Consider the following 57500-nt stretch of genomic DNA (forward strand, 5'->3'; position numbering starts at 1 on the left):
TGAAAAGACATACTCTCAAATAAGCATTTCAGGTTATCTTTAACAATTGCACTTGCATTAATTGACACAATCATGTTGTGTGCAATGCAACTTAAATGAAGTCTGCATCAAGTGGGGCTTGAACTGGCAACCTTGAGGTTCTAAGGCACACACTTAAGCGAGAAGCCATTGGACCAACAGACCTGACCTGGTGAATATGAGAGAGAGAGAGAGAGAGAGAGAGAGAGAGAGAGAGAGAGAGAGAGAGAGAGAGAGAGAGAGAGAGAGAGAGATGGAAACGGAATAGATTGAAGAGAGAGAGAGACATGGAAACGGAATAGATTGAAGAGAGAGAGAGACATGGAAACGGAATAGATTGAAGGGAGAGGGAGGGAGAGAGCGAGAGAGAGACATGGAAACGGAATAGATTGAAGAGAGAGAGAGAGACTTGGAAACATAATAGATTGAAGAGAGATGGAAGCGGAATTGACATCTCAACCTATTGCCATTAACAGGAATCGAACCCCTGAACCTTCGGATTGACAAGCTGTAACACTACCTATAGTGCTATAGCTTTGTACAGGCTGAGGTTGTCTGTTGAAGATAAAAGTGAACCAGTGAAAGCAGCCGATCTACAAGCTCAGAAACACATTGCTATCTGAAAAGTTTTGAGATTGTAGATCGGCTATTTTCAGAATGAACTATGTCATACATTGAAAAGACATACTCTCAAATAAGCATTTCAGGTTATCTTTAACAATTGCACTTGCATTAATTGACACAATCATGTTGTGTGCAATGCAACTTAAATGAAGTCTGCATCAAGTGGGGCTTGAACTGGCAACCTTGAGGTTCTAAGGCACACACTTAAGCGAGAAGCCATTGGACCAACAGACCTGACCTGGTGAATGAGAGGAGAGAGAGAGAGAGAGAGAGAGAGAGAGAGAGAGAGAGAGAGAGAGAGGAGAGAGAGAGAGATGAGAGAGAGAGAGAGAGAGAGAGAGAGAGAGAGAGAGAGAGAGAGAGAGACATGGAAACGGAATAGATTGAAGAGAGAGAGAGACATGGAAACGGAATAGATTGAAGAGAGAGAGAGACATGGAAACGGAATAGATTGAAGGGAGAGAGAGACATGGAAACGGAATAGATTGAAGAGAGAGAGAGAGACTTGGAAACATAATAGATTGAAGAGAGATGGAAGCGGAATGACATCTCAACCTATTGCCATTAACAGGAATCGAACACTGAACCTTCGGATTGACAAGCTGCAACACTACCTATAGCGCTATAGCTTTGTACAGGCTGAGGTTGTCTGTTGAAGATAAAAGTGAACCAGTGAAAGCAGCCGATCTACAAGCTCAGAAACACGTTGCTATCTGAAAAGTTTTGAGATTGTAGATCGGCTATTTTCAGAATGAACTATGTCATACATTGAAAAGACATACTCTCAAATAAGCATTTCAGGTTATCTTTAACAATTGCACTTGCATTAATTGACACAATCATGTTGTGTGCAATGCAACTTAAATGAAGTCTGCATCAAGTGGGGCTTGAACTGGCAACCTTGAGGTTCTAAGGCACACACTTAAGCGAGAAGCCATTGGACCAACAGACCTGATCTGGTGAATGAGAGAGAGAGAGAGAGAGAGAGAGAGAGAGAGAGGAGAGAGAGAGAGAGAGAGAGAGAGAGAGAGAGAGAGAGAGAGAGAGAGGAGAGAGAGAGAGAGAGAGAGAGAGAGAGAGAGAGAGAGAGAGAGAGAGAGAGAGAGAGAGAGAGAGAGATATGACATTTTACATCCTGCCAAGTGAAAAGCAACATGTGGTTTCACAGTGTCTGAATTAAATATTAGATTGTAATGTCTTAAAAAATTGCACATGCATTATTTGATGCAGTCATGTTTTGTGCGATGCAATTGAAAAGTGGAATGACCCACCTACAGACAGAGCCAGATAGAGTGAGAGAAACAGACAGCTCAACCTATTGCCATTGACAGGAATCAAACTCTCAACCTTCAGACTCACAGAATGAGACACTACAAGTAGTGCTATAGCTTCATCCAGGCTGAAGTTGTCTGTTGAAGATCATACACTTTTGCCTTCTGTCATGAACCAAGCCCCTGTTTCACTAACACTAAGATCACTCGTTCACAAACCATTTACCAATAGAGAAATTGTATGTCTCCTCGAAACCGAAACCAGTGAAAGCAGCCGATCTACAAGCTCACAAAACGTTGCTATCTGAAAAGTTGTGAGATTGTAGATCGGATATTTTCACAATGAAGTACGTCATACATTGAAAAAACATACTCTCAAATAAGCATTTCATGTTATCTTTACCGTTTGCATATGTATTCATTGATACAGTCATGTTTTTTGCAATTCAACTTAAATGAGTCTGCATCAAGTGAGGCTTGAACCGGCAACCTTGCGGTCGTGAGGCACTCGCTTAAGGGAGAAGCCATTGGACCAACAGACAAGAACCTGTGAAGTATATCGTCCAGCCATAATCATACCTAAAATGAGCCAGAACTCCACTTATTTAATTAGTACACAGAATTAGTTAAAAATATAGAAGTCTGCCAATGTTCCCCAAAAGGCAGGACAGGTTAAGGGGTGGGGGCTCAGGGACAAAGACAGCCTCTGTGACAGAGACCACACCTCACTTTGGATAACAAAAGAAGCATGTGTTTTCACCTGGACTGGAAAGCTTTTGTCCCATTGTATTCATTTCGTTTGAGGCTCCCCACCCTGTGGAGCTAGTTAACATGTCTGTGAGAGTCAGTGTCTCCCCCAGAACAGAGCTACTAGTTCAGTTAGAACATGGGTTAAACCACAATGTTACTACGATGTTATTATCTCTTGGTGAAAATATATACTGAAGTTAAAATGAACAAAAGTATTTAACTATGGCCTGTGTAGGTTTAATATAGGTAAAAGCCAGGAGAAGTAAAACGTATTCACATGAATGGATGCTGTGTCATTAAAGTCTTTTAAGTTAACTATTGTTTACAGATGAATAAGAATGTAATTCCTGGTATCATTCTAAAGTGTATGTTGTACAAAGTATTAATCTAATAACAAAACTTCATTGTGAAATATGGTTCTGTACTGAAATTAGATATTGCTGAATTGACTCCCCTGTACTGTGTGGCTTAGTTTAATATGCGCAGTAGCGGTCTGATGCTCGGCTGCGACGGACCAGCTCCTGAGTGGTGGAAAAAGAGGCAGAGGAGGAGCTCTTGTCTGAACAGCGTCTCTTTCGAATATACTGTATATAAACATGTTGTTTAGAGAGTAGCGGGGTGCTGCGTTCCTGGACCCTTGCAGTCACCATTCTGGATTCTCCTTGTCGACAAATAAAGAAAGGAGAGAATTAACCTTATCACCTTGGATTTGATGTCTCCTTTGTCCTAACATTCTCACTAAAGGCTTGCTTTGCTCCACGGCTTTAATCCACGGTGTTGCCACACAGATTATACATCAATTGGCGTAGTCGGCAGGACGGTTTTAACTATCCGCTGGGAGAGGACTATTTGTGGGTCTGTGGAGTTTGAATTCTTCTCAAAACGGTGAGTTGCTTAGCCACAATCTTACGATGGTTTTTTCTAAGGGGATATTCGTTAAAGAACCTTGTATTCTGTGTGCACGCTCGTGGATACGCGGCCTTTATGGGGGGTGTATGGTTTAGGGGGAGCTGAGGGGGTAAAGGAGTACTTTTGGAGTACTATAGACAAGTTGGGTGGGTCTTCTTAGAGGATTCATGCGGCTTTTTGTTTGTTTGTTTTGTTTTTACATTGGTAAGGCGGTCAATATATCTGGTAACAGGATACGCTCGTTATGCGCATGAATAGGACGCAGGGACTTTCATATTATATGACTTCAGCGTATCTTGATACTGCAGATTGAAACCGGGGGATCTCAAGTCGGACCTTGCTTGGCTGCTCTTCCCTGATCCAATGAGTTGTTATAATGGTATGGAGTGATTAGTGGCAAATTGTGTGTACTCGAAATGCGTTCGGGAACTGCGACGCACTGACGTATGAAGTCGGACAATCAATGATATTAGTTTTGAGCGTGAGAGTATAAGCCCACACTCAGTGCTTATGTGTGGCGTCTGGGATGCCATGTTTATTTTTTACGTAGACCCTGTTATAAGCTCTGAGCGCGGTGCACTGCGTTCGGAGACATAGGCGCGCGGTATACTTAGTGTGATACTTAGCCCGTAAAATGTCTATGATAGATGTGTAAGAATGCCACTGTATGTAGGTGCGGTTGGCTTAAGAGGCAGGATTTTTAGTTCAGCGGCAGATATATACTTTCTTTGAAGTCATTGTTTGAGTTGCGAAGAGTGGGAGTTATTCAACGTCCCATCATACTCGGACCTTTCCCTTGGAAAAAGTGTGATCGTGTCGCTGTATGGTTATATTTGAAAAGTATGTAGGTAATGTTTTTGGCGAATTGATGTTTTGTTTCTGTCTAGGAATACTTGCGAAATACGTTGCGTTTATGGTTGGGGCTTGTACAGTGACTCTGCAAACACTTTGTGTTTTTTCTACTAAAACATGCTCTTATTGTTAGGTGTGACTAAGGTTACACAGTTCTCTGCATGAAAATTTGGCTGGCTATTTCTCATTTTTCTTCCATTATGCGCTCTTTGTCAAAACACAGCTCATGTCTGTCTTTCTTCTGACTCCTTTCTTTTTTCTTTCTTGCTAGCTGTTGCTAGTCGTTAGTGCTTCTTTGAAATGTCTTTGTGCAGTTTCAGGAGCACGGAGTCTTTCGGGTATATTTCTACATGTCCCATTCATGGCTACACTGTGTGTGCTGCTTATAACCGTTATTATCTTGTGGGTAATGGCGATTGGATTTGTAGTAGGCCTAAATTTTTTTTCGCCTTTCTTAGACACACGGGTGAAGCATATTTTGTTGGGCTTCGGCGTGTGATAATTGTCCTTTGGTGATTACGTTTGGTGCTGAGATCAGATTTTAAAAAGCTATAGCTCCATTGTTTTGCGGTTTTTTCGGCCATCTTGCTTTGTAGTTTTAGGGACCTTTGTTTTGTAGGCTTGTTATGCGTCTGCTTTATTTCCCCTATTCTCTTTTCTTTTCACACATCTTGGTGTAGTTTCTTTATTTTGATTGGCTTTTCATGATTTATTTCACAGCTTGTAGGCTACAAATATTGTGAGCTTTTTCGCAAGGCGTTTGCCACAGGAAACCTAATCTTCATATTGGGTGAATTGTGCCTTAAGCCATTTACATGCGTGTAATATTTTAGGATAGCTTCATTAATATAATTCTTTCTTCTAATCGACTTCCATTGTTTCTATATGCTGTTTTTACTGCATTCATAGTAGCACGGCTATGGTGTGTGTGGTTTAAATTGTATTTTCTTATTTCTTTTCACTTATAACATTGTTACAATAACTCTTCTATGCGGTTTATTCTGCTTTCGTGGTAGCAGTATATTTCGTCAATTTATGGTTGGTTGCTATTATGCATGTGGAGAAACGGTGTGGCCTTTATTTAATTTCGTAGTATTTCCATTGTTCATACTTATGGTTCTGTGAAGTTGTTTCGGTTTGCCGGTTGGTAGCTGTGCTCAAGTATGTGTTTGATGCTTTGTGTTGTGATGTAGGCTTGTGCTGGATGAGTTAGGAATGTGTCTGTTGCGGTGATTGAAGCACTTAGTTGTGATGTGAATTGTTGATGCAGTGTTGTTGGATGAGTTAGGCATATGCGCTGGTCGCGTAAACTCGAAGTCATTCTTTAATGTGAGTTTATTTGCAGTGTTGATGCAGATGGCTTTAATGTGAGTTTATTTGCAGTGTTGATGCAGATGGCTTTAATGTGAGTTTATTTGCAGTGTTGATGCAGATGGCTTTAATGTGAGTTTATTTGCAGTGTTGATGCAGATGGCTTTAATGTGAGTTTATTTGCAGTGTTGATGCAGATGGCTTTGATGTGACTTCATTTGCAGTGTTGATGCAAATGGCTTTAATGGGAATTTATTTGCAGTGTTGATGCAGATGACTTTCCCATGATTCATTTTTCAATGGGTATATTTGTGGTGGTGACACAAATGACTTATTGGCGTGTTGGTATCCGTTTTCGACACATTTCAATTGTTTTATGTGTCGTGAGGGGATGATTAAGCTGACATAAATAGTATGAAATTATTATCTAAGGACTTGTGTTGAAATTACATAGATGTGACTATATAGGCCTAAAAAACAATGAAAATGATCCTTTTGGATTGTTGAATGTAGTTGTGTAAAAAAGGACGAAAATAATTGTTAAATGTAATAAATACATAGGAGTAGATTAATTATTTCGATTTGTGCTAAAGTATTGTGTTGAGTACGTGAAATAATAATAATAATAAAGAGGAAAAGAAGTGTTAAAAAGGATAATTAAGGTTGGGTGTTAAGTTAAAAGTTTTTTAGTGTATTGGCCGTTTGGCTGAGCGATACTATATATTACTTTGACAGACTGAGAATACCTTAATTTTATTTGTACTAGTACAGAGGTGTATTGGTTTGAATTCTTTACTGAGGTGCTGTTCTATGCTATTTGACTGATGTTTTTGGATAAAGGCAGTCGCAGTCTCCTGGCTGCTAGAAGCAGATATTCTACTATAAGATTTTTGTGAAGCCTAGAGTGGCTATTTTAAGACTGACGAATTCGCTCATACTGAATGTAAAAGTATAGGTCACCGTTTTTGAGTGCACGTTTTAAGATGTTTTTCCTATAAACGTCGGAACGACCGTGTACATAATTGAAGATTTAGTGATTAGTATCTTTTCAAAGAAGTAAGTTGGAATCTGTTAATTTTTTTAACTGTTTGTAAAAAATAATCCCCACTTGAATTATTTTGTGTACATAGCGTTAGTTATGACGTCTGAACAGGAAGTGTCCATCTCTTTCCCAAGTAGACAGTTTGGGAGTTGTAGTTTTCTACCACAAAGGTAGAACTCACAACTACAGAACATTGTGTTCTCATTTTAGTTCGTCGATTGTCGCCCTCTGGTGGTTGAGAGATATATTTAGGTTAGTGTGTGGTGACGTGTCTTCCAGTGGGAGTGGTGTGTATTCATGAAACCGCCCCTTCCAGTGATTGACACGTCCAAACATTTGACTGACTCCACCTAGTGGTCGAGACGAAGGTTGCATTTCCACTGTATGAATGAGAAGCTTGGAGGGTTTGTGCTCGTTAGTGTTTTAACATTTCTGACTTATAGAGTTAACTCTTCTTTTAACAGTCTTTATCTAACAAGTTATTCAGCCTATTGGTATTCTATGGTGTCTAAGTATGCTTGATTAATGTTGTTTGTCTGTACTGCTTGATTTAAGGTTGTTTGTTTGTACTGCATGAGTTAATGTTGGTTGTCTGTATTGCATGATTATTTTTTCTAATTTAATCCATTCATGTCTATCAATAGCTTTCCGTGGGAGGGGAGCGCCACATTCGAGTTGTTTCCAGTCCTGGCTAATAGAGGACGGTTCATGTCTGGGATTAAAGTAATGTATTGACCAGACTTACAAATTTATACAAATTCAAACATTTGTCTTATATTTGATTTGGAATATTAAGAGACAGTTCAAGTAAGCTTTTGAAGTAATTTAATCTTTAATTATCGTTCATACATACACACACTTATAGTTCTATACTGTTATACTTAGGATATATGAGCAACACTATTGGGTTGACTCACATGGGTGCTGAGTGATAAAGACACGTCACACTTGCATTATAATATTCTCATATCAATACTCCTTCTAAACTGTTCTTAAGGTACTGACAGAGGTCCGTTGTGGACTCAAGACATTTATGATTTGTGTGTGATTTTTAGATAAAGAATAACCATATTGTAAGTGAGATCTGATTCCAGAGGGGAACACCTACAGAGGTTGAAATAACGTGACAGTAATTGTGATTTAATATCATTTGGATATTTGATCTACAATTATGGAATCAGAACAGCAGGAGCACTCCTTACAACAAAATAATTCTTTCATTGACGTGATCAATATGATTTTGGGACAATGGGAGGATAATTGGCCAAACTTTTATGGGCCTTGGCCACAAGAAAGCATATTCGACCCAGAAATTATTGACACATTAGGAATGCTTGCCAGAGCATATCAGAAAGATTGCTCAGACACAGGGGCAAAGGAGAATACAGTGTTTAAATTGTTTTTCAAAAAGGGTAAAAAATTAAATAAGGCTTATGTGAGATATCAAGCCAGGATGACAACCGCACAGGTGCACCCAGAACCAGCTGAGAAGAGCGTTTCATCTTCTGATCCCACTACGCCACCGGGTGAGAAACCTATCGACCAATTGTCAGCCCTGGACACAGGGCATTGCAGTGACAGTGGAGACGGGCTGGGAGCTGGAGCAGTGGCGAGAGCAGGTGTCCAGGAAATAGGTGACGGACAAGCAAACCCAAAGCCGTTACGACGACATCATGAAGGTCCCTTCAGAGGACGGTGCCACATCTGTCAGAAACATGGACATGCTTGGCGCCAGTGTAACCAGACACCACCGGCTGTCAACCCCATTGCCCCACTGTCAGCCCCAGCTCTTCAAGGTACCCCACAGTTTTCACCAGGTTTCAGGCCGTCTGTCTCTGGTCCTAGGCAAAGTGATGTTCCGGCTTCACCCCAGGGAGTCGACCGGGTGGTGCTACAGGTACACACATTCTATGAACGGCTGGTCCCCCATCCAGGTGGCTATCAGTCTGCACCACAGCAGACTCCCACTCCTTGCATGAAACCGATGGGTTCAGGGTCTGCGCCACGTGTGGCCCCTGTACCTGCACAGCACGGTGCATGTCAACCAATGCAAGGATTTAGACCGTTTTCTGGGCCGAGGAACAAGCCTTTTGGTTACACAGGTTGCCACAGGTGTTATCAGATGGGTCACTTTGCACGAGATTGTCCACTACCTGGACAATTCACTCCAGTTATTGCTCCCTGCCGCATGGATGACAAGACGATACATGGCTAGAAACATTTGAAACGTACAGAGACATTACTTTAGACTGTGATGGAGGCTGGACATATTGGAACAGGTGACGTAGGGCAATGATGGAATACATAAACCGTTGTTGACAAGAAAAGAAAACCCTGAGTCACCGTTGAACTTGACATGATCAGACTGCGGCTTGATGGAAAAAAAAAAAAAAAAAAAAAACAGCAACTTTCATTTTCTACCTATTTTGAAACATAATACTGATCACTGTCCATATTCTAAATTGGAGATTTATCATAGAGTCTAATATGCTTTCAGGTGGTTGACTAAATTGTACAAATTCTGAACCTAGTATAGGATGGATTGTTGGGAGGAGTTGGAGATGCTGTTGGTCTTTTTTGACACTTGTATTTCTTTCCTGCTATAGGAAAGTGTCACAGGAATTTCGTGTAAAACTATTGTAAAAATTAGGACTAAATTGTTTAACCATTTCCACAGTAAGGTGTGGATTGGGATAGATCCAGTAAACTGGTTCGGTGAGCATACACGAATGATAAATAGTTGTCAGTAATGAGAAACCGTGGAGAAATGAAACATATAACACGTCCGTATGACATTCTTTTCAGGAGAACTTCAGTTCTTTATTGGTCTTTTGGGGTTTGATGAGACATAATGTCCATTAGTATTTGCCTTATGTCTCAAGAGGGGAGGTATAAAGGGAAACATTTAAAAATTGGGGTTTTGGACATATTTTTTGGAACAAATTGACCAGTTCATAGGCCAGATTAATATTTAATTTTGAGTTTTTAATGACCTACACTAATATCTTTGCATGAACTAAATTGAGTGAATGAGTAACACCTCTTGTGTGTGTGTATTGAGGTGGGTAGGTGCATGTGGTACTTTCTAGGAAAGAGTAGGGACGTTTTTCCCCCAAATGTTCTCGTGCTAATAGATGGAGAGCTGCTGAGGAGATGAACTGCTGTCAGAGGACTCAGGCTGCAGAACCAGGTGTCGATGAGAGGTCGAACGAATCATGTTGGTGGAGATGACAGCGGCTATGAGACAACCTCTACCCATCACTGTTTCTGCTGCCAAAGTGAGACAGCTACACACCAGGAAAGGATTCTACCTCCCCCAGTCAGCTCTACAGGAGCCCAGGGTGTGACCTCACAGAAGCAGTGTAAACCTACAAATCTACAGATCGAGGATGACGGGTGTCCAGGTCAAGGGGATTCCATGCACGTGTCAGAAAGCTGGTGTGTCTCTTGAAGAATGACACATCACGCCCATACCCTATGCCCTTTGACGCAGATAACGAAGATCTTCATCAATTTCAACCCCTTTTTCTTTTTCTTGCCCCAAGCTGTGAACAGTTTTTGCTTCAAGGACTGAACATTCCCTAAATACAGGAAGAAGAAGAATTGCGTTTGTTAGTTTAAGCGAAAAAAGAAGAGAAAAAACAGAAAATTGTCCTTCTGTAAGCGCGCAGTCCCTTATGTAAACCACATGTCATAATGTATTCATGATGTCTTTTTGCAGGTTGAACTGAGGTACAGATTCTGAATGATATTAATTGGTTTCTTTAATGAAGTGTTTTGGTTTTATTTTGTGGCTTTGTATAGGTACCATTCTACAATCAAGAGGGGTATAAACTAATCGTTTGTGCAGGTTGTTTTCCAGTCAGAGGTTTGGATTATGATTTTGTGCTGAAAGATATCTTCTTTCGCCCGAGCTCTGAATTACGGAAGACGTTATAAGTCTTCCGAGAGGGGTTTATGAAGTATATCGTCCAGCCATAATCATACCTAAAATGAGCCAGAACTCCACTTATTTAATTAGTACACAGAATTAGTTAAAAATATAGAAGTCTGCCAATGTTCCCCAAAAGGCAGGACAGGTTAAGGGGTGGGGGCTCAGGGACAAAGACAGCCTCTGTGACAGAGACCACACCTCACTTTGGATAACAAAAGAAGCATGTGTTTTCACCTGGACTGGAAAGCTTTTGTCCCATTGTATTCATTTCGTTTGAGGCTCCCCACCCTGTGGAGCTAGTTAACATGTCTGTGAGAGTCAGTGTCTCCCCCAGAACAGAGCTACTAGTTCAGTTAGAACATGGGTTAAACCACAATGTTACTACGATGTTATTATCTCTTGGTGAAAATATATACTGAAGTTAAAATGAACAAAAGTATTTAACTATGGCCTGTGTAGGTTTAATATAGGTAAAAGCCAGGAGAAGTAAAACGTATTCACATGAATGGATGCTGTGTCATTAAAGTCTTTTAAGTTAACTATTGTTTACAGATGAATAAGAATGTAATTCCTGGTATCATTCTAAAGTGTATGTTGTACAAAGTATTAATCTAATAACAAAACTTCATTGTGAAATATGGTTCTGTACTGAAATTAGATATTGCTGAATTGACTCCCCTGTACTGTGTGGCTTAGTTTAATATGCGCAGTAGCGGTCTGATGCTCGGCTGCGACGGACCAGCTCCTGAGTGGTGGAAAAAGAGGCAGAGGAGGAGCTCTTGTCTGAACAGCGTCTCTTTCGAATATACTGTATATAAACATGTTGTTTAGAGAGTAGCGGGGTGCTGCGTTCCTGGACCCTTGCAGTCACCATTCTGGATTCTCCTTGTCGACAAATAAAGAAAGGAGAGAATTAACCTTATCACCTTGGATTTGATGTCTCCTTTGTCCTAACATTCTCACTAAAGGCTTGCTTTGCTCCACGGCTTTAATCCACGGTGTTGCCACACAGATTATACATCACCTGTGAAAAAGGAGATCACACAGATGATACAGTTTCACGCAAATAGCTGAAAAATCCTGGGTTTAAGTGTTTTTCAAACTGCTCAAAATTGCAGACAATCTAAGGGCGGAGCTTACTGGTTAACGTGATACATGTGTTCCTCATGAGTCAAGGCACATGTGTAAGCAGGTTTAATGGCTGTCGGCCAAACGAGGCATGACTTTTGCCTGTTTAAAGTTTGCATTTAAAAAAAATCGCTATAGCGCCCCCCTTTGACCAATTGGAGTAAGATTGGTTTCAGTGATATTTGGAATGACCCTCAACATTACCGCAAAGTTTCAAAGAAATGTGAGTCTGCATGTATGTGTTAGGGGCAGATGAATAATTGTCATAAAACTGCAATATTCATTGGCTCATTAAAGCTTCATTTTTTCACTTATGGAAAATCTTTGCTGCTTGTTTGTCGGCATAGGTCCAAAGTTCATGTGTAAAACTTTTCGTGCAGATTACTAAAAAATCCCAGGAGGAGATAGGTTTTAACTGTTTTTCATATAATTCAAAATGGTGGGAGATCTAAAGGTCAGAGGTCAAAAGTCAGAGTGTGAAAGTTGTTCATCATGAGTAGACGCATGTGTGTATTGAAGTTTCATGGCTGTAGGTCAAACAGGGCATGAGTTGTACCTGTTCAAAGTTGGCATTTTGCTATAGCGCCACCTTTTGACGAAAGATTGTGAGAATTATTTCTTGATAGTTTTTCATGACCATCTACCATATGGCCAAGTTTCGTAAAAAGCGTATGCACGGTTCAGCCAGAACTGCGAAAAGTGGCAGAAGAAAAAAGAGGGCAACATTAAAACAGGTCCAGAGCTGAGCTCTGGCCCCGTAATGACCCACCTACCAGAGCCAGATAGACAGAGTGAGAGAAACAGACAGCTCAACCTATTGCCATTGACAGGAATCAAACTCTCAACCTTCAGACTCACAGGCTGAGACACTACCTGTAGTGCTATAGCTTCATCCAGGCTGAAGTTGTCTGTTGAAGATCATAAACTTTTGCCTTCTGTCATGAACCAAGCCCCTGTTTCACTAACACTAAGATCACTCGTTCACAAAACATTTACCAATAGAGAAATTGTATGTCTCCTCGAAACCGAAACCAGTGAAAGCAGCCGATCTACAAGCTCACAAAACGTTGCTATCTGAAAAGTTGTGAGATTGTAGATCGGCTATTTTCACAATGAAGTACGTCATACATTGAAAAAACATACTCTCAAATAAGCATTTCATGTTATCTTTACCGTTTGCACATGTATTCATTGATACAGTCATGTTTTTTGCAATTTAACTTAAATGAGTCTGCATCATCTGAGGCTTGAACTGGCAACCTTCAGGTTGTGAGGCACGCGTTTAAGGGAGAAGCCATTGGACCAACAGACAGAAACCTGTGAAAAAGGAGATCGCTCAGATGATACAGTTTCACGCAAATAGCTGGAAAATCCTGGGTTTAAGTGTTTTTCAAACTGCTCAAAATTGCGGACAATCTAAGGGCGGAGCTTACTGGTCAACGTGATACATGTGTTCCTCATGAGTCAAGGCACATGTGTAAGCAGGTTTAATGGCTGTCGGCCAAACGAGACATGACTTTTGCCTGTTTAAAGTTTGCATTTTCAAAAAATCGCTATAGCGCCCCCCTTTGACCAATTGGAGTAAGATTGGTTTCAGTGATATTTGAAATGACCCTCAACATTACCGCAAAGTTTCAAAGAAATGTGAGTCTGCATGTATGTGTTAGGGGCAGATGAATAATTATCATAAAACTGCAATATTCATTGGCTCATTAAAGCTTCATTTTTTCACTTATGGAAAATCTTTTGCATCAGTTTTTCGGCATAGGTTCAAAGTTCATGTGTAAAACGTTTCGTGCAGATTACTAAAAAATCCCAGGAGGAGATAGGTTTTAACTGTTTTTCATATTATTCAAAATGGTGGGAGATCTAAAGGTCAGAGGTCAAAAGTCAGAGTGTGAAAGTTGTTGATCATGAGTAGACGCATATGTATATTGAAGTTTCATGGCTGTAGGTCAAACAGGGCATGAGTTGTACCTGTTCAAAGTTGGCATTTTCAATTGAGTGCTATAGCGCCACCTTTTGACGAAAGATTGTGAGAATTATTTCTTGATAGTTTTTCATGACCATCTACCATATGGCCAAGTTTCGTAAAAAGCGTATGCACTAAGGGGGAGAAGAAAAAAGAGGGGAACATTAAAACAGGTCCAGAGCTGAGAGCTCTGGCCCCGTAATAAAACATTGTGATACACATCACTTGAAGCTGCTCCCCTGAGAAGGGGACAAGGCTACACTACTGTAACCTCGTACTAGCATTGAAAAGGAGAGACATAGAGACAGAGAGAGAGCACAAGAGATGAAATTACACTTTATGACACCTCATTGCACTTTATGACACCTACTCTTCACAGATAAGTAGATCCAAACAGACAGACAGACAGACAGACAGACAGACAGACAGACATGTGTACACAGATGGGTAGCCTCCGAGAGCCAACTTCTAGCAAAAAGGTGTGAAAAACCATTGGATTGGGTAAGAGCAATGATGGGAGGGAGGGATGGGGCTAGTGGAATCCCCCTGTCCTAGTTTTTTATTACAAAACCCTTGTCTCATCAGAGCTTGTAGATCTGCTGATTTTCGGAGCATTTTTGAAAATGTGTCTGTACCACCCTTATAACAACACTGTAACACTGTAAGAGTAACATTAAAACACAATAAAATTAATGTCGCTGGTTCATGGTTGGAGTTATTTACTGATCCAGTTTAATAAAAACAGCAACATTTTAAACTTAGACCAACTTAAAACACTGTGTTTGGCATATAATACGTATTATAAACTACACATGAGGATTTATAAAACATGTGCAGTCATATTTTATTATTAATGAGAGATTGCTAGATTATTGTATGTATGCGTGCAGTACCAACTATGACCAATAGTGTTCTATGAGGGAGGGGGGTAGTGGGAGACCCCCCCTCTAACTAGCTTTAATTATGACACCTCCCGTTCAGACACTACTGTGGGCCCAATAAAACAAGCTCTAACACGTACGTGCGAAAAAGCCCTCAGCTTGTAGATCAGCTATTTTTTCTAATAGCCTTGATATAAAATAAGGCTATAGTGGTTAATGTATGTTTTATAATGTAATCATTTATATTTGCAAAGTATCTAGTAACTTTTCAAGTTAAGTTTTAAAAATAATTGTAGTGGAGTAAAAATAAAACAAAACTACACTATGTGTGGTTGCAGCTGTGGGGCACCCCAATAAAACAAGCTATAACACCATAGGTGTGAAAATGCCGCTGTCAGAGGGACAACCGGCCCTGTATCCCTAGGTACTTCCAACCATTGGTTGGAAATAATCACCCAGCATGCAATTGTGAAATTTAGCTGTGTATTCTGCTCTTCTAAAACCATGCGTCATACTGGTAGTGACTAGAGCCATATTACAGCATCTCCCCTCTGTTACACTGAACTCAAGTCTATGTTCTGGGCCCCCATGGGGGGCTAAGTCAGACTCCACCTTTAACTACCATCGCTACGGCCGCTGTTCAAAGAATATTATATATAATTAGTGTTAATTCATTTGTAGAAAAACAAATGAAAAAAAATAGATCTATAAGGGTCCATTTGGTTACCAACTCTCCATCATTTAACTGTGGACCCCCTGGAACCCCTATCAAGGACCCCTGATGGTCCCATGTTTTGGTATTGCACTATGCATTGTGTCATTATGCTAACGCTATTAGCATATTAGCATATTAGCATATTAGCTTAGCATGTTATCCCCTATGGGTAAGTTTTGGTATTGCACTGTACATTGTGATGTCATGCTAACGCTATTAGCATATTAGCATATTAGCATATTAGCATATTAGCATATTAGCATATTAGCTTAGCATGTTATCCCCTATGGGTAGGTTTTGGTATTGCACTGTGCCCTGTGACAACACCGATTTTAATTAAATTGACTGAGTAATGAAATAATCAATCTGAAATTATTAATTATGGATTATGGATTATGGACTGTCAAACATGCCGAGAATGTGAGGAATGTCAAACATGTCAGGAATGTGCTCAACAGCGCCACTATTTCCACTAGCGGTAGGGTCAGGTACTGGAAAGTGACCTGTGACGTCACACATATTAGCCTGTGGAATGTCAAGAATGGAATGTGAGGAATGTGAGGAATGTGAGGAATGTGAGGAATGTGAGGAATTTCAGGAATGTCAGGAATGTGCTCAACAGCGCCACTATTTCCCCTAGCGGTAGAAATGTGTATTAGAACAACGCCCTACTATACTACTTTGGTAGAGTGTCATCCACGCTACTTGCCAAATGTCATCTTCTGCTCGCCATCCCCAGCTGGCAGGGCTCTCTGTATGCATTTGACATACAGTTGCCTGGCTTCAGACACGGGCAACTTGATAAGTGGCATGCTTCACATGATGTGCAAGAGATGCAGTACAGTACAGTACAGTACTGTGCTGTACAGTACAATAGCAATACAGCACAGTACAGTACAGTACTGTACAATAGCAATACAGCACAGCACAGTACTGTGCTGTACAATAACAGAACAGTACAGTAGAGTAAAGTACAGTGCTGTACAATAACAGCACAGTCCTGTTTTGTAATGTGTTAGTTTGTCGCCGGCAGCCATTTTGGAAAATGGCAGCCATATCGGGGTTTTTTTGGGTGGCTAACAGGGGGAGGAGGTGGGGGGGAGTCAAAACTATATTCTGATGCCAAAATAATCCAAATTGGATTATCCAATCCCAATCCAGGTCAAAAACCACATAGCATGTCTTTCGCCGGCAGCCATTTTGGAAAATGGCAGCCATATTGTTTTTTTTGCTTGGCTAACAGGCTTTTGTGAAAAAGTAGGTCCAGAAGAAACTTTGTGGAAAATTTGGCGCTTGTATCACAAAGTGAACGATCGGGTCACTAACAGCGCTGGCTAATGTGCTGCCAAAATTATCTGATGATAACATGAATAGTATATATACAGCTTTGAACCAGAGCCAACCTTTAGCTGTGTGCCATACGTCAAACTGATGTTCGATCTCCGGGTGTTCAACTCTCATCAGCTTTCTGACCGAGGGAGAGCGGTCTGTAGCGATCACGTCCACATGCAACCCCATACCAAGCAGCTCTGTAAGTAACAACACAATGTTACACTATGTTCTGAAACAGACCATCCTGCTGTGAACATTTCAAAACATCAAAATTACCTGAACCAGTTTCAGGAAGACTCGTGCCAAGAGTCCTCTCCTCTGTTGCTGGTATATGTCCTCAATGGCAGGGTGAAGATAGGCCTTTTGAAGTTCATGGAAGGTTGTGGCACCAAACATGTGCAGTCTCATGGCCTTTGCCCACGCTGAAAGCTCAGTGAAGCTGCCCCCCGTGAAAACAACTGCTCCAGCAACTTAAGTGGACCTCTGCCATGCCCCTGACATCCGGCGATGACCTCCAGGTGTCTGTGTGCCCGTCAGTGCACCGCCACTTGATGTTCAGCTGTGCACCAATATAGTGTTTCTGCACATCAGTGTCTGGGATAGATTTTCCACACACCTGGCAGAATTTGAAGAGGGACATTATCCTCTCCTCATCCACGAGCACCTTCCCATCCTTGAGCACCTTCCCATTCAATGCCTCCTCCTCCACCTCTTCCTCCTCCTCCCCGCAAGATGATCATCGTCTCAGGCTCGTAGCTCTCATCCCCCAGGTCATCAGCCTCCACACTAGTCTGAGAAGACGTCTCAACTTCACTGGAAAGTTGTCCTGCGGTCTGAATGAAAAACATGACTTGAAAGCAATCTCTTTCATATGGAACTATGATTGTATTCAAATGAGAACATTCCAGATGTTCACTTCAACATTTGCAAACTTTTCATTGCATATTTTCTATGGCGCTAGAAGTGGATGACACCTGAGTAAAGTCGTTTTTCAAACAGCTACGCGAACTTACAGATTGACTTGGCCCTGGCACTGCCAATGGAACAATGTTCAGCAACGTTGACGGTTCCTCTGTCTGGATGAGAGTAGATGTTATGTCCAAAAAAAAACATGAACTATTACTACATTCAAACATTTGGACAGCTGTGTGAGGCCTGGTGAGGAATGATTTAGCGGTGCAACATTTTATCACACATTCTGTTGTCCAAGCAATATACAAATTAGTTATATTTGGTATTATATTAGTTTAACTAGTTTTTCTTTTCCTGATCATGTTGCTAATGCTATGAAGAATTTCACACTCTTACTTCACTGTAAACTGTGGTGTGACAAAGTGCATTCTGAAGTGTAAGATCAGAGTAAATGGCATGACACTAGTCAGCAAATGGAGATGTAATGGAGTGCAAATAAAATCACGTGCTGTAAAACATCTGGCCCCCAGATATGTGGCCAGGTTGTAGGGGAGGTATTATTGAACTATTTTCAAACGTTGTAAAGCGAATTTGAAAGGAGCTTCTTCTTCTTTCGTGTGTCATCATCAGATGTCCAGTTCAGTAGTGTACAGCCACGCCCTCGTCTCAGGTCCCACATCGAAGAGGCCGGCCTCCGAGGGTGGTTTATACAGGGGACAGACTGTGATTATGTGCTCAGCGGTCTGCTCCGGCTCCCCACACTCGCATGCTGCTTCGTCCGCCAGGCCCCACTTCCTCATGGATGTTTTGAAGCATCCGACCCCCGTTCGCAGGCGGTTCAGCAGGGTCCATTGCCGGCGTGGCAGTTCCTCTCCTTTAATGCCACCTCCCGGGATGTAACGGTGGATGCGTGTGGGCCCGCATCCTGCTTCCAGGCTGCCGCCAGCCATGCCTCTGTAGACAGGTCCTCAGGGATGGACCTGAGCAGCTCTTGTACCGCCTTGTTGTACGGGTGGCGGGACTTGAGCCTATCTAGAGGCAACACTGTTGTGGTGGTGTTGTGCAGGATATGCCAGTCATGTCTACGGGCTTTCCTTGCAAGGGCGATGGTAGCAGCCTCTCGTCGGAGGCCGGCCGGGGCAATTCCCGCTAGTACTGGCAGGTGGAATACAGGGGTGGGCTTCAGGCAGCCAGTTATGGTCCGAAGAGCGTTGTTTATGGCAACGTCGACCTTCCTGGCATGTGGGCTTCTGCACCAGGCTGGGGCACAGTACTCAGCTGCAGAGAAGACCAGGGCTTGCGTGGAGATTCAAAGCACCTTGGCAGATGCACCCCAGCTGGTACCGGCGAGACGTCGGATTAGTGAGACCCTTGATGACACTTTGGCTGTCACTTCTTCAAGGTGTTGTTTGAAGGAAAGTGTCCTGTCCAGACGTACACCACGGTACCGCGGGGCTTGCTGGAACTCCAGGCGCTTGTTGTTGACTAATCTCTCAAGAACAGCTTCTGCACTGCGTTGGAATCTGTCGGGGAGGTTCGTCATAACGAGTGCGCATTCAGATCAGGAAGTAGGCCGCGCTTTACCCAATCACATGTAGTGGGCGGGATTCACATGTCCGTCGATCTTTCCCCCTCGAAACAAACCGAAACTAATTTAACAATAGCGTCCGCGGAGCAGACAAAACCACGGAAATATATTCACATTTTAACTTACTCTTTCATCATAGAAACAAGTGGGCTTATAACCAAAACGATCCATGTTCTCTGGGAGAAGTGGTGTTAGTGTTCCGTGTAGAAATATTGTTAGTGGGAATGAAAACATAGTCGCACCAACCGGAAGTGATGCGCTGAAGGCGCATCACAAACACCGGTTTCCTTGTGCTCTGGTGTTACGTTATCGTCCGCCCAGAGCCAACAGACATAGAACAAACAGCAGAGGGCGCTGTTTTTCATTTTCAGTTGGCGATGGGTTCCCAGATTGGTTGTTGACAAATACTTCCAGTTCCCTTCTTGCTTCGCGGTTGTTGAGGTGGTAAGCAGCTGACACTGTCTTGCAAATGCTGAGCTGTAGGCGCCACTTGCGCAAATAGGCTTCAAGGATACCCATATCCTGGTTCAGGCCGACTTCCATCGCCACCCATGTTGGTCGTCGCATCATGATGGCCAGGTCATCAGCGTAGCCATATTTCCGGGATGTTGTCTCCGGTGGATCGTGGATGTATATGTTGAACAACATCGGTGCGAGGACAGACCCCTGCGGAACGCCATTCCTCAGCCTCCTGAGCCTACTGCATTGTCCATCACTGGTCTTTAAGGTGAAGCTGCGGTTCGTCAGCATCTCCATGATGAACTTGACCATATGCCGGTCGGGGATGGTGTTCAGTAGCTTCAGGTGGAGTCCACGGTGCCAGACGGTGTCATAGGCAGCTGTAAGATCCAGCAACACTACTCCAGCCTTCTCTTTTAACTGAAAGCTGTCCTCAATATCTTGAGTGAGCAGTGTCACCTGGTCGACCGTTGACCGTCCACGACGGAAACCGGCCTGTTCCCGTGGGAGTTGTGGCTCCACTACTGGCTAGATGCGGCTGTGAATCATCCTCTCCAAGATCTTGAATGGGACGCAGAGCAGTGAGATGGGTCTGTAGGATTTAGGGTCCTCAGCAGGTTTGTTTGGCTTTGGAAGGGCTATGACCGCAGCACGGCGCCAGATCTTTGGGAGCCTGGACCTCCGGAAGCATGCTGAGTAGAACGAGCAGAGCCATGCAGATGTGTTTGCACTCTGGTGGGTCACAAACTCAGGGTGGATGTAATCATGGCCTGGTGCCTTCCCTTGTTTGAGTTTGTCCATGGCCGCCTGGAGCTCAGCTGTTGTGAAGTCTCCTGACATGTTAGCATCCACACTGGCTGCCCTACATAAGGAGGATACCTCGTGTGATGTTGTGCGGGCAAAGTTTTTATCTGCATCCGGGAAGCAGCCGTTCTTAAGGAGCTGGGACGCGATGGCATTGGCTGTTATTGGGCACTTGGGGGCCGATGGTGTTCTGCCTGTCAGTTGGTTAATTGTCCGCCACGCCTTGGGGCTAGAGTGGGTGAAGTCGATTGACTCCACAACTTCGGTCCACCTTGACCTTCGGGTGGCGTCCAGCTTCTGCAGGAGAGCCGTTGCAGACTCATCCACTTCTTCCCTGGAGCTTGCCTGCTGGTGGACATGCAGGAGGTGGCTACACTCTTCATCCCAGCCCGGGATGTAGTTTGCGTTAAAGCCACGGGGGATGGTTTTCCTTGCTGCCCCAAGGAGTACTTCGCAGTAGGCTGAATACCCGGCATCCACATCGGAAGTGTCTGGGTCTGGGAGGCAGACTGATTTTCTTTCTGTCTCCTCAGTGAATGACTGCCAGTTTGCCTTCCGAAAGTTCCATCTTCTGACGGGTTTCCCTGCTACAGGCTGCACCAGAGACGGAACTTTTATAATGGATGGCCGATGGTGTGAGCGGGGGAACCTTTCCAGAACTCGTCTCTCCGGCTTTTGGGCCGTGTGACACACAGCAAAGGCCAGGTCCGGGTTGGTATGGGTATTCCAGCGTGCGGAAAAGAAGCTTGGGGGTTCTTTCGGGTCAAACAGCAGCAACGCATTGGCGCTGGAGGCCCATTGTCTCTCCATTTGGTGATGTATGGCTGTAACCCCAATCTGTGTGTTGGCAGTTGAAGTCCCCTGCATAGATGGCGGGTGCAGGTGCCAGCGGGAGTGATGCCATGGTCAGCGTTGATGGTGGGGGCTTGTAGACATTGACTACCGATGTGGCCTGCACTTTAGTAGACAGCCACTCGATGCTCGAGCCTGGTGGAGATTGGCCAGTGGCTGTCCAGCCAAGGTCATTCCTAACAAAGGTTGCAAGTCCATGCTGTTTGCTGTGGGTGGACCCAGCAAGTTGGAATCCGGGCAGTTTGAGGATGTTATCACTGTCACAGTGTGTCTCCTGAAGGCAGACAGCTGCTACTTTGTGGGAGTCAGCGAGGTGGTGAGTGACTTCCAGTTTGGCGGTGGTGAGGCCCTCTACGTTGATCTGGAGCACTGACAGAACCTGGCACTCGATGGTCGGGATGGCCACCCGTCCTGATGTGGACGTGCAGTGTCCCTCCGGCCTCTTGGAACCCGGTCTGCCAGCTGGGTGATGACTGGTTGTCGACATTAGTTTCGCAAGCTGGTCTTGCACCATTTCTTGCTACTCACAGAGGAGGCCACGTGAAGGCTGTCGTCATCTCCTCCAGAAAGGAGCTGGCCTTTTCCTACAGATGTACAAACAAAAGGTACAAAAGGTTTACATTTGGGTTTTTGACAGCATGTATTGAAAAAGACGTTTGGGAATAGGTAAAAATGAAAATAAAAACCAGAAACAAACAACTCAGATGGGCAAGGAAATATTACACCAGGCAACTTCGACACATGCAATAATAACGATAGCCATTTATATACCCATTGTTATGCTACGCGTAGCTATGTTTGCTCAATGTACTCAGATATAACCATGGATCACACGATGGTCGTGAAGTCATCTACATAAACATTCACATATAAAGTGCTTACCCCATTGCCACGGATGTTACAATATACATCGGGCGGGTCTAAGTACCCGTATCTTCCGTATTGTTCAATAAAAAGCATTTTAATCTGATCGGTGGCCATTTTTTCTTAATTTCCTCCATGCTTTCAACTATGCAACCCTATCGGTTGGGAGTTGTGTTGCACTCTGATACATTATAATAACTCTATGATAAAATGGCTGCCGATCGGATGAAAATGCTTTTTATTGAACAATACGTAAGATACGGGTACTTCTGGGGGCCCGTACATAATTGTAACATCCGTGGCCATGAGGTAAGCACTTTATATTTTAAATCTGAACGTTTATGTAGATGTACGGGTTGTAAATGCAGAAAGTACCAAAAACAGTTTGAATTTGCGCCATGACGCTCGTGACAGACGAACATCATGCGAACCATATGGCTAGTTTCAGGGCTATACTAAGGTATTACCGTGATCCGATCAAAACAAAACAGTGCTATCACTATTACAGTAACTTGGTATACCTGTGTTCGACTCCTTTACGCAGGCGGAGATCCGACTGACTAACCTGACTCAGCCAGATGAGGGCGGTATTGAGTTTCAATACACACCCTGATCTGGAATATCTCAGGGAGTTAAGCTGCCCGGTCTCTGCGCGTGCGAACCAATCAGCGGCTGCTAGGGGCGGGATCATCCAATCACCAGCCAGGTAGCTTGAAAAAATTAAACGCTGTCTGTCATCGATTCTGCGACCGAAGTCTCAGATGGACACACACACACACACACACACAAACACACACACACACACACACACACTCACACGCACCAGAATCTGTGGTCTGTTACTGAAACATTTCCACAATCTTCTCTTCATCTGTGAATCTCTATGTCTAGATCAGGGGTCTTCAACAGGGGGTCCGGGACCCCTAGGGGGTCCTCAGAGGTACTACAGGGGGTCCACCAAATCATTGTGAGATAGGAACTTAGTTTTTTTACATTTGAACTTGAACCCTAGCATCCCTATTCTAAGGAAAACTTTAGCCGAAAATAGCCGATCTACAAGCTCACAACGCCTCACGCTGTGCGCTTGAAGATCGGCTATTTTTGACAAAGAGAGGGGGAAAAGTACAGAGTGAAAGTTTACTAAGTATTGACGGTTTAAGTGGTTATGAATGTCTGAAAATACACATTAACATGAATCCAACATCTATAAAAAAAAGCTTTAATCTGCAACACAATTTTATGCACTATAGTGGGGGTCCCTGCTTCATCTCTCTCTCAGAGAGGGGGTCGTTGGGCTGAAAACGTTGAAGACCACTGGTCTAGATAACAAACAAAAAAAACATTTCTATCAGCCACTCAGCCACTACACCTGTGGCCTTCTGACACCTCATTGCATAAAATAAGGTATAATCTAGGATGCGTAACATCTCACCCCGACCATCACAACTTTTTCATCAGCTGACGGATAAGATGAAGAAAGAAAGAAAGAAAGAAAGAAAGAAAGAAAGAAAGAAAGAAAGAAAGGAAAGAAATCCATTTGAGTGTATTTTATATAAAAAATCCAATCTTGATTACTTTATGTCAAACAAAAGTGTAATGTTACATCAGCAGATAATTTAAACAAATACTATCATGACATCTTCCTGTCACAGGGCTGTGATTCATTAAGGTAGACACTAGAGTGCAGTGCTATCTCACCTTTAAAACTAAGCAGTAGACAAAATATATATCTGAAAACATTTGAGGTGAGAAATAGGCAACACAATGACATACACTTGATTCAGCATCATCACTGCCTGAATTAAATGTATTGATGTTATTTATAATGAAACAATTATGTTTTAATTATAGTGTGTTTTGCTCTGGTAATCCATTCTAAATCTACCCCTCCAGTGGGATCAAGATCAAACTGATTCTAATCCTATGTTTTAGTTTTGAACTACCCTGTTTGAAGATTAGGCGGGTAGGCGGGTTTGTGAACTGTCCACAGCCCTCCTCTGACACACAGAGTGAGAAGACAAAAACAGTACCATATTATAATGAACATTAGTGAGGACCAATTATACGAAGATTAAAAAAGAAAAACGTGCATTACAGATACAACTGACAGTGTTACTGTGGTCTCTTAGTAATGTTAACATTATTATTTAAAAAATACTTTAGTAATAGTAGTACTTGATTCTCTCAGTCTAGAGATTAATAACATATGAAGGTCATATTAACAATATGTGCCAGATCCACTCATATTTTCCACTTAAGTAAAAGTATAGCAATACCACAATATAGAAATACTCTGTTTCAAGTATTGTATGAAAATAGGTTGAAAATGGGAGAAGTGGCCTATTAAGTATAAATTATTGATTTAATAATTCCACTGTGCTAAGGCTGCCAAGTATTACTTTGTAGAGGATAGACAAAGAATAAATCACAAACACCTCACATCAAAACAAAACATATACAAGCACATTTGACCATTTCTACCTTTATTATGTCATCAACACAAATCCAGATAGTATAAACGAAGATAGGTATAAAACATAAACAAATAAAGGAACTGTGTGATACAGTCTTTTGATATGCTATAACTACAGTTACAGTATACTTTAATCACTTAAAACCCTACACAGTTGATCTATAAGCTTGTGGCTATTTTTTAAAGCAAATTCTTTACTTTCTGCAAGTTCAAATGCCAGTTCAAATGCCCCCCCATGGTCTATAGTGCCACCTGTCACTCTCACCTCAAAACATATGTTTTGACACAATACCTTTGTGTAATCAGATTTTAAGCTTCCACACTCTTCAAACAATAAGAAACAGTTCTGAGAAGAAAAAAAACCATATATTTTAAACAAATTAAGTCAGTATACATGAATATTTGCATATTTCATGTGTTTTGATACTACTGTAATAATAAAGTTTTTTTCCAGTTCTCTTAAAGGACTTTTTTTTGTTTTTTTTACAAACAAGAGTTATTTTATTAGTTTGTAATGATAATGTTGTGATATGTGATAATGATAGTGTTACAATTGATCCAGTTATTGCTTTCGGGGCATTCGAGTAATTGGTAAATATGCAATTTTTTACTCAATAAGCCGGCTATTTTTTGTCTCCACAAGGCCGAAGGCATGAAGGCCAGAGCAAAAAATGTTCACATCGGCCTGTTATAGCACCACCAGGAGGCCGATATTTGCGAAACAAATGTTTTGATATGACTCCTACAGATTTTGTCCAAACATCACGCAAATTAGTACACATTAACTCTATAGGCATGTGATCAAGACAGATCTGTCCTATTTTTCATATTCCATCCTGATTGGCTAAGATGGGCTTTCAAAGTTTGCAGGAGTGGCCCGTTTTGTACAAAATGCCTCAAATCATGAACACAGCGTCCGATTGTCGTGAAACTTTGCACGCACATTCCCTCTAGCCCAAGGAAGAATTGCCATGGAATCCAGGGAACATTTTTTATTGATTGTACATATCCTACAGTTCAAGAGTTAAAGGCCAAAACGTGAATCTGCCTGTTATAGTGCCAACATCAGGCCAATTTGAAAAATGTAGGCTGGCATGTCTTCCTTAACATTTTAACATCCATCTTTTAATCATTGTCATTACAACTACAAAACCTTGTTGTAAAAAAACAAAGTTGTCCTTTAAATAATATCTATACCAGAGCATGTTAGATCATCATGGCATACATGCATACATACGTACAGACAGACAGACAGACAGACAGACAGACAGACAGACAGACAGACAGACAGACAGAGTGTACAAATGGAATTGAAATAAGGCCACACTGTAAAAAATCTGCCTCCAATAACAGTAAAAAGCCTACTTGTTTTAATTTTGCTTGTCTTCATTACAAAATTGCACAGACCCGGAAATTACTTATTTAGCATTAGACACCTTTAGTAAGTATCTTTAATAACAGGTTAAAATATAGCCCCTCTATCTGCCCCAAAATAATATGCCCCAAAAGTCAATGTTTCCAAGTTGTTAGCAACATGTAGTGTATCAGATTCCTTAGCAATTATTCTGTCAAGGAATCGAGAAGCACGTTTTCTTTTCAAAAATATTTTAGAAAATAATTTACTTCATCAAAACTATGCCCTATGTTATACTTTGTCTCCAACGGCTTCGTGTAAATAGTGAAAATAGACCATCTACAAGCTCACAGATCTGAGATGTGTGAGCTTGTAGATCTTCTACTTTCACTAGGGTTTTTGTACATTACATTGATTAGTTAGATTAACTGTTGACAATAAGGTGAACATTGTGATGTTTATGAGATCTACATCTCCTCTTCTGCGTCCAGCAGAACTCTCTTGTCGTCTGCTCTGGTCTTCTTGCTAATGTAGCCGATGAGAAAGGCCAGCACTGCTACTGCTGCAATGAAAGCACTGGCAAAGAACACAGTGCTGACTTTACTGCTGAGAACAACCAGGACGGCTTCATCTGCTGCTGGTGCTGCTGCTGCTGCTGCTGCTGGTGCCCTGGGTTCTGGAGAATATGGTGGAGAATCCACTGAAAATATATATGAAACACACGTTAGATTATGATACTGTAGACAGACAGACAGACAGACATACAGACAGACAGACAGACAGACAGACAGACAGACAGACAGACTTGAATGGGGTATTTCACTTGTGCACCTCAAACCATTTTTAAGTTGCTCGATTCAATATTTAAATATTTGATATTAATTTGGTCAGACACAACCCTCTGTGTAAGTATGTGACTGATATTGTCCTTCTAATGTGTGTTGAGGCTGTGTAATTTCAATTTCTTTCTGTCTGACTTTCTTTCTTTCTTTCTTTTAAATAAAAACATAAAACATCTGTGATATCAGTCACAATTACAGCACTTGAAGCAGGGACGTGTGTTCTCAATGAGTCTATAACATTCATTAGAAAGACAATATCAGCCACCAGAAGCAGGGATGTGATCAAATAAATATCAAATATCTAAATATCTAATAAAGCAACTTCACCCCAAACGGTCTGGGGCGCTCACAAGCAGCCAGAGTACACTTTAAAATAGGCTGCACTAGCCTTCCTGCTTTCGTGTATAGAGGAGCGGAGGGAATGCGCCTGATCCCATTGGTTCACCGATCTGTCCGTCAGCCCCCGCCCCGTCAACACAACATTACGAGCGACGCCCACTGCACTCTGGTTGGTTGGGGAAATGAAACACTTCCTATACCGGGTACACCGACATGCTGGTCCAGGCTTTTATTTTTTAGCAAAACTAAACAATAAAAGCCTGGAGGTCGAGGCTAACTTTAAAATGACCCCAGAACTTTTAAAGTGAAATACCCCCTTAAATCATCCTTGTTTATTACCTGAAGTGAGAGCCCGGTCATCAGCAAACTGATCTCCAGTCATCATGACCTCATCAGCTGGATCGACCAATCCTACGCCTCCACCCATCACGTCATCAGCAGGTACCACCCGGAAAGGACCCTGGGTAATGTAGTGAACTCCAGTCTCCATGGCCAGGGAGCGTCTGCGTCTGCGTGAGGGGTTGCTCATGCAGCCCTGAGCACATCTGGACACGGGGTTCCCCGTCTCACACAGGATGACTGAGCAGGTAATGTACACCTGTAGACATAACCCAAACATACATTATGAATTATGAATTAATAACAGTGGTGTAAAGTAACTAAGTACATTAACTCAAGTGCTGTACTTAAGTACAATTTTGAGGTACTTTTACTTTACTGGAGTATTTCCAATTGTCTATACTTTTACTTCTACTCCCCTACATCTCAGAGGCAATTATTTGAAAACTTTAGTTCCTAGTTACTTTGCAGATATAAATTATTGCATTATAAAACATCACTTTAGCCCTATTTTATACATACTGTAGGCTATTTTCAAACATTTTAGCACTTTTACTTTTGGTACTTTAAGTACATTTTGATACCAATACTTTTGTACTTTTACTCAAGCACATTTTTTATTCCGGACTTAGTCTAAAATATAGATAGAATAAATAGATGTGTTATGGTCATGATTCACCAGGATCCTGGATGGGTTGATTGTAGGCTTAAAATAATTGATTGATTTTTGGAAATCTCTATGGGAAAAATGCATGGACTATTTTTGAGTGGAACCAGAGAATGGCCGCCACTGCTATGCCCTATTAATAGAAGTGGTCTGCTATCGAAAAAATAACAGACATCAAGCATTCAATCAAACTGTGAAGTATGCATAAATAATAGTGTAATTGTCTCACCTCAGAATATTGAATGCCAAGGCCTGGACTAGTGAATTTGAAGGCCTGGACCTCAAAGTTGAATGACTTGAGATCAGATGAATTGCTTTTCAATGTCTCATCCCTCACACACCTTTGTATAAAAGATATACATTTTATTTCAACACATTAAACACAAGTTCATTGTATATAATATAAATAATCCTGGTTATTGTCTGAATATTTTTCACCACTTTGCTGAATACAAGTACAACAGAAACACCTAGGATTTTGTCTAATTCAAATAAATACATTAACTATATATTTTATATATAAGAATATAAACCGTACACCAGGTAACCCTTTAAGACCGGGAAAGCATCATTTCTGTCATTTTAAGATTTCTTTGGCTATTCAAAAATAGCAGATATACAAGCTATGAGCTTGAAAAATCGTGAAACTTTATGCAAATCTTGGAATTTTTATAATTTTAAGCAAACATGTGTAAAACATTTAGTTCCAGGGACCCCCAGAAGCAAAGATCTGAGTTACAAATGTCTGCTTAAAATATATATATAAATACATTTATTACACAAATTATCATGATTTTTCTAAAATAGCAGATCTACAAGCTCATAGCGCGGCACTCTGTCAAAGATTGTTAATATAGGAAGATACACATTCTCCATTGGAGCCACTAGAGGCGAAGTAGTACACAAATCCTACAAATGGTCTCCTAAGTAGGCGTGGTTTGCTTCTCCCCCGACCATCCCACCACCCTCCCCCTCCCCTCTCCCTGGCTGACAACGTCATATGGATGTGTATTTGTGTATTTTCTTCATTAAAGAAAATAAATGCTTTACATGTTTGAAAGTAAACTGTTATTGGAAAAAATGCTTTTAAGAAACCTATGAAATTCCCCCAACAAACACACACATATTATTCAGTCTTATTATGCTAGATGTGCTCCTGTTTCTGCTCAACATTGTAACAGGTCCTTTTATTTATAAGGTATATATTTTACCACTATAGACTATAATGTGTTTGGCATGAATGTTATGTTTAGCAAAATGTCATGATTCCCAAATCATACCTAAGACAGTTAATAATGGAAAATTATATTATTGAGCATTGGAACAAAAAATGTATTTAATTTTTGAAATGTCCATAATGATTTCATATAGAATCTCAGTTTATCAGTTTTTAGAACATCTTGGGGACAGAGTATAGAGTTAAAATCTAATATAATAATAAAATATAATATAAGGGACAGAGCCCTTGTGTCACAAAAAAAGCCATTTTAGTATGAAAATCGTGCATATTTTGTGTCTTGTGACGATCGGGTCCAATATTTAGTTCAGTGACCATGGAGCTAAAGAATGGTTCAGAAGCTGTGTTCACGTTCACTCTTCCATTGGAATCAATAGACTCCAACTTGCTTCCTGTCTCCTAAAAAGGTGTCCACCTACGTCACGCAGAAACAGGAAGTAAACCGGAGAATGCGACTCTTGCTATTTTCCTCTTGGACTCTGTGCCGCGTTATGAGCTTGTAGATCTGCTATTTTTGAATAGCCAAAGAAATCTTAAAATGACACAAATAATACTTTCCCGGTCTTGAAGGGTAAAACCCTATGTATACGTCTCTTCCTATAACTATGTCCCCTCCTCTTCTTTTTCCTCTACACCAATCTGTTCGCCAAACATAGCTGATCTACAAGCCCACAACGCAAGGTGATGCAGATCTGCTATTTTTTTTCCCGAATGTGTAGCATCTATGATTTTGAGTTAGACCACTGTGGGTCCAAATGGATCCTTACGTGTACACATGTGTGCAAATTGATCAACACAGTTGATTTTAAAGTGTATACTGGGGTCCCAGAGAGAAACAAAAAGAAAGAAATATATCAGACTGGGGGGTCCTTGAATCGAAAGGGTTCAAGGGATAGTTCACCCCCAAAATGTTTTTTTTTCCTGTCGATTAGTAAAAAAACGTATCCTTTTCAAGTCAGATCATACCCAATGTCTATGCTGGCAGGGTTTCTATGAGAGAACAGGAAGGGTTTTCTATAGATGGGTTTCCGCGCGACGTCATCACAGAGCAGAGTGCGCAATCTGCGCATGCGCGGGGGAGAACGAACCGGAAGTGCCATTCACTCTCTCGTTATTTTCGGGATTTAGATAGGCATAATGCTGCTATTATAGGCATAATAGGCATAATGCTGCTATTATATACAAACAGATCCAACTTTCGACAAATCATTTTTATTGAGTAAAGAAGATATTACAAACTGCATCATTTAATCTACTTTCATTAAACCTGGTGAAGACCATTTATTTTCTGAATGTACAATGCCAGAGCTGCTGCGGGTAATAGCGCCCTCTACAGGCTACTCCCGCCACTGCGCGCGCATCATCCTCTGATGTTTACAAACAGGAAACCCATCTATAGAGAGAACGGGAGAGGCTGGTGTCCAGTGCTGTCCAATGTAAAACTCGAGTCACTTCCTCACTTGCCTACGTAATGGAAATACGAGCCAAATAGGCCCCTGGCCAGACTGAGTAGCGAAAAAGTGAGAAAAAGACAAACGTAGCAATTCAGAATGGATTCCAGGCTAGGTTTCTTACCCATGGTCTATGAGAGAATAAGAGATGTCGGTCGTTGGGTTTTCTTCAGGAGTGGCTATGCAGGACTCAACGAACAAGGTGACGTCTGGCAGGTCAGACTGAGCCTGAATGCCCATGTAGATCTTTTCCATCAGCTTAACCTAAAAGCAACATTAGGACAGTTTGGCATTAGTTGAATTCCTTTTTTTATTCTTTATTTTGTTTAGACCTTTCTTTTTCAGTTAAGTTTTGATTAGTTTTTAAAGCACGTTTGCTAGTTTAGTTTTTTTTTAAATGTTTATTGTTATTGTTTTATTGTATTAGTTTTAGTGTTAGTTTTAGTTTGATATATGGGATAGTCAGGTGTGAGATACAAAAAAGATCAGGAAAATAGTGAAAATAGAAGATTGAATATTTCAATTTTTTTTTTACAACATGCAGGGCTTAAAACTGGCACAGCTAAAAAATACTGAGAGATAAGATTTCATACCCACTAGTCATACTAGTCATAATGTATGAAATATTAACAAAGACTAAAACAAGGAACAGTGTCTCTATGATGTTAGTTAGGGTTGTAAACACTAACTAACATACAAACAAATTCAGTTTCAATTAGTAAAGCCTGATTTTCATATTTAGTTAAGGATCATTTCACCCATTTTCAACCGTATCTTCATGTAATAATTGATATAATAAGATGCCACCCTGTATGCCCACTCACTGTGTCTATATAGTGGGCTGTGGACAGTTCAGAAACCTGACTACCAGTGACATCATCAGTAGGCAGGTTTGGCCATTTCAAACAAGATTTCAAACAAAAAATTTTTAAAGCAAGAACTTTGGCTTCTATTTCAGCATGCTAACTTTCCAGGAGAAATTCTGTAGATTAAATTCCCTTGGAAACTCCATCGATGATGTCACTGGTAGGCAGGTTTCTGAACTGTCTCACTGAGTGACTCACTGAGATGACAGAAATGGTTTTATAATGAACAAGATAAGGTTAAAACTGGGAAAGCATCAGTGTCATTTTATACTGTGATTATTCAAAAATAGCAGATATACAAGCTCATAGTGTGTCACTTCGTGCCGCACTATGAGCTTGTAGATTCTGAAAAATCTTGAAAAATCGCGATGTGTTGTGAACTTGTAGATCTGCTATTTTCAAACATTTAGTACTTTTACTTTTGATACTTTAAGTATATTTTGGTGCCAATACTTTTGTACTTTTACTCAAGTAACATTTTGAACACAATATCTGAGCACTTCTTCCACCACTGGTTCTAGGTAACTTTAATAACCCTGACCTGCACTGGGTAAGCGGACGGCTCCACTCTGGTGGAGTAGTTGGCATCGGTGAATATTTCAAACGTGTAGCCAAAGCTGCCGAAGGCGGACTCAGTGAACACGTAGTCGGTCTTGTGCAGCTGGTAGTGACTGGACAGGCTGATGGACTTGGGGAACTGGCAGAAGAATCCGATCTTCACCCTCCTTCGTCTGGTTATGATGGCGGTCGGCAGCTCATAGGAATCGATCTCGTTCTTGAAGACGAGGAAGTCCCCCGTATCCTATAAACACAGCGACAAGATTCAGTTAGACAAGTAATGATGATTGTGATAATAGTGAGTAATGTCTAATCTACAGTAGGGGTTCCCAAACATTTTAGTTTGAGACCCGGGACACAAACTTAAAGACAGGGTGCCGTGATTTTCAGTGATTTCCCCCCCCATGAACATAATCATCAGGTATTATGGTTATACTAGGAGGAAGATTCTTTTCAAAAAATTTTACAGAAATTGTTAAAATTATGTTTTTATGTGGACACGCCTCCAGTTCATTAAGTATACCTGGTTCTCACCTTAGCACCTCCTCCACTACCTTAGCACCACCCACCTGTCCTAGTCCCTCCTCCTCCTCCTCATGCCCACACCTGTTGTGTTATGATAATGAGGGGGAGGGTATGTTTTTACTATGTCACTAAAGCACTGTTTCTCTATTGGCACGTTTGACCCTCAAGGTTTCAGCCTCCAGGTAGAAACTCAAAATAGTCAGAGAAGACATAAAACACCATAAAAACACCACCAGGGGGCTTAATAAAGTTCTATCGACCTCATAGACACATGAAAAACAGAAAAAGTGCAAAACCATGGCACCACCTCCAAAGTAGGCTACTCACATGTTTTACTTAAGTAAAAGTATTGATTGATTGATGTACTTTATTTAGTAAGACATGAGAACATCAGTACATGGAAGTACAAATTCACAATACAAGGTCTACTAAACTGGAAGACTCATTAAGCACTGAGCTTGTTTAAGATGAGATCCCCATGCACACAAATCATGATGACATATCAGAGACAGACAGATATACACACTACTATACGGAATGTCATACAATCAGCTTACAGGTTACTGGTATGAAGAGTGAAAAATATGTACAAGAGAAGAAAAAGAAAAAGGGGGGGGGGGGTAGGGGGGTAGGTTAGGACTTGGGGTAAGAAAAAGAAAAAGGGGGGGGTACTACAATGTAGAAGTACTCTGTTACAAGTAAAAGTACGGAATTCAAAATGTACTTGAGTAAAAGTATAGAAGTGTTGGTATCAAAATGTACTTAAAGTACCAAAAGTAGAATCTACAAGCTAACAATGCGTCACATTGTAATGTATGTTTTGTAAGAATAATCAAAATCTACAAAGTAACTGGTAACTAAAGTTTAAAAAAATTGTAGTGGAGTAAAAGTAAAAGTATTGAAAATTGGAAATGATCCAGTAAAGTAAAATACCTCAAAATTGTACTTAAGTACAGTATTTGAGTAAATGTACTTAGTTAGTTTACACCACTGGTGATAATAGTGAGTAATGTCTAATCTACTGTAGGGGGTTCCCAAACTTTTTAGTCTGAGACCCGAAAGAGACATTTATTTGGTGTCTTCCCGGGACACAAAGTTAACACAAATACACCATGAATTAATCACGTAAGCTTATATTAATAAATTATTCAAATTTGTCCAAAATAGAGATGCCAGTATAGTGGTTAACCTATATTTATAGTTAAGTACTTACATTGTGATGTTATGATATCAAACATATTAATGTCAAACATATCAGACAGTAAACATTTCCCAAAAGGATATGTGTCAAACATATCAGACAGTCTACATTTCCCAAGATATGCATGCATATGTGTGTGACCAGAAACAGGGATAAAACATATTCCCACTAGACATAAACAAATTATGACCAGAGGGGGGGTATCAAAAGCAGCAGTGGTGGAAAAAGTAGATATGTTACTTAAGTAAAAGTATCAATACTGCAATATAGAAATACTCTGTTAGGGTGCGGTCCCACCGCACTTTTATTTTACCTCTGGGGGGAATCTGCCAATGCAATCAACGCATTTGCATTGACAAACATTGGCAGATTGCGCCCCAGAGGTAAAATAAAAGTGCGGTGGGACCTTGCCCTTACAAGTAAAAGTCCAGAATTCAAAATTTACTTGAGTAAAAGTACAAAAGTATTGGTATCAAAATGTACTTAAAGTATCAAAAGTAAAAGTATTACATGTTTGAAAATAGCAGATCTACAAGCTAATGTATGTTTTATAATATAATAATTGATAATTGTGCAAAGGAACTAGTAACTAAGGTTTTCAAATAGTTGTAATGGTGTAAAAATACAATATTTGCCTCTGAGAAGAGGAGTAGAAGTAAAAGTACTGAAAATTAGAAATACTCCAGTAAAGTAAAAAAATACCTCAACATTGTACTTAAGTACAGTACTTGAGTATACTTTACACCAGTGAAAAAAAGAGGCATGGATTTTCCCCTCAGTACAATATGTCACCACTTCATAGTGTCCTGCAGTACCTCTAGTTCAGTGACACAGGTGGTGAGAGACCACTTAAAAACCACTCAAGCCTGATTTTAAAAACAGCAAAAAAAATCTAATCTACAAGCTCACAACGCATTGCGACAGAAAAATACCTTTTTCCCCCTATAATGACTTGCCCCAAATACTGCAGTGAGGCCAGTTTGAAAGTAATGAATGAATGTTGCATGCAGATAGAAAACAAGTGTCTACAGGTGTTGATCTAAAATCGCATCATTCTGCAAAAATAAAACTTTCAAAGGTGGAGGAAATATGCATAAGATAACTGGATTTGAAGTTAAACGTGAACACTATGGGGTGGCAATTGCCATTCCCTGGGACCCCAGGAAACAACGCGATGCGGAACGCATTTGTATCATTTTTTGATTTATTTGGCTATTAAAAAATAGCAGATAATATACAAGCTCATAGCGCGGCACTCGGTGCCGCGCTATGAGCTTGTATATAATCTGCTAGCTTGTACAGTATATTATCTTGTAGCTTGTATATTATCTGCGAGCTTGTCGATTTTTTTGAAAGATTGTGAAAATGTGTGCAAATCTTTGAATATATATATATATTTTAAAGCGACCGTTCTTAACTAACATTTTTGATTCTGGGGGGTCCTTGGAACAAAATATTTTTAGTAGAAAATACATATAATTTTGGGGGTCCTTGACATGAAAAAGTTTGAGAACCACTGATATTATAGCAACATACGTTTTTTTCAAAAAAACTGAATACAAGGGAAAAGAAGTCCCCAGGACTTGTGTTATCCTTTTAGCACAAAAAGACACACAGAGGCAGCTCATTTTAAAGAGAAATACCTGTGTGTATATAAAATAACTCTTATCACAACCTTTGACTTGGTATCTCACATACCGTTTGGTTTGACCTAGTTTCATATTGATGTACATTCAACTTAGCATTACTCCTATGGTAGCCAGGGGCATTACCATAAATAAAATGGTAATGCCCTTGTACATGGTAATGCCCTTGATGTACATATGCAGTAACTAAGTATATGTATTCAAGTACTGTACTTAAGTAAAATGTTGAGGTATTTTGTTACTGTACTGGAGCATATCCAATTTTCTATACTTTTACTTCTACTTCACTACATCTCAGAGGAAAATATTGTAGTTTTACTCCACTACAAATATCAAAAAACTTAAGTTACTAGTTTAATTATTATTACAAAACATATATTAACCACTTCAGCCCTATTTAAACCATGGCTATTTGAAAATAGCAGATCTACAAGCGTTGTGAGCTTGTAGATATGCTATTTTCAAAAGATTTTGTAAACATGTATTGTAGATAACTTGTGAAATGGGACATTCTGCATAATGAGTACTTTTGGTACACCGTACTTTCACTTGTAACAGAGTGTGCTACATTGCAGCATTGATACTTTTACTTCAGTAAAAAATGTGAGTACCTTTTCCACCACTGTGCATGTGACTGGGTTGTCCTACCTCTAGTATAGTGCCACAGGTGGTGAGTGACATGCTGCCCATGATGTGAGTGCTATTGGAGGTCAGAGAACAGGATGGATCTAGCAGCTTCAGCCAGTTCCTGTCGATGCCTGGCATGGAGGCCTTGTCCAGCACCACACTCATCATGTTGGCTTCGCACGACACATGGGCTATGCCTGAACACACGCACACACACACACACACGCGCGCACGCACACACACACACACACACACACACACACACACACACACACACACACACACACACACACACACACACACACACACACACACACACACACACACACACACACACACACACAGCAACATCAGAAACCTTTAACACTGGGTAACACTGCTGTAGTGCCTATGCGTGCATTTTATGGCTTTTTGGTGCGACTATTCTTGTGCCAGACCCCAAAACAGTGGTTGTGCCAAGTTTGGTGCGGATCGGAGCAACGGTGCGCCTCCTCGCAGGTCCGGATGTTAAACGTTTGTGTCCGCCTACCATCGGTCCGCCCACCCACCCTCTGGACAATGGTAACCCATTAAGACGGTAAAACTTTGTTGTTCCAGAGACCCCCGAGAAGCAAAGATTTGAGTTACACATGTTCGCTTAAAAAATATATATTCAAAGATTTGCACCCATTTTCACGATTTTATCCAAAAAAAGCAGATCTACAAGCTCATAGCGCGGCACTCGGTGCCGCGCTATGAGCTTGTATATCTGCTATTTTTTAATACCCAAAGAAATCTTAAAATGGCACACAGATGTGTTCCCGGTCTTAATAGGTTAATATAGCGTTACAAAAATGATACAAAAGTGAAAATAGGGAGGCCATGAAGGGTTAATCTGACCTTTTTCAGCAGCTGCTCTGGTCACCATCACAATGACACACCTCATCTCTGATTGGCTGAAAGACAACGACACAGGAAGAGGATCAGTCTGATGTTACTGAACATTAAGTGTAGATATACAGTAGTGCTACATTACCCCCATGTGCAGAATACAGTTCATTCATATGTATATTTAACAACACTGACCATGTACAGGGAAAAAAGAGCAGACCAAGTACAGAGCCAAAGGTCAAGTTTACAAAGTATTGAGGGTTTAAATGGTTAAACATTGTTAACATGGATCCTATATGTAGTACGGGTCCCTACTTCATGTCTCTCTCAGCTAAGGGTCCTTACCCTGAAAAACGCTGAAGACCCCTCTTTTAGGACATATTGAAAATAGCTGAAAATAGCAGATACAAGCTCACAAGCTGTGAGTTTATAGATCAGCATTTTATTCCCCAGTCATTGCATGACTCTGCAAATGAGTTACATAGAATGTATAGATAGACAGTGGTGGAAAGTAACTAAGTACATTTACTTAAGTACTGTTCCTAAGGTCAAGTTTGAGGTACTTTTACTTTACTGGAGTATTTCCAATTTGTTGTTCTTTTACTTTACTCCACTACATTTCAGAGCCAAATATTATACTTTATTTATTTATTTTAAACATTTGAAGACTGAAATGGACATTCTGCACAATGAGTACTTTCTACTTTTGGTACTTTAAGTACATTTTGATACCAATACTTTAGTAATTTTACTTAAGTACATTTTTAATACTTTTACTTGTAACTGAGTATTTCTATATTGCAGTATTGATACTTTTACTTAAGTAAAACATTTGAGTACTTTTTCCACCACTGTAAATAGATAATACAAAGCACCTTTCATTCGTCTCGGCAGTGAAGCAGAGCGGCACAAAGCGGAACAGGTCACTGAGTTGAGGAGTCCAGCTGATGCTGACCGATACCTTCCCCAGCCTCTCATCCTGCAGCTGTTTGCTCATGTTGGCCGGACCGCTCAGCTGGAAGTCTGAGATACTGGAAACAAAACAACACAACAACACAACAAGGACAAGAGAGGAACAGAGTAAGTGAGTGGAATTCACATGATTTGGAAGGGGTCATGCCCATGTTCCCTCAGCCCTATGTTCCCTCAGTTTAGGATTAGGCCTGGGGTCAGGGTTAGGGTTTTGGAATGTGAAATAATGTAAATACTAAATTGTTGTATTCCAGCTGGTCCCCCCTTTTTACATCTGAGACAAGCAACCAGAAATGGTGTCATCTTGAAGATTGGTTGAAGTGTTCCTTTAAACCTAATAATAATCCCTAGAAAATATCAGATCTACACGATCACAACACGTCAAGATGTAAATATTGACTATTTTTGAAATTACAATGACACAAAAAAACTAGTTATGATGTTGGACTACCCCCAAACAGACAAGCACCTTGGGAACCACTGTTCTATGTCATAAAAATGTAATAAAAAGCATGTTATAAAAATTATTTACAGTGAAGTTAGTACTTGCAACATTATGGACGGAACTGAGGTAAGTGGTATGTTTAAGCTTTTATTTCACATTTACATGTCGATTTAAGCTCTGACATTTATGTCAGACGTACTCTAATATGTCTGGAACATGTTATGAACATAATTGGTTTGAAGTTTAAGTACTTAGCATGTTGAGCCACAGCTTGGAGACGCAGTTGGAATGCGTCTCCCACTGAGGCGTGAAGAACACTCCCTTGTGAGGGTGACGGGGACACGAACCGAGGCACGACGTGACCCGAGAAGCAGCTTGGCAGAGGAGGAAGAACTGTAAGACACACACACACACACACACACACACACACACACACACACACACACACACACACACACACACACACACACACACACTCCAGTGGTGGAAAAAGGGTTTTGTTTTTTTTACTTAAGTAAAAATATCAATACTGCAATATAGAAATACTGTTACAAGTAAACGCCCGGAATTCAAAATTGACTTGAGTAAAAGTACAAAAGTATTTGCATCAAAATGTAGTTATTATAAAAGTACTCATTGTGCAGAATGTCCCATTTCAAGTTTTCAAATGAATAAAATCTTTTGAAAATAGCAGATCTACAAGCTCACAATGAGTCGCATTGCGACGCATTGTGAGCTTGTAGATCGGCTATTTTCAAATGGCCGAAATGTATATAGGGCTGAAGTGGGTAATGTATGTTTTGTAATAATAATCAAAATCTACAAAGTTATATCTGAAAAGTAACTAGTAACTGAAGTTGTAAATAATTGTAGTGGAGTAAGTAAGTACAATATTTGCCTCTGAGATGTAGTGGAAGTAAAATTACCAAAAATTGGAAATACTCCAGTAAAGTAAAAGTACCTCAAAATTGTATTTAAGTACAGTACTTGAGTAAATGTACTTAGTTACTTTACACCACTGCCCCTGTGTTAGGCTATGTGACAATAAAGTTGACTCCAGTCTCTCACCCTCCAGTGTGAAGAGCAGAGTGACAGTGCTGAGAGGAGGGGACAACATGGTGACATTGAAGGCTCTCCTGACGGCTGTGCTACCGTTGGCGTACGACAGGTTGACGTCTCGGACCGGGTGGTCCTCCAGGACCACTTCCAACACGTGCAGGCCCAGAGCCAGAGGAGCCTGGCTGCTCATCTCACACTTCAACTGGAGGGAAAAACCACAGTTATAAATCTAACTCATTTCAATCCGGAGACGCATCTGTGTCATTTTAAGATTTCTATGGCTATTCAAAAATAGCAGATATACAAGCTCATAGTGCGGCACAGGGTACCGCGCTATGAGCTTGTAGATCTGCTATTTTTTTTTAAATCGTGAACATTTTTGTGCAAATATTTGAATATATATTTTTCACTCAAATCTTTGCTTCTGGGGGTCCCTATAACAAAATATTTTGACATGGGAGTCCGCGACCAAATACATATCATTTTGAGAGTCCTTGACATGAAAAACTCTGAAAACGACATTTAAAAAAAAAAAAATAGGATTTAGGGCGCGCTCCCACCAAGAGTTGGCTGGCCGCTGTTTGCAGAATCTGCCAATGCATTGTCAATGCAAATGCGTTGATTCACGCAAGAGCAGATTTTTCCGCTTGTCGCGCAGACCTTGCGTTTATCTGCTCTCCGCGACTAAGCATAAAACTGCTGGAGGCAGGAGCCGATTTTCTCCCTCTGTCCAATCGGGTGAGTGGAAGGCGGACTGTCTCAAGACTCAGGAAGCAACATGGTGCTCAAGGCAGCAGGCAGTGCGGGCTACGGGGAGGGTCCTGAAAGTGAGTGACAGGCGCGACACTCCCGTTTTTTAGAATCCGCTGGCTGCAAAAAACTGTGGCCGCGCACAACCTGCGTTTAACAGCGGCCAGCCAACTCTTGGTGGGAGCGCGCCCTTAGAAGACATTTGAAGAATTCCCAGAAACCAAGATTTGAGTTAAAACTGTTCACTTTAAAAAATATATACATTCAAAGATTTGCTAAATTAAATAGCAGATCTACAAGAACTCTGTGCCACGCTATGAGCTTGTATATCTGCTATTTTTGAATAGCCCAAAGAAATGACACAGATTCTTTCCCGGTCTAAATGGGTTAAAACCTCTGTGTCATTTTAGATTTTAGCTATTCAAAAATAGCTAAAATGTCATCTTTTGAACTTGTGCAAATCTTTGAATATGTATATTTTAAAGCGCACATGTTTATCTCAAAAACTGATAGGGGTCCGCGGCCAAATACATATAATTGTGGGGGTCCTTGACATGAAAAGGTTTGAGCACCACTGATATAGAAACCTATGTTTTTCAGAAAACTGTTAGGATTTAGAAGAGGCCTCAGGTCTTAATAGGTTAATAACAGTATACATTTGTTACAGTCATGTTTGATCATATTGTCACTTTGGTATGATTAGAACACTGGTGGCCACAAGTTGTGGCCCAGGGAGCACTATGAGTTCAAATGTCCAGGGTCCTTTTGGTTCCATTTGTACACTCTCAGAGTTACATTAACTCTTAGTATTTTATAGTGTAGACTGGGTTCACATAGATGAAAAATAATAATACAGGAAGATTGGTCACCTCTGTTTTTTTCACAAAATGTAAAAGAAAATAATTTGGTAAATGTAAAGTACAGTATACAGTAAGTATACGATTGACAAAGTATGACACATATTAAGCCTTAATTGTTGAATGTTCAAGCAATATAATATATATGTTTAAGAAAGAATTGCCAATTTAAATTCAGGTGCCCACTCTTTCTGTTACCATATCAAACTTGGAGTCTTTGAAAATAAAGATGAGAATCACTGTATTACTGTACTAAATAAACTATACTCCAACCCCAATCTACAATGCAAGTGAGCATTGTCTTTTAACTTTTTCTTATAATTTGTTCAATTATTATCAATATTTGGAAACCGTTGTGATGTGTGACTAGCAAATGTAGCCTACTTTCAATGGTGAATTTTCCATAATTTTTTATTGGAAGCATGAATGCTAGGAAGTAGCAGTGGTGTAAAGTAACTAAGTACATTTACAATTTTGAGGTACTTTTACTTTACTGAGTATTTCCAATTGTCTATACTTTTACTTCTACTCCACTAATCTCAGAGGCAAATATTGTACTTTGAACTTGAACGTAAATGTACTTAGTTACTTTCCACCACTGCCCAATGGCATTTCAGTGAATCTCCTGCCAGTGATGAGACGCTACTAAAAGCAGAGGGAATTGAACACGTCAAACTGACCACAAGAGGGCGGTATCGCCTAATGAAACTCCTCCAGAGAGACACTTATTGGACATGATGCCATGGCGTTTCCAGACTTGAATGAAGAAATCGATTACAGACCATTTCTATAAACGTTGTTTCACCGCTATTTCTTTTCTCCTAGTTACATACATTTATATGTTTTATTTTATTACCATAAGGAAATGCTTTTCTTTCTTTTTTCCCAGCTGGAATCACCTACCACTACAAGTTAGTTGACTGCACACCTGTGAGACAGATTCATCTAAAAAATGTTCACAAGGCTATTATTAGGCTTCCGTTCCATTACCATTGCAGAGACACACATGCAGCATGGAGTAGAGCATAATGTTACGTGATCCAGCCTGGCCCAAATTAACGTGTCAGACCGGGCCTGGTCAGGACCCTTCAGGGCTTGTAGACCTCTAACGTCCATACATGGGCATAAAAGGGACAGACAGACAGACAGACAGACACAAAGAGAGTTCTGCAGTTGTAGAGAGATACATAGAAATGCATTACCTCATCCATGGTGACATTAGAGTCTACAGTGTTATTGGCAGCAAAGCGACATCTCACAATGTCTCCGTCTGGGTCGTAGGCCAAGAGAGGAAGCTTTGAAAAACAGTTCTGAGGAACCCTGTAAACAATGAACCACACAATACAGCATGCTTAATGATAGATATAAATAATGAACCACACAATACAACATGCTTAATGATAGATGTAAACAATGAACCACACATTACAACATGCTTAATGATAGATGTAAACAATGAACCACACAATACAACATGCTTAATGATAGATGTAAACAATGAACCACACAATACAACATGCTTAATGATAGATTAATCATTAACTATTTAAAACCCACCGTGGCCTTGTGGTTAGAGTGTTCGAGATGTTTGATGAGACAAATGTGAGAAGTTTGAACCCTAAAAGTGATATTATCATTGTTGTCCAATGTCTCTCCCTCATCTCATGTATTTATCTCAAAATGTCCTAAATACATTGTTAATGTCTAACAGCATTAAGGACAGATAAAGGCGAACTTTGTTTTGGATGTTTGAATGTCACATGACATGTTAAAGGGATATTTCACTTTAAAAAAGAATGTGGGTCATTTTATCGCTTACTCGGGCTTTTGGGAGCACCCCAGACAGTTTTTAAGTTGCTTGATTCAGTATTTAGATATTTGATATTAATTTTATCAGACATACCCCCTTCCTATACAAACCCATTGTAACTTCAAACTCCATTTTAACCATGTTAGATTAACCCGTCCTTGGTTCTGGTGACTGATATTGTCCTTCTAATACATGAGGAGACTGTGTTTTTTCAATTACTTTTTTCATTTTAATATTTCTTTTGGAAATCCTCACGTATTAGGAGGGCAGGATGAGTCACCAGAACGAAGGACGGGTGTTTTTCGATGAATCTAACAAAAACACACTCACAAAAACCTGAGTAGACGATAAAATGACCCAAAAATATTTTTTAAAGTGAAATATCCCTTTAAGTTGGCTGTTCAATAAGGACTTTTTTGTTATAGGAAAATGCATAGTGAAGGCATCCAGTTGCGTTGGAGGACGATGTATCCATAACCCACAGCCTGGACAATCAATATTATGTATTCTGTTTGTGATGTATCTTGGTGTATGTACGTTTTGTGAGTGTGTTATAAGCCTGTGCGGGTTGGGCATCATGTAGTGCAGGACATTATAATAAAAAGCTATCTATCTATCATATATTATTCTATTTCTATATATAGTAAAACGTTTGTACCTTAAAGCTGCTACGGTTGCCGTGACAGGAGCCTTGTTGAGGGTGTGTGTGTCGGAGCGTGTTCCCAGGTCCAGCTGTGTGTCAAACGTTGACGTCTGCTTACTGTGGACGTTAGAGGACCAGCAGCACAGCGACTCCCTGAAATACATACATTATACATTCATTATTATACATACACACACCCATAGGACATTTTAGCCTCTGTCAGGAGGGTGGGGGGCAATAGTTATTTTTTTTGGGGGGGGGGGCACCTCTGTGTTAAATTGGCATTTTTCCCCCTATGTTTTTAAGTAAAGTAAAGTGTACATGATTAGAACATGTCGCACTCCCTCATGGAGCTACTTGCGGATTATACTAGGGTCAGTCCACTCTAGGTGGACACGCACTGACCTTTTGCACCTTAATCCCTTGTATAACGCACTGACTTTTTTTTTGTCTTTTTTTTTATTGTGCTCCTTTTCCTCTAAGCACCTTAACGTCCATTGTCTATCATGCACAGTATAAGTATAACATGCACAGTATACAATACATTGCTGCTATGCTCAGGCACCTTAGTTTAGTTTTTTTTTAGTTTTTTATTATCTCAGGTAATTTGTAATATGTAGATAACTTGTCTGGCCTTCTGTTGCTCTCTTGTTTTGATCTCCTTCCCACTTGCCCCCCACCCTCTTCTTCTCCCCCCCCCTCTTCTTTCTATGGAAACTAACGTTGCGATGGGAACGATGTACAAAAAAGAATTTCACCCACTTTTTTACCTTGTAAACCTGTGATGTGACAATAAAACTGATTCTGATTCTGATTCTGAACATGTGACTAATATTCTAAAAGTCTAATATTTCTACAATTGCTACAAATTGCTACAAAACCTGTATATCCTGTAATTTTTGGATATAAACAAGAAGTCTGATAATGATGTACCATGCATGTTCACATCATGTAAACTATAGCAGATCTAAAATAGCAGATCTACAAGCTCACAACACGTCACGATGCGACGTGGTGTGAGCTTGAACACAGGCCTTTTACCTTTAACAGAGTATTTCTACATTGCAGTATTACTTTTACTTAAGTAGAAAATATGATTACTTTTTCCACCACTGCCCACACCTCATTCCAGATAAAGTATATCATCTCCAGTGTATTAATAGTCACACCTGTTCTCAGATGATGATTATTCCTATTTGCCTCACTCCTTTCCCATCAGCAAATGAGAACCAGTCAGTCCACATTTCTCTCACCCGTCCCAAATTAGCTCGCATTGCAGTCAGCTGTGGTGGAAGAAGTACTATTTACTGAAGTAAAAGTATCAATATCACAATATAAAACTATGTTCCAAGTAAAAGGTTTGTATTCAAAGTATTCAAAAGTATTGGCAACAATACAGAACCAAATTAAAAAGTACTCACATTTTCCAAAATGTGAGTTTAAAAAAAAAATCTGATCTACAACCTCACAACACATCACAACAATAAAATGTGTTGTGAGCTTGTTTGTAGATGTTATTTTAGAATAGCCAAAGTATAACATAGGACTTAAAGTGATTTATGTATGTTTTGTAATAATCTAAATTATGCAAAGTAACTAGTAACTAAAGCTGCCAAATAATTGTAGTCGAGTAAAAAGTACAACAGTTGCCTCTGAGATGTATGAAGTATCGAAACTGACATTGCATTGTCCTTCTGTATAGCTTGCACATACAAAACAAATAAGCACCTGTAAACCTGTGATGTGACAAGAGTTGACTGATTCTTGTGTCACCAACACCCACCCAGGGACCAAGACATGAAAATGTTATTGTAGTGCAATGGTGCGCTATAATAACTATGTGCATTGTCCCTGTCGAATAGACAAGACAATAACAATAAAACATTTAGTTAACCACTTAAACCCTTTATACTTAATTGGCTGGGGTCCTCCAGGTATCAATAGTATTTCCCTCCACCTAATCGGCTATTTTCTGCTAATGTTTGCCCCAGAATAAGAATCTGCCCTGGGGTTCATGTCGTTCAACAGGCCGATGGAGAAATACAAGGTATGTAGCCATTGTGCCGCATATTTGCTTTGTTTTCTTAACATCAGTCAGAGTTCTGTCTTCTAAAGGCAATGGAATGTCAAAACCAAAATACCTAATGTGTAATTCCAAAGGGCGGTAACATGCTTAGGGCAAGACTAGGGGCAACAATTTGGGGAAAGCTAGCATGAAGAGAAGTCAACAATATGGTGGGTGGAGCAATGAAGCTATAACTGTTGGTATTTATTAACTGTTGGTATGTATTAACTGTTGGTATTATCCAGACGTGAGCGTGGAGTGGCTGTGGTGAACCGGTATGTTGTTTGTGTCGGTGTGACTATGACTATGTCAATATTATGACATAATGATAGCAATTATTTGAGATTATTGCAACATATTCAAAATGTGCATCTCTGTTACAGTATCATAGAAAATAAATAGGTCATAGGGATGCAGAATATTGAAATGTAGGGGGGGGGGGGGGGGTCCCCAGCTAAAGTAGTTAATGTAGCATCACAATCATTTTAACCACTTTATCCATTTAAAAAATAGCAGATCTACAATCTGGAAAATTAGAATCATTTTAATTTGTTTCTTCTTCTTTTTTTCACATAAATCTGCACAAAATATTTTCAGATGGGGCAACCACTGAATTACATGGTCAAAGAGACTGATACTGATTTGACAATACAAGTAGTCTTACACCTGTTATACAGTACTGTGATTCTAATAAACAGTCCATTCCTATTACCTGATTTATTAGGCCTACCATGCACATATTATCTTCAAACAACTTCATTTGTAAGGGCACAGCCCCACCACACTTTTATTTTACCTCTGGGGCAGAATCTGCCAATGCTTTGTCAATGCAAATGCGTGGATTCTTGGAAAAAATCCGCAAGACCAGGAATCCACGCATTTGCATTAACAAAGCATTGACCCCAGAGGTAAAATAAAAGTGCGGTGGGGCCGTGCCCAAATTTCATTTTTCTTTCCAACTTGCTGACCATTTTGAAAGCTTCCCCAGAAAACAGTGTATTAGAAGGACACTGAATCTGTGTAACTAAAGTTTTCAAATAATTGTAGTGGAGTAAAAGTGCAATATTTGCTATTGAGATGTAGTGGAGTAGAAGTAAAAGTATAGACAATTGGAAAAGTACAGAAAAGTTAAAGTACAGTACAGTACTTGAGTAAATGTAGTTACTTTACACCACTGCTAGGTTATGCTAGCCTGGTAAACCCTCCCTCCGGAAATCTAATTTCTATTTGATTCCTGGAGTGAGTCTGGCATGAACCGCCTCTCTGCAATATTGGCTGTGTATGCCAAACGGACGCGCCTATCAGCGTCGTCGCTCATTGTTCTGTGATTGACAGCTTACGTTGGCCAATCAGGTGGCGAGTTCGAGTGAGCCCAAAACACGAACGGCAGCCATCTTTTTCATGTGCGGCCAATTCTCCGCTATTTTTTTACTTCAAAAAGCTCTCTAACTTCTATTTTGAGGCACGGAATTTACTTATAAGATATCGTTTGGATAGAATTTAGTTGTTTAACTTCATATATGTGGTCAATTAATCATGACAAAGCCTATTTAAAAAATAATAATTAGAGAACCGGTAGGGGCGGGCAGTGACACCATTGTACCCGAAAAAGGCAACCCATTTTGGGTATGGCTGTCTCAAAAGTCCCGTCGCGTCACATTAAGACTGGTGAACTGCTGATTGGCTGAAGGGGAAAAATTATCATTGGCTGAAGGGGTTGTCAGTCAACGGTATTACTCCCGCCCAACTCCAGCACAGCCAATATTGCAGACAGGCGGATCAGGCCAGACTCACTCCTGAAATGAAATGGAATTGAGATTTCCGGAGGGAGGGTTTACCAGGCTAAGGTTATGCATGTTACCTAAAGAGCTTAGAAAGAGAGTGCAGCATATAATTGTCCGGCCCTAAAGGTGGAGTGTTAATTTAGGTGAACTCTCAGCAATGCAGAGCTACCAGCTTAGTTAGTCTTTAAGTAGGGCTTCTGAATACTGAGTTATTATGCTATTATGTGTAATTATCTCATTATTGACAAAAGACTGTCCTACACTCAAACATGCATGGATTGTGGATTATGTGCACTGTAAAATATTTTAGTAATTAATAATAATAATTAAAGGCAGGGCAATAGATCATCAAATGCTGGATATATTCAAATAATGTGGAATAAATAACAGTACTTTACTTATGTCATAATTTGGCTTTTTCATAAATAATGCATAATTATGTTTTATAAATGTTGGAAACAATTTGTTTGAACAATGAAATCACTCCTTATTTGAAAAAAATACATTGAAAGTTAAAATATGAGAGGTTTCTGTCCGACAGTGATAATAGTTTAGTTTGGATTCCATTCATTCATTCAATTGTCGTCCACAGTAAGCATGTCATTCAAATTATTTACACTTGTTGCGTGCCAGAGTCATGCACCTAAAAATGTTGTGCATGCGTGCGTGAAATACGGAGAGAGTAGGGGAGTAACATACAGTAAATGAGAGTAGGGGAGTGACATACAGTAAATGAGAGTAGGGGAGTGACATACAGTAAATGACCCGCCCGGCCTGACAAGTGAACCAGGGACTTTCCTCAGGCATTGTTTGGTATGTGCCCTAACCAGTAGTGCCAGTGGTGGGCAAGTTTATGTTTGATAATATCTTTATTTAAAGGTAGGGAGGGTAAGTGATATTGTTTTGGTTGAAACAAATGTATTTTTGTTCAAAGATTAAAGCACTATATTCGGATAATCATTTGCTATAGAGTGTTTGTTCAGTAACAGGGGTCTCCCTGTCTCTCCAGCTCTTTAATAATAAGAAAATACATTTTCAGGTGGGTGGCCACATTTCAGCAAATCAGGAGGAAGTACACATGTATCAGCTTAACTTTTATAGTTTATAGTTACAGTTCCAATTTTGTCATTTTATTTATTTGTGTCATCACTCCCAATTTCACATTTCTGTTTAAAGGGCTGGAGAGACTCCTGTTACTGAACAAACACTCAATGATTGCTATCAGGATATAGAGCTATTTAACACTTATTTTAAAAGGAAAATCACTTACCATTTTTAACTATTTAATAAAAAATGCATGTTGACCACAAAAACCCTAGTGCTTATTTTGGGCGCATTTCAAAAATGTTTAAAAATGAAAAAGAAAAAAAAAACAGCCAACCGACAAGCTTTTAGATCAGCTATTTCCACAACTGTACAACTAAGTATAGAGGGCTATTTATGTATTTATTTACTTATGTTGATCTAAAGCGCCCTTGGGTCTCTTGAATGGCACTATATAAATTCAAGTTATTATTTTTTTAATTTCCATTTTAAGGGGTTAAGATTATGTCCCCTACCGCTGTGTTTTAGTTTGAACAAATTCAACCCTGTGTAGACTATAATGCATCATGACATTCTGTTGGCCATAAGAAGCACTGCGACACCTAACTTTGCAAAGGTTTTTGCATTGAAGTTTAAATTCAAGTCAGAGATCTAACCATTGACTTTGCGTACAAATTAATATAAAGAAAAACACCAGACAGCCGGCAGGCCATTCACCAAGACACTTCATGTTTTTTTAAACATATAGTAACCTGCCTGTTCCTCCATTACAATCTTCAGTCAGCCAGTGGCATCCGGAAATGATGCAGAAATCAATACGCAGCCGTGGTGGAAAGTAACTAAGTGCATGTACTCAAGTATACTGTAGGCCTACTTAAGTACAAAGTACTTGAGGTATTTTTTACTTTACTGGAATATTTCCAATTTTCAATACTTTTACATCTACTCCACTACATCTCAGAGGCAAATATTGTACTTTTTACTCCACTACAATTATTTGAAAACTTTAGTTACTAGTTACTTTGTAGATTTCAATTGTTATAAAAAAAACATTTCAGTAGAAACATTTTTCTACATTGCAATATTCATACGTTTACTTAAGCAACAAATGTGAGTACTTCTTCCACCACCGATACGCAGGTTGTGAAATGATTAAACATTCTACTTCCCTGTTGGCTGAACCCAGGTGAGGCCTGTGCTGATGCTGGCAGGCTTTCATTTGTAAAAACTAAACAGCGGGAGGGACATTTTCCTCACCACTAAAGCCCCTATATACTTCATCACATCAAATAGCAACACTAGCCAATATAAAAGCTCACAAAGCGCTGCAAATGTTACTCAAATGTTTTACTTCAGTAAAAGTATCAATACTGCAATGTAGAAACACTCTGTTACAAGTAAATGTTTTTGAGTAAAAGTACAAAAGTATTGGTATCAAAATGTACTTAAAATACCAAAAGTAAAAGTACTAACATTTTTGAAAATAGCAGATCTACAAGCTCACAATGTTTTATAATGTAATAATGTATATCTGCAAAGTAACTAGTAACTAAAGTTTTCAAATAATAACTAGTAACTAAAGTAGAGTAAAAGTACAATATTTGCCTCTGAGATGTAGTGGAGTAGAAGTAAAAGTATAGACAATTGGAAATACTCCAGTAAAGTCAAAGTACCTCAAAACTTTACATACTGTAAGTACTTGAGCAAATGGACTCAATTACTTTACACCACTGGTTATATATCAAAAGGACATTCCGGCTGGCCAGAAGCAGGGATAAAACAGGGGGGGGAGGGATGGACTTTACCCCCATGCCCCCCCAGCAAATCCAACCTTGTCTATCATGTTTTCAGACATGGAGGGACAGGTTTGTGAATGGGTCATAGAGTAGAAATAATGGGCCATAAATGAGTAGTAGCTACAGACTTGACAGCAATACTGATGCAATAGTCTAAGAAAGCAGCTGAAAGAAAAAATATTCCTACAGTAGCATCCAGGTCCATCATTATTGATATTTCACTTGAATGAATGCATTTGCCATCTGAATAAGGACACACCACTTGTAGAACAATGCCTTACACACCCGATAATAAATCACATAATGTGTGTGTGTGTGTGTGTGTGTGTGTGTGTGTGTGTGTGTGTGTGTGCGTGTGCGTGTGCGTGTGCGCGCGCGCGTGTGTGTGTGTGTGTGTGTGTGTGTGTGTGTGTGTGTGTGTGTGTGTGTGTGTGCATGCCACCCTTTACAGCAATTTCTACTATGCTGCATGACCCCATCACGACTCGGTCACGACCCTGTCATGACCCTGTCACAACCCTGTCATGACCATAGCGACAACCCCGCCACTGGACAAAATTGACATATTTTCTGAATTTTTTTGGCCCGCATCATTTCTGTCAATAACACTCAAGATGCATCCATTCAATCTAGACAAAACAAATGAACAGAAAGGTGAATGTGGTACCTGACAGTGAAGGATGTGTTGCTTTGGATGGTGACTGAAGCACTGCCTTCTGACTGGCACCACCTGTGGAGAACAGAACCGCAAGGTTATTATTACAGCTGTTCCGATACCGATACCAGCATCGGAAAATATGCCGATACTGCCTAAAATCAGTGGTGTAAAGTAACTAAGTACTTTTTTTTATTTACTCAAGTAAATTTTTTAGGTATTTGTACTTTACTTGAGTATTTCCACGCAAGTTGTGGGCATTGGAATCGATATCGGGAAGGAACAAAAACTTTAACTAAAAGCACAGAGAATATGTCTGTGGTTTTAGTCTTTGTCAAAAAGATCGTCAAAGACAGCAAAAATAGCAGATCTGCAAGCTCACAACGTTTTGCGAGAACTTGCGATGCAATGTGAGCTTGTAGATCTGCTATTTCTGTAACTTTTCTGACCTTGTTGAATCTGGATCATGACTAATCCACATTACATTACAATAAAATAATAAAAATAAATAAAACCAAAACAAACCAACTAAAACTAAGCTTTTTTCACACACACACACACACACACACACACACACACACACACACACACACACACACACACACACACACACACACACACACACACACACACACACACATATAAATAAACCAAACTAGCAAACCCACTTCAAAAACAAATCAAAACCAAACTGAAATTGAAAAGTAACGGGAAATTAAAAGGCAATTAAAATAAAAACGTAAGAAATTGCAATAACCTGTTTGCAGCAGAGCTGTCCTGGTCTGTTTGTACGGCTGCAGGGTTGCTATGGTTACTGCAGCTTCCTCTGCCATTCTGCCTCTGATGCGACACCACCTGACACGTGCATGGAAAGAAACCTCTTATCTCCATATTAAACTTACATTTTTAGATTTCTTTGGCTATTCAAAAATAGCAGATATACAAGCTCATAGCGTGGCACCGAGTGCCGCGCTATGAGCTTGTATATCTGCTTTTTTTTATTTTGAATTGATTTGTGCAAATCTTTGAATATATATTTGTAACTAAAAATGTTGCTTCTGGGGGGTCCCTGGAAGAGAATATTTTGAGATGGGGGTCCCAAACAGTATGTTGCTGTATCATTGGTGCTCCAAATTTTCCATGTCAAGGACGGGGATCTTCCAGGGACCCCCAGAAGCACAGATCGGAGTTAAAAATGTTCACTTAAACATATATATATATATATATATATATATATATATATATATATATATATATATATATATATATATATATATATATATATATATATATATTTAAAGATTTGCACAAATTTTCCATGATTTTTCAAAAATAAATTGCAGATCTATACACGCTCATAGCACGGCACTCAGTGTTTTTTTGCAGTGTGGCTTTGGAATAATCATGTACGTCAACCATGTTGGCTAATTGTCATTAGTAATCATGTAGCGTAGTACGCATATGCGGTATGCATAAGGCCTTTGGGCTTCTTGCCTCTTTCTTTAAAAGAAACTATGTTGTACTATTTAAAACATGTTGCTAAATAAATCAAATCAAATTAAATTGCTTTACAGCAGGGACCCCTTAGCTGAGAGAGAGATGAAGCAGGGACCCCCACTACATATTGTATAAGATTATGTTGCAGAACTTTTTCATAGATTTCACAGAGCTTCATAGACTTGTTTGACAGCACTGTCATCAGTGTTAGATTCATGTTAATATGCATTTTCAGACTTTTATCCACTTAGTCCTCAATACAGACTTGATATTTGGTTCTGTAGCCTACTTTGTTCACGCTTGTTTCCCCCTCTACACCAAACCTCTTCGCAGAAAATAGCAGATCTACAAGCATGTGGCTTGTAGATCTGCAAACAAAAAGTTGGCTGCCCCCCTGTAGTAACTCTGAGGACACCCCTAGGGGCCTCGGATCTCATGTTGAAGACCCATGCTTTACAGTAACCTTATACTGCTAAGTATATAAGTAATACTGTTTACAGTAGCCAATATATATATATATATATATATATATATATATATATATATATATATATATATATATATATATATATTTTTTTTTTTAAATAGCCTAATAACAGCCAAAGCAGATATGAATCATAACATACCCACAAGCATGGTGGCAAGGAAGAGTATCTGTGTACCATAAGCCCTTTGGTTTAAATTCACGTCCCAAGTGATTCAATTTACTCCCCCCCCCCCCTTTTTTTTTTGTATTTCTAGATTTTGGTATTGCTACTTTTACTCAGTGGTGTATAGTAAAAAAGCAAGTATTTCCAATTTTCAATACACCTCAGAGGTAAATATTGTACTTTTACTCCACTACAATTATTTAAAAACTTTAGTTACTAGTTACTTTGCTGATATAAATTATTATATTATAAAACATACATTAACCACTTCAGCCCTATTTTATAAATAGGCTATGAAAATAGCCGATCTACAAGCTTGTGAGCTTGTAGATCTGCTATTTTCAAACATTTTAGTACTTTTGCGTTACTTCTTCCACCACTGCCTTTGCTTAAGTTAAAAAGAAAACACATCCGAGTACTTCAGAGTGTACATTCACACCGTCACAGTGATTTGTCATTTTGTGTCTGAATGTAAAAACCTACCTCAAACGTTTCCTGCTTTGCCAGGACCATGTAAGTGGCGCTTTGACCGTAAAACGCATCCTGGCTCAACGTGCTACCCAGCAGGGCAGAGAAGATGCAGAGAACGGCTCTTGCTTCCATGGTGGACTGGTGAGTGTGTGAGTCTTCCTGGTTTGCGTGTGTGTGTGTATGTGTCTTTGTTTGTGTCTTGCTTAACCTGTTAACAGCTCTGTGGTTTAAGGGTTAAGTAGCAAGCCTCAGTCTGACTTCACTGAACAGGAAGAACCAGATCGCTACAACCATAAAGAATTGGGTAGTTAGTCCGCATAATTAGTGGCCAAGCGTGACACTGAATAGTTCTTAGCGTGAACAGGTGGATTAACACACAACATATTAACCCATTAAGACCTGAGGCCGATTCTTTAATGCCTTTTAAATCAGTAGTTCTCAAACCTTTTTGTGCCAAGGACCCCCAAATTGATATGTATTTGGCCGCAGAACCCCATCTGAAAATGTTTTGTGCCAGGGACTCCCAGAAGAGAAGATTTGTGTTAAAAAGAAATATATATTTTTAAGTCAAACACTTCCAAGATTTTTCAATAATATATTTAAAAAATTGCAGATGTGCTGTGAGCTTGTAGATCTGCTATTTTTGAGAACCACTCCCTAGTCAAAAAATCCTATAGGACTTTCAAAATTTCCAATAGGATCCTATAGGATTTCGAAAATCCTATAATAAGAATCCTATAGGATTTTCCAAAGTTCCAATAGAATTCCATAGGTTTCAATTAAATTAAATTCAATCTTTATTTCAGACCCAGGGAGATCCATATCACAATTATACAATACAACAAAATAGAACCCTTCACCCTTCCCTTGGTAATACTTCATTGGCATGAAAATGGGGGTCCTTGACATGAAAATATGGTATGGTAAGCTTTAGAAACAGCGACTTTACAGAAAAAGAAGCCCATATAGTCGCTTATAATATAAGTGGATATGTTAGCACTGCTTAAAACACTTGACACCCAACCGACAGACAGAACAACAGTGCAAACACAATAAAAATACTAATATGACCAATTAAAACAAACAAATATCATAATACTAATTAGACAAAACTTTATATAATAATTACGCTTGCATATGTTAAGCAACCCTTATAATGTTTAATTTTCTTACTCTAACACCTGCACAATCCTTTGCATTTCATATCTATTTTCTGTATTATGTCATTTTAGTAATGAAAATATACATGTTGTGGCTGTGTCCAGTTTATGGTCAACTGTTATATGTGCTAAAAAGGCAAAGGGTGAGACCGACACCCAGTGAAGTCACATTCTCTGGACATAAATATTTGGAAGGCAGTGAGGTATGTCATGCTTCTTATCTTATTTTTTGTTGAGGTTGAGGATACACCAACATAGATTCATTTTATAAGAATCTGTTATTGTGATATATCAGCGAACCTATAGAATCTAAATAAATAAGAATAACAATTTTAAGAAAAGCCATTAGAATTCTGTTTGTAGACATGCCATGTGGTATCTTGTTTTGAGTTATAGCAGTAGGACTAAAATGGTGGAAAATTACCGTAACCCCTCATGGTTTTAATGAGACACATAGAAAAGTCACATGTCCCCAAAGTGGGGAGAAATCACTTCTCTTAATGATTAATGTTGAATATAGTCTAAAAGTATTTTCATATTTTCTCAGGGAAAAGAAGAATAAGTTCTCCAATTCAAGTCACCACAAAAAGTCATACAATATGGATCACAGGATCATGGTCTTCAAGTGCTGAGACGTCACAAAATTCTACAACATGGGGACCAGCTGTAGGCTATTGGTTGTAAACTAGCAATGACACCTACATTCTTTATGTGAACTGCTTTGTACCGGTGTGCCCATATGTGTGAGTGATGGCTCTGGGATCTATAGCTGCCAGTTCATGGCACTTTATATTGTCAGGTATTTATCCGAGTATTCTGGGTCCAACACACATGTCCACTATATACTGTATAATAGCATCATGTAAATCCTTTGCAAATATAAACAATTGTACACTTAATCTTTTTCAATGCAAATCAAGGGGTGCTTTTCAAGACCTCACACAATTATACAACATGGGCACCTGGCATGAAAATGACATCTGCATTGGTTTGAAACTAGCAACGAACACCTAATTTGTTTTAGGTGTAGTAGCGAGAGAGCATTGACACTGCACTGGGTTGGTCAATGACACTGGAGGAATGAGACATGATACTCCATTCTGCAGACATACAGTCTTGAGATGTTTTGATTGAATACTTTATTTAGAAAGACATGGTAACAGTACATGGAAGTACAAATCACAATACAAGGTCCTCTAAACTGGATCGCTCATAAAAGCACTTGGCTTATTTAAAATGAGATCCCTGTGCACTCAAATCATGATGACATTTAAGACATACAAATATACACTACTATGCAGAACGTCATACAATCAGCTCACATGTTACTGGTATGAAAAACAAGAAATATGTACAATAGACAGTTTTAGGAGGAGGGGAGGGGGAGGGGGGTAGGTTAGGACTTTGACAGGGGCCAGTTTGGAATTGCAGCCTCCTGAAGGTGATTCTTTAGAGCAGTTTTGAAAGTGAGTAGGGTTTTACACTGCCCTTCATTCCCTTGTTTGTGCCAAATCTGGGTTGAACATGATCAGTGTGGAGCTGCCTCTGGTGTTATGATCGTGGACTTCATTTACGTTTTGGAAGTATTTTGACAAATACAGGGGGATCCCAATGTTGTGTCGAATCTTGTAGACCAGGCCCAAGGCAAGTTGCTGTAGGCTACACTGTGGAACATCCAGTGTGACATTGTGCCGTGGAATCACAAGATGGCACTTAAAGAGAGTGCACATTGTTGTGTAGGGCCTGGGTAACAACAAGAATAGTTTTAGAGCGAAAACTGAAATATTATTGCCACGATAGAAAATAACATTTCTACCATTTTAGGATTTCAAAGCGATGAAGATGTGTAAATAACAGCTATTTTGTGACAACACATCTGCCTGCAGTGTGCTCTGTGCTCTGAGTGCATTCATTAGGCAGAGTGCAGACCTCAAGTAATCCCCCCCCCCCCGCCCCTCTCTCTCTCTCTCTCTCTCTCTCTCTCTCTCTCTCTCTCTCTCTCTCTCTCTCTCTCTCTCTCTCTCTCTCTCTCTCTCTACATGGCATTAAACTCTACGGAGCATACAGTACAGTCCTCAAGCTGTTGTTGATAATGCATCTTTGGATCAGCCTGTCAGTCGTCTTTATCATAACAATACGTGTGGAGAGCGGTCATTGTGAGAACTGTCCTGATAGCAACACTGATGATGAAGACTGTACTGAACGCAACACTCATGATGAAGACTGTCCTGCTGCGTGTGAGTGTGAACGGGACTCTCACACAGTTTCATGTTTCCAGGTTGAAGTCGTTCCCATTCTGCCTCCCAACACCCAAGAGTTGTAAGTTAAACTATTAAAAAGCTTTGTAACTCTTTCAGCAAATTTAACAAATTCACATGACTTAAAGTCTGTTATGTAGTGCTTAAAGTGTATTATTTCAAGTAATTGATATGATCAAACAGCCCCCAGTTAAACAATAATGAACAGGATGGACCTGGCTAATTATATGCTTTGCATTTGCAGGTGGCTGGTAAACACCAGGCTCTCTTCCATTCCTCAGGACGCCTTTACTAGCCTGCTTAATATTTCACAGATGTAAGACTCATATATTTATCATTTAATGAACATAAAAAACAGTATTTTGTACATT

General features: G+C 40.0%; 1 protein-coding gene across 1 annotated transcript; it reads right to left on the minus strand.

Moving 5' to 3' along the window:
- Positions 1 to 24674: 24674 nt before the first annotated feature.
- On the minus strand, positions 24675 to 53897 carry LOC308083344 (uncharacterized protein). The gene is made up of 15 exons (XM_080425638.1): positions 53724 to 53897; positions 51851 to 51948; positions 51106 to 51168; positions 43765 to 43902; positions 42499 to 42616; positions 39699 to 39891; positions 38882 to 39023; positions 38089 to 38244; positions 37223 to 37278; positions 36365 to 36540; positions 32328 to 32588; positions 31045 to 31184; positions 28462 to 28573; positions 27566 to 27824; positions 24675 to 26745 (listed from the first exon to the last, which is right to left on the minus strand). Exons 1-15 carry the CDS (start codon positions 53841 to 53843, stop codon positions 26513 to 26515), a joined length of 2265 nt encoding a protein of 754 aa, XP_080281764.1. The 5' UTR covers positions 53844 to 53897; the 3' UTR covers positions 24675 to 26512.
- Positions 53898 to 57500: the final 3603 nt, after the last annotated feature.

This window comes from Gymnoscopelus braueri, assembly GCF_963280865.1.
Source record: "Gymnoscopelus braueri genome assembly, chromosome: 1".
Taxonomy (NCBI): domain Eukaryota; kingdom Metazoa; phylum Chordata; class Actinopteri; order Myctophiformes; family Myctophidae; genus Gymnoscopelus; species Gymnoscopelus braueri.

What these genes read in the sequence shown, in the direction of transcription:
- LOC308083344 (XM_080425638.1), bottom strand. Translation starts at nt 53,843, where the DNA reads ATGGAAGCAAGAGCCGTTCTCTGCATCTTCTCTGCCCTGCTGGGTAGC. An exon ending in GACAGCTCTGCTGCAAACAG is followed by an intron (nt 51,169 to 51,850) that starts GTTATTGCAATT and finishes TGTTCTCCACAG; the next exon opens with GTGGTGCCAGTCAGAAGGCA. An exon ending in CAGAGCAGCTGCTGAAAAAG is followed by an intron (nt 36,541 to 37,222) that starts GTCAGATTAACC and finishes GCGTGTGTTCAG; the next exon opens with GCATAGCCCATGTGTCGTGC.